This window comes from Monodon monoceros, unplaced genomic scaffold (assembly GCF_005190385.1).
Source record: "Monodon monoceros isolate NGI ecotype Baffin Bay Population unplaced genomic scaffold, NGI_Narwhal_1 Super_Scaffold_13, whole genome shotgun sequence".
NCBI classification, from domain to species: domain Eukaryota; kingdom Metazoa; phylum Chordata; class Mammalia; order Artiodactyla; family Monodontidae; genus Monodon; species Monodon monoceros.
Window position 1 is genome coordinate 47,600,436 of NW_021703769.1, and position 70,698 is coordinate 47,671,133.

A 70,698-nucleotide genomic window follows, 5' to 3' on the forward strand; every position below is an offset into this window, starting at 1 on the left:
CGACCAGACGCATTTCCAGCCCTGCCCAGGCACGGCCTCCCGGCCATGAGACACAGGCGCAGCCCCTGGGGCTCCAGGCCTTGGCCCTAAGGCAAGACGTCTGGCAGTGCGTCCAGCTGGGGCCCTGCCTCCCCCACGGCATCCTCCTGCCTGAGCCGCAGGGGGTCTTCACGGGCTCTCAGCGCTTATGCGGCCCTGGGAGGGCCGCCTCTTCAAGTGCAGGTGGCTCCCAATCTTCAGACCCGAGTCTGCTCCCCGACACGCCTGCTCCTCACTGCCTCCCCGGGGCCTCTGGTGCTCCTGCGTTAGCCTCGAGTGCCCTTCACCGCTTGGCTCACTGGAAAGAGCCCCCTCCTTCAGGAAGCCCTCCAGGGCGGGGCCCCCATTTTCCTGTCTCAGCTCAGAGGTCACCTTGTCTGGCAGGGGCCACTGAGGCCCAGGCATCGCCATCTGTCCTTCTGTGCCCTGGAGTCCATGGATGCTGAGTCCCTGCATTTGTCTATTGAGAGTTTCAAGCAGAGTGGAGGGGATTCCACTGCTGTGCCACGTCTTCCAGCCTAGCACCATTGAGTAAAGTTATATGAGAAACTTCTGAGAATGTAGAAGTTCCGACTAACTTGATTATCCCAGGAGCTGGGGGGTGGATAGGATCCGCGTTTCTTGTTTAGTTCCCGTCACAATTTCTTTGTCCTTGTACAGAAGTTTTTATGGTTGCAAAAGAAGGTTTTGGTGAATTCCTTTTCTTGTGATCTGTGGCTAAAGGACACAGAGGCCGTGTGGACTGTCTGCCAGATTAAGTGGGCACCTTGCAAGTGGGTGAAGTCAACAGAGTTGGGTTCAAAGACCATTCCGGGCACCAGTTCACGGGCTCGGGCGTCCTGAGACCTCCATCCTGGTTTCTGAGCGTCTTCGGGGACATGTTCAGGGATTTGAGGAACCACACGTGGCTCCAGAGCCGTCCTTCTGGAAAACCGTCTTTCCAGCTGTCATCTGCTTGGGCACCGGGGCCTCTGTCCCGAGGTGACACTCTGGGCTGGACCCCATCCTGTCCTCACTCGGGCCCGAGAGGCTGGGCTCTGAATCCTCCGTGGACAAGGAGACTCTCAGGGCGGGGGTGCTCCAGTCCACGCCTCAGCCACCTCGGGAGATTCACGGTGCAGGGCCCGCTCGGCCTGGGGAGCAGAATGAGTTTCTGGGCTGGTGGTGTCGCGACGGTGCCTCTCAGTTCAGTCAGAGGAAATGGGGCTCCGGCCCCCAGCAGCAGGTGTGCCTTTCAAGAAAATAAGTCTGACCATTGCAACTGAATTAAGAATTTGACAGACAGGAGGAGTCCTGGGATTCTGTGCCCCTAGAAGAAAGAGAAGCTGTGGAGGATGAAACAGATACCCTGAGGAAAATCTGGCCTTTCTTTGCCTTTAAAAAGTCCCAGGGCAAAAGGAAGGGAAATCCCATTGAATCCTGGTGGCTTTGGGACCCTGTCCCAGGAGACTGGGATCCTTACACCCTGAGCCGGGTGGATGCCCAGAACTGCCTGAAGCCTGCTCAGGGTGGGGAGGGCCTTCCCCAGACCTATGCTCAGCCTCCGGGCATCCGGCATGGTGGGCGGAGGGCCACCTCTGTGTGGCCGTGATTATTCATCAGGGGCTGGACCGTGTACTTAGGGGCCTCTGTTCTGCTTGGGGTAGGGTGGCAGGCATGGGTCAGAGGAAGCCTGCCGGAGCCCTGAATCCCCGCCGAGCGGCCAGCTCAGCCAGAGGAGGGGCACCTCGCATACCATCCCTTCTGGGACCCTCGTGGGCCCACAAGGCCCCAGGTTCCTGCCCATCCTGTCGCTTAGGGCTGCTCTTGGCCTTCGAAAGCGTGTCCTCCCCGAGGCTCTGTGAGCTCAGCTTCAAACCAGAGATGGGGAGCCTCGCCTTACTGAGAGGACTGAAGGAACGAGACACATGCGTGTCCGAGTGGCCTCTGCCCCTGTGGGCCCTCGCCCTGGGCACAGCCAGGAAGAGGATTTCTTTGAAGAGCGGGGCCAGGGGTCCCGGATGGTCCCAGGGAACTCCAGGCATGCAGAGCCGCCCTGGCACCCAGCGGCCACCCGCTCAGCCCGGCCCTTCCCTGGCCTCCAGTTCTGTCCCATCTCAGACGGGAGGGGCCCTCTGGCCATTTGGGATAGACCTCCCTAGCATCCCGGCCTGGAGAAGAGGAGGCTCTCCCGCTTCTCTGGTCCACTGCCCAGGACGGGGAGGGGCCTTGAATCTCATGGGACTTGTGCCCCAGTCTGGCTAGAGGCCCCCTCGACAGAGAGCACCTCCGCCCGGGGGCCGGTGCACGGGTCCCTCCTCACACTATCACTTCCTGCTCCCCCATTGTTTCTGTCCACTGCCATTCCATCTGCGATGATGGAGACCCCGTCCTTTGGCCAGCCCTTCCCACCCTGCGCTCTGCCCCTGCCTGAGGCTCTGGGTCCCCAGGCCCCGCATCCCACGTTCATTGTGGGCATCTGCCACTGACCGGAGCAGACATTCCAGGGATAGGGCGGTGGACCGAGCGGCTGTCCACGGGGACCTAGGCCCTCTAGGAGTGGGCTGACCCCTCGGCCATCAAGGCTTGCTGCCTTGTCAGTCCTGACAGAGATACTCAAGTAGAAGAGGGCGTTCTAGGGCCTGGCTGTCGGGGACTGAGCCAAACCAGGGTGTTGTAATCCCAGCAGGGTTCAGCCAGTGCCCCTGGAGAGCCCAGGGACAGGATGCCATGTTGCCCAGCTCCTGCCTGTATCCACTGTGCCCACTGTGTTCAAGGCCTGATGGCCAGCCCTCCACCAGTCAGGCCGGCAGGGATTCCGGGGGTCCCTCCTCATCCCCTGCTCGTTCTCTGCTGTGGCTGCTCCCGTCTGTCCGAGAGCTCAGGACGGGGGTCTTGTGGCTCTGCGATCAGGCTCCTCCTGGCCCCAGGTCATGTTCCGGGTCATGATGGTCTTGGTTTCATCTGATAAGCTGCCCCCGCCCGCCTCACCAGCCTCTCTGCCCTCTGCTTTCTCCCAGGAGCTGGCAGCGGAAAAGGCCAAGGCAGCAGCCGGGGAGGCCAAAGTGAAAAAGCAGCTGGTGGCCCGGGAGCAGGAGATCACGGCCGTGCAGGCGCGCATGCAGGCCAGCTACCGGGAACATGTGCAGGAGGTGCAGCAGCTGCAGGGCAAGGTGGGCAGCAGGGCGGGCACGGATGCCCGCGGACGGGGCCCTCACCATCGCGTTTGTTTGGGGGAGGGTTGTTTCACCTGGCCAGATGGTGTGTGTGTTTAACGTTAATAACCAGGAAGATGTATGCACATTTTAAAGGGCATTGTCTGAAAGCACTCTGGTCCCAAGTGGTCAGCGCTCCATCCTTTTCCCTGGGGGCCCATGGGTCAAGTTCGCAGCCTCTTCATGACCCTGGAGTCATGCCGGCTCCACCTCCTCCACTTGAGGTTGGGAGAACGCCATAAAACGAGAGGCCCGAAAAACCGCACAGCCCCAGCGGAGGGCCGGGCCAGCCCTGGCCTGCACAGTCAGAGCCCTGCACTCCGCTTCCGGCGGGCCGCGCCACAGGGGGTCAGAGGGCAGGAAACGGGCATCTTCGGGGTAACCGTAGGCTGTGGCTTGTGGCCCTTTGCTGGGTCTCAGAGCCTCGGCCGGGGCAGAGCGCACCAGCTCCATCTGGGGCTTTGGGCTGAGTGCTCGGCTCTGCACTCTTCCGGCCCCTGTTCTGAGGGGGCCTCCCCACCTCAGGGGGAGAAGGCGGAGCCCTCCGGGCTCTTGTCTGCGGGCTGGGGTCTTGCCGACCTTGCTCCGAGGTGGCTCTCTTTGTCAGGCCGAGCGGCCTCTGATGCCCCTTGGATGACCTTTCAGATCCGGACGCTCCAGGAGCAGCTGGAGAATGGCCCCAACACGCAGCTGGCCCGCCTGCAGCAGGAGAACTCCATCCTGAGGGACGCCTTGAACCAGGCCACGAGCCAGGTGGAGAGCAAGTAAGCCCTGCGCCCCTGGCCGGACCCTGGCACCTCCCCGAGGGCCCGGAGTGAGCAGGGTCCCTCCGTGAGCCTTCAACACGTGGCCGGCGACCTCTCGCGTGGTCAGGCCCTGGGAGGGCTAGTGAGCTCCAGCCCATGCCCGGCATCCGTGTCACCAGATCCCCTCAGGTCCTGGCTTTGCTGGGAGAGCAGATACTTTTTCATGTCTATTTTCACAGTGTCCCTGCTTCTGGCCCAGAGTATCAGAGCCAGGCTGACCATCCAAGATGAGGGTCTGGTGTGGTGTGGGCCCTGCCGTGGGCCTGAGTGCCTTGAATCCCCCTGGTCAGGTCTCCTGTGCAGGAGGGGACGTCTGCCGCTCAGGAGCTGAAGCCGGGAGGCCTCCGTGAGCCGGCAGAGGCCACTCCCCAGGGGGCAGGGTCTTCTGTGTCCCTGGTTTCAGCACCACCGCCCCAGCAGGCTGGCCAGGAGGAAGCCCCACTGCATTTTCTCTTGGTTCCCGTTTCTTTGCCTTCTCTCATCCGGGGTGTCATGTAGGGATTTCTGGGGTGCTTGTTATCCCCAGACCATCCCCTCTCCCCCAGAGGAGGCTGACGGGAGCAGAGAGAGCAGGCGCCCGTAGCGGGAGGGCAGGTGGGAAGAGTGTCACCCACAAGCGGCACCGGGAGCGAAGCCTGTGCTCACAAGGCTGCTTTTCCTGGCGGCCCCACTGACTCGGAGTGAGGTTGACGGCCACCCTCCTCGCTGGTCCCTTCTCTCAGGGGTCCCTGTCTTCATCTCCGTCCTGACCTGCTGGCAGGTTGATGGTCTGGGGCTGCGGTTTCCTCAGCAGTCACGGCAGAAGGTGACTGTGGGGACGGAGGGACACTGGCTTCCTTCTCACGTAGGGTCCACTGCTGGCTCCATCCTGGGCACAGCTGTAAAGCCTGGCCCTGAGTTGCGGCTGCTGACCCCATCAGCTTGCGGACACTCTGCCGTGTGGGACGGGTGTCCCCACGTCCCTCCCAGAGCTTCATGTCGGTCCCAAGGGGCCACCCAGCTGGCCTCCCACCCCCATCCCCATCCCTGGTACTGGAGTCCAGCCTCGCGTGGGCTCCCCAGTCTCGAATCTTGGCCCTGGAAAGCGTGCACTGAGGGCCCCGCAGAGGGCTTTGGGGCGGCCTCCCCCGTGCAGACGGGGAGCCCACATCTCCCCTCCCCAGGCAGCAGGGCAGAGCTGGTGTTGGCCAGGTTTCCTGCCTCTCAGGGCTGTGGACCGTCTCCTCTGTCGCCTTCACCTGGTCTGGTACTGTCTCTTGGCTGGACGGTCAGTCCTGCCGTGAAGAGGTGTCTTTTGTGCTGTGAAGGAGGCTGCACGCTGACGACCTCCTCATGCTGGGAAAGGCGGGTCCGGAGCTGCCCCTTTTGCTGTCAGTCACATCTTCCGTCACTCCTGAACCTCCTCGCTGGTCCTGAGACCCCGCTCTTGTGCAGCATTGCGGGGTCTCGTGTAAGATGCTGCAACCTCTTTCCCTGCCTGGCTGTGGTCCAGTCGGCCAGTGAATCCAGCGTGTGGACTCGAGCGGGCCGCCGGCCCCGGTCCTGCAGGGCAGCATCCCAGGGCTCATTTGGGCCCAGACCAGCCGTGAGGAATCAGCCACTTCTGTCAGGGGCTCCGTGGGCTGCTTTAGTGCACATTTTGCCCTTGGCTTTTGCTGGTCCCTCCACCGTGTTTGTAAAACAGCATCTTCAACAAAACACGTCACACCCACGTGGCTGATTATATAGAGGGCCTCAGAGGGGCTCCAAGACGGGCAGCTACTTCAGAAAGAGCAGGTGCCCCGGAGGAAGGGCTCAGACCTCCGGTCCCATCTCCCGGGGCGGCTCGGGGCTGGCGAGAGCTGACTTGAGCCCTCTTCTGTCCGTCATGCGGGGCCTCCTGACTGTCTCGCAGGCAGAATGCAGAGCTGGCCAAGCTCCGGCAGGAGCTGGGCAAGGTCAGCAAGGAGCTGGTGGAGAAGTCGGAGGCCGCACGGCAGGAGGAGCAGCAGCGGAAGACGCTGGAGGCCAAGGCAGCCGCCTTTGAGAAGCAGGTCCTGCAGCTGCAGGTGAGTTCGGGGGCAGCCACCTCGGTGCCCGTGAATCCTGCCCGCCAGGCTCTACGCGCGGCCTCCCTGGGTCCTCCCTTCTCAGCTGTGACTGTGACTGCAGTGGACCCAGGCAGGGCTGGGGCTGGAACCCTCGACCTTGGCCTTGTTAGTAGTGATATCTGGTCGGCATAGAGTGGGTGCTTTCTGTGTGCTAAGCGTTGTTCTGAACGTTTACAAGCTTAACTCAGGCAATTCTCATTGCAACCTTATGGGGTAGATACTGTTATTACCTGTCATTTACCCAGAAGGAAATTGGACGCACAAAGTTCAGCAACTCCGCCAGTTCACCCACAGCCAGGGTTTGAGCCCCAGAGCAGTCACCGTCCCACACTTGCCACACGTGTGGTGTCACAGCTCCGGCCGCAGGCAGGCCGGCGGGCGCGGCCTCTGGCTTCAAGGCCCGGTGGGTGTTCTCTCTTCTCAGCCTCTGGATGTGGCCCGGAAGCTCGTATTTTCCCAGGGGGACGCCTGTTGTCCAGAGGGAGGAAGACTGTCCCCTCCCTGCCCCATAGGCGCTGGGCAGCAACCAGTGGGCCCCTCAGTCTCGGGGCCTCTCTGCTCATTGGCCCGACGAGTGCTGCGTCCCCCAGCTGGCCTGTTTCGGGGCAGGGTGACCAGGCGTGGGGCAGTTGTCATACCTCTGTGCATGTAACTTCTCTGGAGGACAAGGAAACCCTGGAGACCCACACAGCCTTGCACCTGTTTCTGCTCAGTCACTGAAGCTCTCGGCTGTAGCGTGTGGGGCAGTGGGGCTGTTTTATGGAAGGGATTAGAACGACAGACACGAAATTGTAAGACTGCTGTGTGTGTGCCTAAGAACAGGCACAAATAAACAAAGTTTGGATTGTTTGGGTGGAATTGAGATGGATAACTTGGTGTGAAGTAGGTCCACCCTGAGCAGTGAGATCAGAGCCCCTGGGGAGGGCCTGGTGGTTATGTTCTGAAGGCTGTCGGGTGGCCCTGGTGCTTCCGGGGCTGGAGCCTTCTGGCGCCCGGGTTGTCACCATCACTGTAGCCAGGAATTCCCAGGCCGCGAGCATCTCCTCTCTCTGAGGTCACAGAGTCCCCGTGGTATTGATAGTGAGGCCCGGATTTCAGAGGTGCAGTTTCCCCACCTGTAATGTGGGTGTGGTGGTGGTACCTGTGTCTTGGGGTGGCTGGGGATTAACCACACTGACACACATGGATGCCTTGCCCAGAACTGCCTAACAACCATATGACCTTTACCAGGCCCCCTCGGGAAATCTCCAGCTCAGGCTGGACGTTTAGCTTGTAGGAAGCCTCTCCCTGTGCCACACTCAGGTGAAAATGGGCCTTTGCCTTTCTGGGGCTGTCCTGCCTTCACCTGAGGCCTCTTCCCCAGGAGCCCGCTCTTCAGGGTCCAGGGTGGCCTCTTGGCCTTTTCTAGCAGGTGAACTGACCTGGAAATCCAGGAGGCTTATATAAGTCATCGGCACAGGATGGCAGGGTGTGAGGAGCTCTAGACGGCAGAGCCGGCTCAGGGCCCACCTCCTGCCGCATCCTCCCGGCCCTCCTCCCTCTACCGGCCCCCAGGCGTCTCACAAGGAGAGCGAGGAGGCCCTGCAGAAGCGCCTGGATGAGGTCAGCCGGGAGCTGTGCCGCTCGCAGACCAGCCATGCCAGCCTCCGGGCGGACGCCGAGAAGGCCCGGGAGCAGCAGCAGCAGATGGCCGGTGAGGGCGGCGTGGGGGCCAGCTCCGTGGTGGGGGTGGCGAGGGCAGCCGGGACCCCTGACTCCCCACCCGTCAGGGGACGTGCCGGGGGTGCTCGGGGTCAGGCCTGGGCTGCGGAGGACTTAATGTGGGGGGCGGGGCCTGTGGGGCTGGATATGGGGGTGGGGGTGGAGCCTGTGGGGGTGTGGCCTGTGGGGTGGGATACGGGGGCGGGCTCAAGGTGGAAGATGCTGCCCCTTCGGCGTCACTTGCTGTGGGGCCCACCTGGAGCTGTGATGCTCCTGGGGCTGCTGCCAGCCTTCTCTTCCAGCCCAGTCAGGCCTGGAGGCCAGATTTGGAAGGTGGGTTTATGGTCCCCCTGTGCTCACAAGTCACCTTCTCAAACGGGAGGTGGTGACGAAACCCAGGGCACCAAGGGCCCCTAGAGAAGCAGGGCAGACCGTGCCAATGAGGGCTCACCAGTACTTCTGGAGCCACTGCTGGGGGCCGAGCACTCCTGTGGGTGCCCGGGGCTTGGCCGGGAGTGAAGCAGCGGGCTTGGGGCCGCGTTCTGGCAGGAGAGACGGGCACAGTAGGTGGATCCATGTCGACAGACTTCAGGTAGGCAGCGTGACCGAGAGCAGGTCCTAGAAACGGCAAGCTGTGTCTGTGAAGGGCTAGGCAGTAAATACTTTTGGCTTTGTAGGCCAAATGGTATTTGTCACAACTGCTCAGCTCTGCTGCCATAGTGCAAAAGCCACCCTAGACAGACAGACCTGGCTGCGTGCCAATAAAGCTTTATTTTCAAGAACACGTTGTGGGCTGGGTTGGCCCAAGGGCCTAGTTTGCTGACCCCTGCTATGATGGGCCGGGTGTGGCTTTGAGTGGTCAGGGGAGGCCTCTCTGGGGAGAAGGGGATGTTTAAGCCCAAGGTCTGGATGATGGGGAGAGGCCAGCCTCACAGAAACCGCGAAGGGGCCCCTGAGAATGGGAGTGAACTTGAACTTGGCCTGTACAAGAAACAGATGCAGGTCAGCAAGCGAGACTGGAGAAGAAGGCAGTGGCTAGTGTGGGGTAGACGGGCAGGGCCGGGCCACCCTCCTTTGAAGAGTTCAGGGGCCGTGTGGAGTGCTGAGGGGGCTGGGAGCACGGGCAGGGCTGGCGGGATCCCATCTGCACTTCTGGACGCTCCGGCTCCCGGTGGGGACCAGGGATGGGGCCTTGCAGTCGTCGGACCAAAGGCACCTGGGCTGGGCCCAGGCAGCCACGGAGGCGCCGGTGGATTCGGCAGGCAGTGGATGTTGGATCCACAAGCCTGGTAGATGAGTGAGAGGTGGGGGCACAGGAAAGCAGAACAGCCACAGCGAGGGGACCAGGAGGTCTGAGCAGAGCTGCGTGTGGACGTGGCCGGCGTCTGAGCCAGGGCTCAGGGAGGAGACCAGGGCCGGGCCGCCGTTTGGAGTCAGGCACACGTGGAGGACTTTCAGAGCCGTGGTGGGGCTTAGCGGAGGTCACCGAGGGAGGGCACGTTGAGGCGCCCCCCTGCCTCTGGTCTCAGCGACGTGAGCCCATCTCCCAGAGAGTAAGGTTTTAGAAACTGCAACAGGAGCCCATTCAGTTTTCCATCTTTTCCTGAGTGATCCAGGGGCGTTCTGTTCTATCCTAGTGAGTCCTTGAGAAGGAAACCAGGCTGTGACTTTCTCCACCAGCTAATGGGACACCCGGGGGTCAGGGGAGTGCCTGGAAGCCCGTGGGCGTGCACTGGGCAGCATGGGGCACCTGTGCCGGCCTTCCCCGCACCCTGCAACCCGCCGGCCTCCCTCCCCGCAGAGCTGCACGGCAAGCTGCAGTCCTCCGAGGCTGAGGTGAGGAGCAGGTGCGAGGAGCTGAGCAGTGTCCACGGGCAGCTGGACGAGGCCAAGGCGCAAAACTCACAGCTCACGGAGAGGATCCGCTCCATCGAGGCCCTGCTGGAGGCGAGCCAGGCCCGGGATGCCCAGGTCAGCTGCACCTCCTCCTGGGAGCGCCCCCACCCACCCCACAGGGGCCCTGCCCTGATGACCTGTCGTGCGAGGTGGTTTCGTGGTGACCTCAGGGCTCTGTCTTTCGTTCCAGGCCAGCCGAGAGGAGGCCAACCAGCAGCAGGCCCGGTAAGAGGAGGCAGGGGCCATGGCCTGGGTGCGGGGGTCCCAGGGAGGAGCCCTCTGAGACGCCTTGCCTTTCCCCATCCCTCCAGTGACCTCGAGGACGAGGACAGGCTGGGCAGGGAAGAGGGCACTTTGCAGGGAGCTCCTGCCTCGAGGAGCGAGGCTGTGGGGAGAGTGGCTGCGCCTCGGCAGGGGGATGTGCCTCGCTGTCCATCCGTCCATCCATCCTTCTCTCCCCGGGAAGGACCGGCTGGTCAGGGTGTTCTCTCCACGTCACAGGGCGAGGGAATTTAGGAGCTGAAGTTGTAACCCAAACGGGAAAGTGGTTACGTGCCCAGAGTGGAGAACCCGGGAGGCTGCCCGGGCTTTTGCACAGATCTGGGATGCGGTGCGGTTCACAGCTGACCAGGTCGCAGGGTTGATGCCGGGTGACTTCATTGGCCCAGCCCCAGGCCTGCTTGGACTGTGTGTTTGCTGTTGCTAAGATCTGGTGGGCTCCTCAAGCCAGGGGGCTGGAAGTCCTAGGACCTTTGGCTCTGGGTATGTGTCCCTCAGCAGATGTCCATGAGCTCGGGGGAGGGGGGTGGCCCTGGCTGCCGTGGCTGGGGGTCCCCAGGGCAGCCACGTGGGGTTAAGCATGCAGGTGGTCGGTCATGTCCTGGGTCGTCCACTGACCAACCTCCCTTGTTTCGGCTGCTGCTGCCAGTGAGCCCCCTCCCCAGCGCCTCCCCAGGCCACGGCCCATGTTCCGTGGCCTTGGGCTCGGGTTTGGGGGCTGGGGAAGGAAGCCGGCCTCAGGGCGGCCCCAAAGCATCTTGCTGGAGACTCAGAAGGAAACCCTCTCCGTGCACCTTTCCAGAAAGCTTTGCGCAAACTTTGTTCCTCACGGCACTTGCCAGGGTAGAGAGGTGTTTGTTAAGCGTTTTGCTTCTTGTATTTTGCGATCAGCTACTGGGACTGCACAGCTAACTGCTAGTTACCGAAGTCATGCTGCAAGCAGGGTTGATTCTAGCTTTTTGCATCATGTAGATGTTTGGCAGAATTAGGGTTTTTTTAAATTTCCTTCTCAGACTGTTTATCTGGAAGTTGCGTCTAGGCCAGGCCATCGTGTTCTGGGGTGGGGATGAGTGATCCGGCCCCAGATGTTCTGGAACTCGGGCCGTAGCTACCAAGGGGGGCGACTGTCAGCGTGTCCTTGCCACCGGCCTGCTGTGCCTTCTTCCTCGGGGCCTCGTGCCTTTGGGGGTGCTCTTGCAGGGGTGTGCGCGGGGCCAGCGCTGGTGCAGAATGCCGGCGGCTTGAGGAGAAGCTGCGAGGGGTCCCAGTGGAGCTTTGAGGGTGGGGTCAGGTCCTGTGGCCTGAAACCAACATCCAAGAAGTCGACAGCCGTCTTCAAGGCCACGTGCAAATGGTACTTAGAATGAAAATGAGATGGTGCTCGGGGGCGTCAGAGCGGGCAGCACACACAGCCTCGCTGAGGTTATTTGGTCCTCATGCACCTCCTTAGCGTGGTGTACTGCCGGCCCCCGGTGAGAAATACGAACGTGTCCCCCCCGGGGGCATCCTCAGACGGGCTTCCTTCTGCTCCCAGAGGGGCCGTGTTGTGTTGCTTCAAGTCGGCGTTGGCGGCTTCTGGATGTCAGCTTTTGTGTGACCCCGGGGCTTTCCTGTCCTAAATCTTAACGCAGAAGGTGACGTATTAAGTGTCCATTTGAAGCGTCTTCCTCAGAGCAGCCAGAGCAGTTCTAGAGCGTCCACCCCTCGCTTTCCGGGTGATGGGGTGGACGGAGCCGCAGGGCCTCGAGTCCGGAGAGAAGTGTGAAAAGAGGGCCCCCCCCGGCCTGCCAGCCGCACGCATCCGGGGTCGTCTCGGGCTGATTCCCTGGAGCCCAGGCGCAGGACTGAGGGGGAGCCTTCGGGTCTCAGCAGAGTTAGGTTTTGGACACAGGACGGTCCCAGCGCCGAGAGCAGGGATGCAGTTGATGGGTGTGCCGGCCACGGTGCCACCCGAGCCTCCGGCCCCGGCGTCCTCCGAGGAGGCCCAGCCCAGTCTCGAGGGCAGCTGTGGCCGTAGGGAAGGGCCAGCCGATGCGTGCTGCGGGACAGAGTGGGACCAGGCTCAGTTCAGCAGAAGAAAGAGCACCTGGAAACCTGACTGTCCGGGGCGTGTCCACGCGCTGGCCGTTGTGGCAGCTCTGACCACTGCCGTCCCCGCAGCCAGTGCCACCAAGTGGGACAGCGCTGGCCTCTGGGCCCCCAGCCCTCAGGGGAGCGGCCCCGGTGGCTGCTGAGGCTCCCCTGAAGCCTGTGCCGGCTTGGGGAGGGGACTGACCGCAGCCCCAGGCCCCACGGGTGTTCCGGGGCAGAGAAAGGGGCCCCGAGACAGGGCCTATGGCGGCCGCGGGCCCTTGGAGCCCGGCAGTGACGCCGCCATCCCCCCTCAGCCTCATGGAGCTGGAGTCGCAGGTGTGGTGTCTGGAGAAGGAGGCCACGGAGCTCAAGGAGGCAGTTGAGCAGCAGAAAGTGAAGAACAATGTGAGTGTCGAGGGGCCGCCTGCCGTGTGGATGGGGAGGGGGCTCGGGGCCTCTCCTTGTCCCGTCCGGCTGCTCCCCGTGGGGGGGCTCGGGGGTCCTGACTCCCACTGGGTCGGCTTGATCATGTGGTCGCCTGGCGTGAGGAGGGGGCTCTAGGGCGCCTCCTCTGTGGTGGGCGCATGGGAGCCTCGGCTGCATCCCCCCGACCCAGGCCAGACCCCCCCCCCCCCCCCCCCCCCCCCCCCCGCCCCCCCCCCCCCCCCCCCCCCCCCCCCCCCCCCCACACGCACACACACACGTGTCCGGCTCCTGCAGATCAGTCTCCCCGAAAGGCGCCCGCAGGCCCCAGCCACCCGAGAGCAGCCTGGCGCCAGTGCTGCCCGGAGTGGCCTGTGAGGTCCAGAGATGGGTCGGAGAGGGCTCGCCCGCCCGGTGGACACCAGCCTGGTTGTTGACTGGTCGTCTCCCTTCTCCTCCCAGGACCTCCGAGAGAAGAACTGGAAGGCAATGGAGGCTCTGGCCTCGGCCGAGAGGGGCTGTGAGGAGAAGCTGCGGTCCCTGACCCAGGCCAAGGTCAGCGTCGGCCTTGGGCTCGCCTCGGTCTAGCAGCTCAGCACACCACACAGACTGCGTGCAGGGCAGCCCCAGCCTCAGGGCGTCTCAGAAGTCCACCCAGGGCCCGGCCGCTGCGTATTCCTGCCCGCCCTCCTGCCCTCCCGCCGCGCATTTCTCCCCGAGATGCGGGGAGCGGTGAGCCCTTGTCTCCTGCTTCTCAGCTGGGCCTTTTGCCCTCGGAGGCCATGGGGGCCCCGAGCTGGGTCTGTTCATGGACTTCGCTCGTGTTAATTCTTCTCCCCTGACGTTTGTCTGCTTTCTCAGGCCCCCTGCGGTCCTGGCCCAGGGGCTCCGTGATTGAGCTTTGGGGGAAGGACAGTCTTTAGTAGCAAGCACTCAGGCCCAGGTCGGGGGAGCACGGGTGGGTCAGTGTCCAGGGCCCTGGCCGGGACATGGTCTGCAGCTGCAGCACGAGCAGGCGGGGCCTCACCACTGGCTTTGGCCAGGCCTGCCCTCCCTCTCCCTCCCGCCCCCCACCCCCAATGCAGAATTAATGTCTGTCCTGTTATCATGAGCTTTGCAGCAACTTTCACAAGCCTCCCAGGAAGCCTGAGGGTGTGTCAGATGAGGCCTCCGAGAGGCGGAGCTGGGGAGCTACACTTAGACTCCCCAGAAGTGACCTGGGCGCCTGTCTGGCCTTTCTGTGGCAAATGCAGAAGCTGTGACCAGAGGTGTCATCTGACTTGTTTGTGGTCACACAGCCAGATAAAGACAGGGAGCTGGCCTCTGGGTCCTCAGCCCTTGCTTGGCCTCCCATGACCCGGGCACCTGAATGGTGGTCACGAGGTCGGGAGCCCATAGCAGGCCACGGATCAGCGGGTGAGTGAGAAAGGTCGGCTTCTGAGACTCAAGTCTAGGCATGTGGTGCTGTGGTCAGGCTGGGCATCCATCTGCCGGCCATCCATCCCCCCACCGCCGGCCCCAAGTCACACACAGAGCCTCACTCCCGGCTCTAGTCCGGGAGCTCCTAGTGCCGTTCCAGGCCTCGGGCCCTTAGGGGCAGGCGGCAGGCTCAGCCTGCTGGGGACGGGTGACCAGAGGGGACTTTCAGCCAGAAATCTGCACCGCCCCCCTGCCCCCAGGGTGTGGGGAGAGGCTATCTGTCCCCAGGGACAGTGCAGTCCTTCTCGGCTTTACTTATGGCTCCTTCCCGCTTTCTTGGGCTCCTTTTTCTTGCGTTGAGTGGGAGCATCAGGGAGGATGGAGGGGGGCTCTGGCCAGCGCGGCTGCAGCAGGGGGCCCAGGAGCTGTTGGAGAGCCGAGACCCCGACCTGCCTTATCCCCTCAGCACGTGGCAGCCCTGATCCTCCCGCCCACAGGGTTGCAGGAGCTCCTGACCCTGGTGGCCACCCCTCTTCTCTGCACTCCCCGCCCCCCATATGCACACGCTCAGAAAGAAGACCTGAGCCTGAGTGTCTGCTGGGAGGTGTCCGCGAACCTGCATGTCCCGTAGGGGGTGCTGCCATCCCCTTTCCTTAGAGCTGGGTTTGTTTAAAGTTGGCCAGGCCTGGGGTGGGGTGGCCGGAACTTGACTGCTAAGGTTAGACACACCCCCGCCCAGCCGGCCCCACAGAGCCACCATTAGTCTCCTCCGATCCTTGTTCCTCCCCTGAAGGGCTGGGGACATGTTCCTGGGGGGGAAACCCTCGGGGCTGCCGTAAGCTCCGTGGCTGACCGCCCTCCCGCCCTCCCGCCCCGCCCCCAGGAGGAGTCGGAGAAGCAGCTCAGCCTGATGGAGGCCCAGACCAGGGAGGCCCTGCTGGCCCTGCTCCCGGGCCTCTCTGTCCCCACCCGCCAGGTAGGAGGGGAGGCAGCTCCCGGGGGACCCCTGTGCGGGGGGGGGCACGTCCCGCCCGACCTTGCACGTTTTTGTCGCAGAATTACGCTGACTGGCTGCAGGAGCTCAAAGAGAAAGGCCCAGAGCTGCTGGAGCAGCCACCAGCGAACACGGAGCCCTCGGTGAGCGCGGCCACTGTCACTTGCGCCCTGTCCTGTCTGCGGGATGGAGGGTGCCTGGAGCCGGCCATCGGATTTTGACTCAGCAGGCCCCTGTCCTGCCCTCCACCCTCAGGACCTGGCTGCCAAGCTGAGGGAGGCGGAGGAGACGCAGAGCAGCCTTCAGGCCGAGTGTGACCAGTACCGCAGCATCCTGGCCGAGACGGTGAGGCCTGGGCTCTGTGACCTTGGGCGAGTCACTGCCCCTCTCTGGGCCCAGCTTCTTTGGCTGAATGGTGAAGGGGGTGAGCTCAGGTTGAAGGTCTGGGGCACAGTCTGGGAAGGGATAGGACAGCGTTCGTCTTGAATCCGCTTTCCTGCGACTCCAGGGGCCATGCTCACTCAGCCTCCCTCTGCGATGGCCAGTCCTGGGTTCCCCGTTCTGGGACGCTGAGGCCCACCTGGTGCAAACCCACCGGAGACGAGAGTCCTGACAACCTTGTTCGCACACCGGCCGGGGGCCCCCCTCCGGAACTGTACCCCTTCCTCCCGCACGGCCGGCCGCTCTGGGCTCTGAGCCGGGGGGTTGCGGGGAGCCACGGGGGTGTGTGTGGGGGGCCTCCAGGCCCTGCTCAGTGCCGTCCCCGCAGGAGGCCATGCTCAAAGCCCTGCAGAAGAGCGTGGAGGAGGAGGAACAGGTGTGGAAGGCCCGGGTGAGCGCCACGGAGGAGGAGCTCCAGAAGGTACCGCACGGCCCCCAGTCTCCCCAGGGCCCACCTTCCCTCGGAACCCAAACTCCACTCCCTCAGAATGCCATACAATTCAGGGGGAACGCCCACGGGGTTATCTGGGTCACTTGGGAGTCACGTTTGCTGGGTTTTGGTGATGCCACAAACAGTGTCATTGTGGAATGACCGACAGCTGAGTCCCGGTCTCGAGGAGACCACCCCCAGCCCCACCTCCAAGGAAGAGGGTGCTGGTCATACCTGGGGGTGGGGGGAGCGGGGGCACCACAGGGCTTCCTGGGAGGTGGGGTGCATCCCGGGATGGACCCCCGGGGCTCGTGCTTGACGGCGCTCCCCCTTCTTGCTTTGTAGTCGCGGGTCACAGTGAAGCATCTCGAAGAGACTGTCGGGAAGCTGAAAGGGGAACTTGAAAGTGCCGATCAGGTGCGTGCGGGTGCTGTCCGGAGGGCTGCCATCCTGCTACAGAGGCTCCTCTAGCGGCTTTCCTTCCCCGACCGCACGTCCCTGCTTGTCCTTAATGAGCTGTTACGACCTCGGGGTGGCTGGGCCCCGGTGCACCATGGCTTCTGCCGTGGCCTCATGAACCGTGGGAGGGTTGCCGGGTGGCCCTGCTGCACTCCGCACCCTCCTTGCAAGTAAACCTAAAAGCTGCTGAGGTCTGAGAACACGTGCAGCCCCAGGGTGCCTCTTCAGGAGGTGTTGGGCCTGGGGGGCACCCCCCTGCATGGCCTCAGTTGGCTCGTAGCCATCAGGCCACGGGGGCCCCTCTCAGCCCTTGTCCCAGGGCCTGGTGGCCCCAGCGCCCTGTCCCCGTGGCCCGTGCCCTCCTGCTGGCCGGCTCGAGGAGCCTGATGTGTGTTGTGTCCAGGTGAGGGAGCACACGTCACATCTGGAGGCCGAGCTGGAGAAGCACATGGTGGCCGCGAGCGCCGAGTGCCAGAACTACGCCACGGAGGTGGCAGGGGTGAGTGTCCTGGCGCAGGTGGGCCTGGTGGGGGCCCTGCGGCCAGGGCAGGGGGCAGCCAGGTCAGCCTGGCAGCGAGAGGATCTCTACCCGGTGTGGAGACACCATCTCTGCGGGGAAGGCATTTAAACCTGAGTGTTTTCTGACTCGGGGAGCAGAGAGCACAAGCCTGGCACCCCCGGTCCTGGTTCGATCTCCGACTTCTGGCCTCACTTTGCAAAAGACAATCCACAAACATTTGTGCAGGCCTGAGACTAGCGTGTACTGAACACGATCCTTCCTCCGTCTTCAAAAAAGAGCAGAAGCTCCTGGGGGCCTGCGCCCACCCCTCCCCCACGCCCCACAGGCTCTCCGGGTGGCGCATGTGGATGTGCTTGGTTGGGTGTGAGGTGCTGACTCACCGGAACTGGCTCTCTCTCCTTTTCTCCCACCACCCGGGTCTGTTTTCTGTCCAAGTTGAGGCAGCTTTTATTAGAATCTCAGTCTCAGCTGGATGCAGCCAAGAGTGAAGCCCAGAAACAAAGCGACGAGCTTGCCCTGGTGAGCGACCTGGTGTGGCCGGCGTGTGCCCTGGGGTTGGGTGTGTGTGTTTCTGCGTCCCGTCAAAGGGGACGTGCGCCGGTCTGTGGTGGGCCCGGTGTGGACGGCCCCTCACACGTTTGCTCCATGCTGCACACTGGGCCTGTGGCTGCCGGGACCACGGGGCTCCAGGTCTGCACTGGGAGCTCTGGGGGGGGGTCCTTCTGCCCCGTGGCCTTCTGTGGGACTAGGGTCCTTCTTGTGGGACTAGGGTCCTTCCTCACCCAGCGGTGGCTCAGGTCAGGTCAGTCAGATCTGCAGTGTGCAGGGCGGCCTGCTCCACGCTGGGCGGTACCAGGTGACCTGTCCACAGCTTCGCAGAGCTCCCAGCCACGTGGGGGCCTCTGGTTCTTCCGGTTTTCAGCCTTGACGTGTGACTCTGGTCCACGCTCCTTGGCCAGGTCAGCCTGGCCTTGTAGTGGGGTGGGGGGGGGGCGGCCCACTGGTTCCAGTACCAGCCCGTGAGGCCAGACACAGTCCGTGTGATCTGCACGGTCTTTCATTAAATCATGAGTTGGCTGTTAACACTGAGCCATCGGCGTGGGGGGGGTGGGGGGAGCGGGCGCGGGGTGCTGTGTGTATGTGTGAAAAACGTACATGTCTGGCTTTCTGCGAGGAGACCCCAGGTCTGGTCCGGGGGGCTGGCGTTCCCAAAGCAGCATCCACCGAGCAGCCCCCTCGCTGGGTGCACGCTCTGGCTCCCCGGGTGCCCCCTCTGGTCGTTCGGGCCTGACCGGGGACCATCGCCCCCGAGGGCAGGTGCCGAGTCTGAGGGCCACTCTCCAAAGCCATGTCCAAGCCAGGCCTGGGTCACATGCAGAGAACACGCCCCGAGTTTCTCCTCGTCACTGGCCTCTGCGGTCTGGTGTTGACTTTTGGGGCTGTTGGCAGGAGGAAAGGACTTGGAGGGTCAGGCCCCACACACTTGGGGCGCCCCTCATGGGGCAGCTGTCAGGGTCCCCCTCAGATCCCCGCTGGGAACCTTCACCCGAGCTTTGTGGGTGACACTGCTGTCCCTTCAGACTTGAGGTTCAGAGGTCTGGGGCTTAGGCCCCCCGGCAGTGGAGCTCAGGGGTGAGGGGACCTTATGAGGTAAGAGTGTGAGCTCGTCGGGGACCCCACAAAAGGCCCTGACGGGGGACCGCACCCAGGAGGGTAGCGGGAGGCAGGCGGCAGTGTCTGCGCCGAGCCCACCGGCCGCCTGCCGTTCTTCAGATTCCGTAGCCCCACGCATACCACATCCCTCGGGGGTCACCTGGCTCCCGGCGTGGGGGTCTCTGCACTGCTGGCCTTGCCACGGAGCATGCATGTGGGGTCAGCCCGGGCCCCTTGCGGGCCCCTCGGCCACAGTTTGGCTCGGGTGAGGGCTCGTGGCGCTGGCTCTCCTGCCCCAGGGAACCTGCATGGGAGCCAACACAGGCCACAGTTGTCAGAGCAGGTCCGCCGTGGGCTTTGGCTGCTGAGAGCATCTGCCGTCCTGCGGCGTGCGTCCAGCTACGCCGGGCACAAACCCACCCTCCCTGTTCCAGGTCAGGCAGCAGTTGAGTGAGATGAAGAGCCACGTAGAGGACGGTGACGTAGCCGGGTCCCCGGCTGCCCCCCCAGAGGCCCCCTCAGCAGAGCAGGACCCCATCAAGGTTAGGGTGGTGAGCCCGTCCCCAGGTGCCATCGCTGACCGCCGTGTGGGCCCTTCCACCCAGCTGGAGGGCAGGGACGGCAGCTTCTGCTCCGGCTAAACTCCGGCCACTCGCAGCTCCCGGCCCCACTGCCCAGATGCCCGACTCCGCAGGACGCCAGAGTGGGAGGGGGGAGGGGGGCTGGGGCATCACTGGTGGAGCCCTTGCCATCCAGACCCCTGATCTGGGCGGCAGCCGCCCAGAGCCTCGCTGGGGTGGGAAGGCCGCCAGGGCTCGTGCGGTGCCTAGGCTCCTCTGTCCTGGGGTCTCAGCAGAGGGGCTGCATCTGCGTCTCTTCTCAGCCATACCAGCTTCCGTTCCCAGGGGTCGGGGCCCTGCCTCCCCCAGGGGGGCTTCAGGCACAAAGTCTCCCCGCTCGCTTGTCCCAGGCAGGGCAGGGTCGAGGGGGCCCTGGGTACAGCCAGAAGATGTGGCCGCAGGTCTCAGGCTGCCCAGAGCCCTGGGTGCCCAGGAGGGTCTGCCCCAGGCTCCGAGCATGTCTGCGGTGTTTGCATGCAGCTGAAGTTGCAGCTGGAGCGGACGGAAGCCATCCTGGAGGACGAGCAGACGCAGCGGCAGAAGCTCACAGCCGAGTTCGAGGAGGTCAGGCTGCCCCGTGCCGTCGGGGCTTCTCTGGGTCAGGGCGGCGGGTCTAGGGGGTTGAGCCGCGTCCCACCCCAGGGGGTGTCGCTGCGCCATCGTCACCCGCCTCCTGTCCACATGGGGCCTGACCCGCTGCCCCGCTCCGTCCAGGCTCAGCTCGTGTCGAGTCGTCTGCAGGGGGAGTTGGAGAAGCTCCGCTGCAGCAGCGCCCTCGGGTCCTCAGAGGCGGAGGAGGCCACGCGGCTCAAGGTACAAGGTTCCCCGTTGTCACCCCCGGAGGCCCCTCGGGCAGTGTCCAGCCTAATTTTGAGGTTGGCGAGGTCGGGGGGATCCCTAAGTCTCCAGTGTGACGATTTAAATCGAGTAGAACTGAAGCTGAGCTCCTCCATCACCCTGGCCACAGGGCAGGTGCTCAGCAGCCAGTGCCCGACCCTGAAGCACAGCCCTGTGACCCGCAGGCCGCGTCCTCACACCCTTGGCCCCACGTGCGCAGCCAGGTGGCCTTCCTGCTGTGCGTCACGTGAAGGCTGATCCCCTTCAACCCTTTGACCCACAGGAGAGACTAGAAAAGGAGAAGAAATTAACCAGTGACCTGGGACGCGCTGCCACCAAACTACAGGAGCTTTTGAAGACGACCCAGGAGCAGCTGGCAAAGGAGAAAGACACGGTGAAGAAGCTGCAGGAGCAGCTGGACAGACCAGTGAGTGCCGCCGGCCATCCCCTCGGGGGTTGGGCAGGGCTGGGCACCCCGGGATGCCTGAAAGCTGTCCTCCGCCCCGCCAAGCCCTCGGGTGCCTCCTCCAGCCCCAGGGGCCTCTCAAGGTGGAAGGTGGTAGGTAGGGTGGTGTAGGGACGAGGCCCCTAGGCCCAGCCTGCCCCTCCCCCGCCCTCTGTTCACAGGAGGCCGACAGCAGCAGCTCGAAGGAGGGAACATCTGTCTGAGCTTCCTGCGGAAAAAGAAGTCACTGTTCAACTTACCAAAATGCCTTACACATTCCTGACCAATAAACAAACCAACACAGCGTTATCTGGGCCCAACTTGGGTAGCTCTGAGAAGCCATAGAGACGAGAGTCTCTTAGCACCAGAAGTAGCTCTTCCAGACCCCAGTTTGTAAAAGAATCTTTGTCACATTCGATAAACACTATTCCCTAGGACCGACCCTGGACCACCTGCCAGCAGACGCCAAAGCCCTCAGCAGCTGTGTGACAGACCCGGGTGTGTGCTAGGGGGCCGGGACCTTGGGGTGTGTATGTCAGTCAATCAGTGCAATTGTTGTGTCTTTTGTGGGGTTGGCGGTCGGGCCATGGGCAGTCCGGGTGGTGAGTCCTGAAGGCTGCAGCGCAGACTGTAGGGTCACAGCCAGCGAGGCAGCAGTTCTCACCCCTGGAAACAGTTGCCACCACAACTGACATGTGACCTCCTGGGTGTTGATACCATTAAAACCCGCGTGTCGCCCGGCACTTTGGGAGAGAATGAGTGTGATTTCTGGTTCCCCCGCGCTTTCCCCACCCGGGCCCTAGCGCCCACCGGGCAGGATGAGGGAGCAGGGCCTGTGACACCTGGTGGCCAGATGCCCTGTGGGCTCCACCCTGAGGAACTGAGGCGGTTCCCTAGCAGGGCTGTAGGCAGCCTAGGCTGTCATGTGAAGTGAGTTCCAGGAGTGAACATGGACCTGGGCAAACATCCACGCCGCAGGAGGGCTGGCCCAGGGCGGGGGGGGGGGGGAGCAGGCAGCTGAACTTGCGGTGATCCTTGGACCCACTGTGTTCTGAGGGGCCCACAGAATCTGTGGTCAGGAGGTATGTCAGGGGCTTTGTAAGGAACCTGGAGCTCAAGCAAAAAAAAAAATGGATTTAGAGGCAGGGTGACAGGAGCAGTTGCACCAACCTAGGAACAGGTGAATCAGAGCAACCCTGGCGGGGGGCGGGGGGGCGGTCTCGCTGGTACTTTCAGCTCAATTCCAGGACATAATCCTGGGAGAGGGGTCTGATAGGCTGAACGCAGACTGCAGGTACAGCCAGATAGAAGGGAGGGTGGTGCTCCCAGGGAGAGCAGCTGAGTACTGGGGTCTCACCACCTGCTTGAGAAGCTCTGCATCCCATTCATCGCAGTGGGGGGCGGGGGGTTGACTCCTCTCTGGGGTGGTTGTCACAGCAGCCTCGGGACCTTGGGGAGGGAAAGACCAGGGTGCTGCCCAAGGCCCCATGCAAGCCACTGCCAGAGGCCGGGCAGTGCTGATTTCAGTCTGCACAACCAAGACCTGGGCCTGGCTTTCAGGGGCACTTGGTACGCGGGCCACCTGGCCCTGCTGTGTGGCACTTGTATGTTGCAACTCTGTTGGGATCAGGGTGCTGGAAATTCTGGGATGGTTCCCCAGAGATGTGAGCGGAAGCTGGAGTTCAGCACAGAGGCGCTGTCAGAGGAGGAGGGGTCAAGGCCAAGGGGACAGTGGTGCACACAGAGTGAGTGTCCGGGAGGGCCCTGTGTAGCCGGGTCATGAAGTCAAGGGGTCTAGACAGGAGGGCACTGGGAGCCACCGAGGGGGACAGTCATACCCGCCTGGAACTCTGCAGGGGGCTCAACTGGAGAGGGAGCCCGCGGGCCGCAGGACACAGGTTCCGGCCAGGAGCCCGAGCGGAAGTGACGGATGAGACCCGAGCCGCCACGGGCCTGCCTGCAGGCTCAGTTCTCACGTGACATCTTCCAGTGCCTGTGGGAGAGGAAGCTCCCCCACCCTGCAAAGAACCCTGCAGAAGTGAGAGTGGCTCACCTGGTGAAAGGCTGGGCAGGCTTCAGGCCCGCCTCTAACACCAGCCAAGGTCAGGAGGCCTGGGGAGGTTTGTGAGCCTGGAGCCCACACCTGGCTCACAACTCACCCTCTGGCACACACGGACCTTCACGCAAGGGTAGGGGTTTGGGGCCGTTCTCTGGTGGGAAACAGGCCGGCCTCGTGCCCCAAACCAGGTCTCTGGCATCCGAGTGGCCACCGTGGGCCCAGGAGCCTGCGTTTCCACTAAGCTCCCCTCCCTCACCACACCAGCTTCAGAACTGAGGACCCTGACACTAGGCAGATGCCCCCTGAAGGCACAGGAATGGGTCACTTCCAGGAAAGAAGGCACAGGAGACCCTGGGGGTGCCGAGCTGCTGCCTTTGGGCTCCGTCCTCAGACCGCCTGGTGGGGCCCAGCATCCACCTGTGGGGACCAGGCGGCCCAGGGCAGGGTGAGCCCCTCTCCCTCCCACCCCCCCCACCCCGCCCTGAGGCCCAGCAGCAGCGGCTCCCGGCTGGCCGGCAGGGGGAGCCCACGGGCCTCGCTGTCCCTGGGCCAGGTCCCACCCTCGGGCTGGGGAGGGGGGCAGGCAGCTGCCCTCACAGACCCAGCCCATGTCTCAGGCCCCGACAGGAGAGCTGGGGACTCTGACAGCATCTGGTCCAAAGTCCCCCTGCAGAGGCTCCCGGGTTGACCTGAAGCTCAGAGTCACGAGGCCCATCAACATCCCCTCCAGACCCGGAAGCCCCGTCACGCTGGTGGCAGCTTTCTGGACTAGCTTCCTCCAGTCACCTCCGCGTGACAGTCAATTAAATGCACAAACACCGGGATGCCTGGCCTGCAGGCAGCAAAGACACAAGATCCTAGAAGCCACCAGACACTCCACAAACGCCTTCTCTTTGAGCTTCCTGCAGGTTTGGGGCCAACAGGACTCAAAACCCAAAAGAAGAGTGTTGTTTTCCTTCCCGCCCCAAATAGAACAAAATCTCAGAACTCCAGACGCGTGATGGGAATAGCTTAGGACCGGAAAACGAGACCTGAGCTGTCCAGCTGTGCCGCCCATGAGCTGTGTGACCTTAGACAAGTTACTTTACCTCTCTGGACTGGCTACTGAGGCACTGGCTGCAGGCTCAGTAAGTCCCCTCCTGCTGCCCCTCCAGCCAACCATGCAGTGACCCTTCTTCCAGCTGCAGCCCGGCTGGAACTTGGTCTAAAGACTGACTGCACGTTTCAGAAGTGCCCCAGGTCATGACAAAGTGATGAGTCTGCCCTTGGGCATATCCAGGCTCTGATAGTCCAAAGGGCACGAACTGGTGAAGAAACAGAAGCTGCACTTCTATGTGTGGACCAGCCAGCACTCTGAGGAGTTCTAAAAAAAAGGAAACCACTCGACTAAGCCTAATGTTATTGAGTCACTGTGTACACTGTTTTCTTAGAGATTAATATTCTCTGAGTAACAAACTTCACAGTCAAGCTCTGAACTTCTGTTAGCAGTGGCTTTATCTGCTTCTTCCTCGGGACAAAAGAGTAATGATTAAATGAACTCTAAGTCAGCTTTCCACACACACTTCTGCAACGTGTTAACACTTATAAAAGTGTACATGTGTTGAAAGCAGAGAATACCTGTGGTTTTATTCCTCACCAATGTCAGCTGAGGTCTCAAAACTCTAATTTTGCAGCAGAATTACCCGGAGTGCTGGTTAGCAGGATTCTTGGGCCCCAACCTCAGGAATCCAAAAGCTCCCCTAGGCAGAGATATAAGTGACTATTAGCATTTCCCAATTTCTGGAGTCAAGTGGACCGCTGGGAGCCGTTTACATCACATCACATCCCTGTGCTCGAAACCCTCCCCACGGCAGCACCCCCGCCCCGACATACCTGCAGGGAGGAGTGGTGGTACTCATACAGGTGGGGCCACACGTCACAAGGTGAAGCCACAGAAAAGACCTTCTCCTTCTAGACTCCTGGCTCTACCTACAAAGCTGATTCTTGAAAAGGGCAGCCTTGGGCCCGCAGCGCTTCTCGGAGGCCTGTTAACGTACACTCACTAAAAGCACTGCTTTGCAGAAGACAAAACAAATTCAGGATGAAAGAACGACAAGCAGCTTATCGGTAAACCAGTAGCCAGCACTATTTTCTAGATAATTTTGAAAGAAGTACTTTGATCAAAGCGTATCCTTTTTTGGCTCCCAAATGAATCAGAGAGGAGACAAAATCCTGGCATTTGGATAAACATTTGGAATAAGAGAAAGACTCCCAACTTTTATACCAACTTTTTCATTCAATCAGAGGAAGAGGGGGCTGTGGCCTTAACGCTAATTGTCTGAAATACCCAAACCTCCACACCTAACCCCACACATGGAAGGCAAAATCCTTTATCCCCAATTCAGCCATGAATAATTACACGAGAGAGAAATTAAAAATGCTTCCTTTATTACATAAAGCCAGTACTGCTACTTCTAAATTCCACTGTTTGTGCATCTCTGTGTTTTTCAGTGTTACGCCTGTGATGTGAAAGGCAGTCACTTCCAGGTGTCCTCAGCGTGGCTTCCCGTGGCTGTCGGCCGTCACACCCGCTCCCCGCTTCGGACAGTAGGCAAACTACTCTAGGAAACTAAGAAGCTTGCCCAGGCCCCAGAGTAAACATAATGTTCTTCCAAACCTTATTGTACCAGAAGCAACACAGTTCTGAAGGAGACACAATTAAAGACATCCCGGTATCCCAGTCTGTCAATACACCACCTCACCATTTTCATCAACAAAGTGGATTACACTGGAGCCCAAATTTGCATTATAATTCGCTGTTACAAGACAGTGCACATTCTCCAGATTTCCAAGATGCAAGGTCACTCTCAGAACAGCCTCCCAACTAGACCAGCGAGCAGCTGCAGGTGCAGGAGCTGCTTCCTGTGTGCCAACTACGTGCATAAAGTAGTGCTGTGCAAGATCGGCGCTGGTTCTAAGCAGTCTCCACCACACGTCTGGTAGAATCTTACGTAGTTAGTAAGTACATTAGTGCTGTTACATGTTGTGAGAATTATTTTCCATTACTCAGTTTAGCTCAACAGAGAAAAAAGAATTTGGGCCAAAATTATAACCAGATTATGACCAATTCTCTAAGCAAAAGAAACGAAGTAACTACTGAGGTTAATGAAGACGCAGTAATTCTCTTCATGTGGCCTTGGACTGTCTTGTGAACTGCACTATTAGAAATCATGAGCTTAACAAAAACCTTTACAAGTCAACTAATCAAAACAGGCATTTGGCCAGTAAGAATTTAATTTCACACCAATACAACTTTAGAGTTTAGATTTATTTAGGGCCATTTGCACATGTGCATGGAATAGTTTACCCTAGCAAATGACAAGACAGCTCCCCTCAGCGAGTCCCTGGCCTAAACGTATCAGCTTTACTTACATAGCAAAAGGATAACATTAAACACGGAAGCTTTCAGTTTGTGGCACCGAGTGATGGTCTACACAGGGCATCCTTCAAAAGCTACAATTAAGGATCCACCTAGCTTTTCAGCAATACAAGCCCGATTGAGGTCTTCTGGCCCATTTGCTTGACATTCATGTTTTATGCCTAGGGAGGAAAAACAACAATTCCATTTAGAATTATGGCAGTAGCTTACGTATTTCTCTAAGATATCAAACTGTTTTAAAAGACCAGTTCAAACGTGGGTGGGAAAGCCGTGGCATATACAAACCATGGAATACCACACAGTGACGAGTAATCTGTAACCACATGCATCATCACGAATGACTCTCACAGACTAATGCTGACAAAAAGAAGCCAGACTTAATAGCGTATGTTCTAGACAGTTCCACTCGTATAACACAAAATCAGCCAGAGCTACCTTATGCTGTTAGGAGCCAGGGGACTGGTGTCCCTGGGGGGAAGAAGTAGGGGCAGTGGTGTGAGGAGGGGCACCGGGAAGGCTTGAGGGCGCTGGTCATTAAACCAGGAAACAACCGTAATTCACGTACGCTTTTCTACAGATGCGCTGTATTTCAACAAGTTAAAAAGCAGGTCTAGGAATAGTTTTTCTTGGTTTTTGAAATATACATAAACATATGAATTTGATGTTTTGATCGTACAGTTGATTTAGTCAACTGAACTGAGGAATAAGAGCACTTACAAATGGGATCACTTCTGCTCCAGAAAGGCACCACACAATACATCTAAGAAATCTATCACAATTAAGACTATGTAAAATGTTTTACTGATCGCCTTCTCATCAAAATTACAACACCACACTGCACAAAAGGAGCTCAATTATGGAATCATCTACAGTAGCTTCTCTGTATTAAACAGCTGCATTTTCTGATTTTCCATAATTTTAAGACCATTTCTTAAGCTGCTGAAAGCACAGCAGGTCAGCTTTTGGACCACTCAGGACTGACTGGAGAAAGCCAGCGAAGGTTTCACCAGGAAAAAAGGCACGAGGGAGATGGTCTTTCACGTCAGCAGATCAAGTCCACGGAGCAGCTCCTTTACTGGAACGCACCGCAGAGCGAGGAGGAATCCACTCCGATGCCCTCTGGGGTGCCCTGTGCCAGTGCTGAAGCTAAGGGGTCACGTCAAAACACCAGTTCCCCGGCCAGTGCACACACTTCTAGGGGGCAGCCCGACACCAAACCAAGCACATGAGGAGCCTGACAAGGACTGCACGATGCAGGAAAGGAAGCGAGAACTTTGTTTTCCCAAGTAAAACACGCTAGGGCAAACCCGATCTACTACAAGAATATAAAAATCAGTCACAGTAAAACAAGCAAAATGAAAATGACCCTAGGCCAAGCCCTTGTGACCGCGGCTCTCCCAGCTGTCTGGAGCGGCCACAGCAGGAAGGTAGGGGGCCACCTCTTCTACTGCGCACCTCCCGTTCACAGCTGGGAGAACCCGGCCCGTGGAGGTCACACAGCACTCAGACGACAAGCTTAGCCCTCAGCGGGCTAAGGGCACTTGCCCCATGCTCTGTCCATCATACCAACATCTCCTCCTGGCTGGAGACAGTAAGTGCGTCCAGGCCATCTCATCAGGATCCCAATCACCCAGCGGCAAGTCAAATATAACTGGCCAGCCCAAGGACTGAGGCCACTCTCCTTTGGACACAGATGAGTCTATAACGTAAAATCATACCATTCCAAAGAAAAGCCAGCGACAAGAGCAGCCCTTCCCATTTATGAACATTTCCTTTGTGCAACTTTGTTCTGTCAACTACATTCAGAGGCAAAAGCAAATTTATTACTTAGTATGACCAGTTAGTCCCCGCCTGCTACCTGAGAAACTTGACAGCATCTCAAACTAGTTTCACGCCAGACTGAACAGGAGTACACACACAGTGTCGAGGGAACAGAACATCGAACACAGGCCTTTCGGCCCAGGGTGGCCTGCACAAGGCAGAGACGTGCAGAGAGCCGGGTCAGCCTCCAGGGCTTTCCTCTAAACAAGCAGTGATGCCCTTCTCTGTGGCCAGGGCCCTCCAAAGAGAGTAAGGTGCTTCTTAGAAAAGGTGGTCCCCGTGCCAGGGCTCACGACACCGCCGAATACCTGGAAGTCAACTAGACCTTACCTTGAAATTTCTTTTTGATTGCATCCTTGGAGCTCGCATAGATCATTTTACTTTTCAGAGGTGCTAGTTCTGGAGCCCTGGATACAGAAGCGCCAAAGAAGAAAAACAATGGTTTAGAGAAAGTTCAATTTCCATCTTGTTAAACACCTGCAGCAGTGGGCAGGGAGGGGCCTCAGAATCTACTGGGGGAGCTTCTCTAACTACACAAATTTTCCAATTCCGCTCCTCGGACCGTGGTGGCTGAGCGTATACAGAATAACTCAGGTTGACCAAGGTGGGAAAAAAGTTGAGGACCAATGATTAGAAATCAGTTAATGGCGCTAGAATAAAAGAAACAACATTGGATAATTCACTGTATGACCCAACTGTTTTCTTGCAAATAATTGTTTTTCACTTGTATCAGTAAAGGCTTGAGTTCAGGCTAATAACCACCATCTTTGTATGAGGTTTTTAATACTTTCTGGTGGAAAAGTTTCAAAATACAGAAAAGTACAGAGAATAATCTGTAAGTCAAGTATCTGCCACCCAGAATTAAGAGATGCTAGCAGTTTTTGCTTCAGGTTGTTTTCTGGAAAAGAATGTATATAAAGTCCAAGTCCCCTTACTGCCCCTGCCCACCCGGTCCCCTCATTCACATCTGTTCCAGCAGCAAGTTCTGACCTCAGGCACTCATTGTCCATCTCAGTTTAACATAATAAAACATGTCACAAGGATTTCTTTTTCTAAGCTTAATGGCAATTCAGCAATCATTATGTCTTAATTGTTAATATAACTATTATCTTATATTTACAAAATTTTTAGTGCCTCCCCCTCTTGAACGAATACTGGAAGCACAGCATAAGCTTTACCATGTTCTTTACCTGCAATGTTGAAAGTAAGAGAAATACTAACAATGCACAGAAACATCTCATCTACTCAAACTGCACATCTACGAATGCATCATCTCTCACTATACACCAAACCTCAGGCCTGCCTGCACTCCACACCACCACGATTCCATTTAGCTGCCATATTTCCAGGACATTCCACAGTCATGAACACCATGGCCCGGTGGGGCCCTCACCTAGTCTGCCGCCCACACAGCGGGCTGAGTCTATTCTTGGGAACAAGGCGAAGGGCAGCTTCTCGGTCTCTCAGCGCATATTCCTCACAACTCTGAGGTCCAAGGAGGGAGGCAAAGCCACAACAAGGACCTCAGATGCACCAGCTACAAAATTAAGTGGGTGCTTTTCTTATGCAAAATAGGTCAGGGACAAAAAAAGCTTTAGCTGTTCTGATTTTACTCTAAACAGATCTTCAAAATACTTGAAGTAAGAGCCGTTCCCTGGGCCCTAAACAGAGCTTGTTATGGAAAACTCCTATAAGGTTTTATCTTTCTTTTAAAAAGTAATAATGCAAAAATAAAACACTGCACTAACACTGAATCTTCTCTTCTTCATTCTACTTTTATTTTCCAAATGTTCTTTAATAAGGATGTATCATTTTCATAGTGGAAAAAAAAAGGATAAAAATCCAGGATAAAAAATAGTGCAAATGAAGGAAATATTAACCAGTTTAAAAGCTTAAACCTTTACCTGCCATACCTGCCACTCAAGAGTAAAGCCCGGAAGAGCCAGGGCTTTAGCTGGTTTTTTCACAGCTATTTTCCCAGCCCTAACACGATGCCTGGCATGTAGCAGAAATAAAAGTTAAAAGGATGCACCTTCATTCAACATGCTCGGTTTTAAGTCTCACTACTATCTTTATGCACTTGTGTCTGTGGCTGCCAGGCTCCTTCCACAGTGGGCGCCCAATACGCGCATCTGACCTCACCAGATGCAGCCAGGGCTGCAAGGGACTGAGCCGTGGCCTAGGGTTACATTCCCTGAGACCTGAACTCTTTTGACTTCCCAGCCCCATGGTCCCACGTTGTTGGTGGCACACAGCTGAGAGTTAAGCCCCTCCTTGCCTTGCTGGGCTCAGGCCAGAGTCCAGAGGACACTCACACCCCCCAAATCAGAGGCCGTTACCACTTCCCCCTTCCCCTTGGAAGCCAGAGAAGATTCTCACTGTGTAAGAATTCCATACCAAGGAATGTTCTACATACAATACAATTAAATGAGGAATATAGGGTGACTTTTAAATCAAGCTTAATCTCAAATATGAACCTACTTGAAAAGACCAGAATAACTAATTTAAACAGCCTTTTAAGGCCATGTAAATCACTTTATAGCACAGTTTCACTATTTACAACAACGCTGTCCAATAAATAGAGCTTTCTGCAGCGAAGGAAATGTTCTGTATCGGTGCTGTGCTACCTAAAAAGGTGGCCACTAGTCACATGTGGCTACTGAGCATTTGAAATGTGGTGATTCAACTGAGAAACTGAACTTCAGACTTTAATTTCAACAGCCCCAAGAGGCTAGTAGCTACCCTACTGGACAGTGTGAATGCAGAGCAAATCCCAGCTGGAGGCCACGCCAGCACCAGCTTCAAAGGCCACAGAGGCACAAGTGAAGCGGGAGGCTGGTTCCTGGCAGGGCGTGTTGGAGAAGAATCTGGTGAGGTGCTAAGCTGACAATAAGAGATTAACTCTGAGATTTACAAAGGTTCAATATTTCTAACAATGCTTACCACAAAAAAAACATCAACTCCTCTTTTCTGGATTCCTTTGTTTCGAAGCTTGCATCATACAAAGCATAGCGACAATCTTTTTCAGGAAGCATTCCCACAAAATGCTTGAAAGGATCTGTTATGGTTACACCGATATCTCCAACCAAGATCTCTTTGCCTTCTTCTACAATGATGCACTTTTTGTCTGCACTGAGACAAAAAATGACAGCTTTCTTTCTTTTCTTGATTTCTTCTGGTGTGGAGCACTTCCGAACTTTCATGTCATAAAAAATGCGACATACTTCATCAGCAACTTGCACTCCTGAGGCCTAGAATGAGAAGAGGAAAAAATCATAAGGAGGCTTACAGTTTTTATCATGCCAAATACAAAACACTACGTAACTTTTGGTTCATAGACTGGCATACACTTAAATTTTTTTAGGTATATTTACCATCTAATAGGAAGGCTAGAAAATTTGAGCTGCAAACACTAATTTCAGTCATTAAACTTTTAAAAAGATTACATATCTAAGCCATTCATCACTATTATGCGGGAGTAAGGGAAGATTCAGCTACAGCAGCTCCTCCAACCCTGAAACCTAGCAAACAGTGCTTCCTGGGGTGCTGAATTAGTTTCTTCTTATACAGGTTGCTCAGAGCCCTGACTGGGGCAGGCAGTCATCTCCCCAGTTTGGGTGTTAATAATACCCGAAATTCTTTTCGTAACGAATAATAGATGGTCAGAGTGGCTGGGTTGGGAAAATTCCACTCCTACAGTACATACTTCACTAATAAAAGAATTGAAAGATCTTTGTTCTACTAACATGTCAAAATTATATGATTAATATCCAGTAACATATCAGTCACATACCTGTAAAATTTCATTTATAAAATCTCCAAGTTTTAAATTAAAATTAGAATAAATGAGATTGCTAGGAGACTAGATCTTAATCGTTCCCACCACAAGAAAAGAAATGATAATTATGTGATGTGATAGAAGTGTTAGCTAACCTACGGTGGTAATCATATTGCAATATATAAATGAATCAAAAATCAACACCTTGTAAACCCTAAGCTTACATGTTATATGTCGATTATATCTCGATTAAAAATAAATAAATATTTACTGCTATAACAAAGAGGATAGCTTAATTTAGGATTATACTGACTACGGAAAATAACCTTTTACCATGTTATACTTGCTATTCCAAAATGAAGAAGTGGTTACATAAGATCTTGATAACCAAAGATCTAAAATCACTTTTTGATCTTTTCAACTTCTTTAAAGAATGTGCCATTTCCATTAACTTTATAATTTTTTATGCTTCATTAACTACTTTGGTTTGCATGTTAGCTTTTCTAAAGCAAGAATTATAAACTTAATAGAATTTAAATACTAAACAATGCCAAAATGTTAATGATACCCAAAATTAACATCACACCATTTGATTAAATATAAATGCGTGTGAGATGAAAAAATAACCTGCACACTAGGAAAAAATATTTGCAAATCGTATATCCAATAAGAAACTTGTATCCAGAATATATAAAGAAACCTTATAACAACAATAAAAAAGACAACCCAATTTAAAAATGGGCAAGCAATTTGAATAGACATTTATCCAAAGAAGATTTTTAAAAAACGGTCAAGAAGCACTTGGAAAAACGCTCAGCACCATTAGTCATTAGGTAAGTGCACATCAACACCACAATGAAAAACTACTTCACACCCACCGGGATGGCTGTGGACAGAAACTAATGTTGGTGAGGCTGTTGAGAAACTAGGGCCCTTAAATGTTGCTGAAAGAACTACAACAATGGTGCAGCCGCTTCAGGAAACCATCTTGCAGCTCCTCAAAACATTAAACATGGAGTTAACACACAGCAACACCACTCCTCAGCGTAGACACAGGAGAAATGAAAACATATGTCCACACAAAAACCTGTGCGTGAAAGTTCATAGCAGCATTATTTCTAACCGCCAAAAAGTAGAAGGAATCCAATGTTTATCAGCTGATGAATAAACAAAACGTGGCATATCCATACAATGGCGTATTATTCATCCATGACAGAATGAGGTGCTGATCCCCGCTACACGACACATGGACCTTGAAAAGCACCATGCTAAGTAAAGGCCCAGACATACGAGGCCACATTGCTCACAAGTCTATTCCCTGAAATGTTGAAAACAGTCAAATCCATGGACAGGAAGCAGATTAGTGGTTTCCAGTGGCAAAGGGGAGAGGGAATGCAGAGTGACTACTAGTGGGATGGGCATCTTTTTGGAGTGATGGAATGTTCTGGAATTTGACAGTGGTGATGGATGCATAACTCTGGAAACATATTGAAAATCAGCGAACTGTACTTTATGATATATGAATTATATCTCAGTAAAGTTGTTACTTAAAAAGGCATGTAAGGGGCTTCCCTTGCGGCGCAGTGGTTGGGAGTCCGCCTGCCGATGCAGGGGACGCGGGTTCGTGCCCCGGTCCGGGAAGATCCCACATGCCGCGGAGCGGCTAGGCCCATGAGCCATGGCCGCTGAGCCTGCGCGTCCAGAGCCTGTGCTCCGCAACGGGAGAGGCCACAACAGTGAGAGGCCCGTGTACCGCAAAAAAAAAAAAAAAAAAAAATCCATGTAAGAATTCTGGGGGTTAAAATACACAAAGATCCTAGCAGTTACTTAGTATTAAGGTAACTGGGCCACTTAATCATCTCATTGATTAAAAGAGCTCACCTCAATCCCATCTAATCTAATCTACATCTAATCATAGTCCACTTCAATCCTACCTAATCTAATGCTAAATGAACATTTTACTCTAACAAAGAGGAATATATAGAAAATTAAGGCGAGAAAACTACCTCCAAAGTTACACAATCTTACCGCTTTCCCATTTTTAAAAAATACTACCTTAAACCTTCTTTTACTGCTTTAGGAGTAGTATTGTTCTGATCTTCACAGTTCATCTATGGAAAGCAAGTTAAGAATCTTTATTTTGATTTTTTGAATAGAGATGAATAAAATGTTCAAAGTGACAAAAATTAACAAGGAATTAGAAACAGACCCTAATTCCTCTAACTCTCTAGTCCATAACTGGTGATCTGTAAATCACATTTGACTAATCCATCTTTAAAAGCATGAAGGAAACATTTGAAGCCTTGAATCCAACCAATTAATATTTGAATGTATCTGTCAATATCTAAGTGAAGTATTTCAAACAACACTCAATTCTGACTTGGAAATTAATTATGCATCAGTAATTGAAAACAGAAAGTAAATGTGTACCCTGCAATCATAATGCAACTAACCTCCGTCAAATCTGGCTGTAACTTACAGGCACCTTAAAAGCCTCAGTAAGGAAGAATTTTGGCTTTTTTCTATCTGAAATGAGGAATATGGAGGTTTCTGATGAGGGGAATACTAGAGACATTTATGCTTGAGGAAACTAACACCAAAGACTGTGAAGGAGAAACTGGCAAAGACACTGGAAGCAGGAAGACTACTTCTGAGGCAACTGCCAATATCCAGAGAAAGCTCTGAACTACAGCAGTGCTGCTGAAAACAAAAACAAATCCAAGGACATTTCAAAGCAGAGCCAATACAGCTGAGAGAAACAGTAAGGAAGAGCATCAAAGACGACCCTGGATGGATTCTCCAGACTGGTGACTAGAAAGACTGATGGATAAACAGAAGGGGGAGGATGGGCACAGTTTAACACGTTAATCTTGAAGAATGTGCAAGACATCTAGGTGGAGATGACCAGTTAGTAACTGGAAACAGCACAAATCTAATAGGAAGGCTCCACTTAATCGGTATTTTGGACCAAAGTCAATACCATGGAGGCATATCAACATTAAGTAGCAAAAGAGAAACAAGTCAATGGAATTAAGAAGAAATTATCAAAAGGCTAAGAAGAAAAAGTAAGAAGGGGGAAAAGACCATCCTGGAAGCCAAGAGAAAATATTTCCAGAAGGGAGGTCAGCAATACCAGAAACTGTAAAGTTCGAGAATGACTGGAAACGGACCACTGGGCTTGACGACTGGGCCTCTGAGCATTTCAGGAGACAGAGGGATGGGCAGGAATCCAGGGCAGTGGGCTGGGGATGCACAGGGAACTGAGGTACAGCAGACAGGATGGCTGATGGCGAAGGAAAGGGGAGGACTGAACGCTGACTTCCAATGCATGTAAGTTGTCTTCCACTGGGGAGATGCGGCCACACTAACAGTTTAAGAGCTTGAAGGAACAAGAGAAAGAAAGCCAAAGCCTAAAGAAAAAGAAAAAAATACTAATGTTGAGTACTTCTATTGTCACACACTTCTAAATCACCATTCTATGAGCTAGCTACCATTACTGTTTGCATCCTACAGATGGGGAAATTGAGGCATAGAAAGATTAAGTAACTTGGCCAGGGTCACACAGAAACTGACAGAAGAACTGAGGTTTGAACTCAGGCGATTTGGCTCCAGAGGATACTTAACCACTCAAACAACAGTCAGAATCCTAATGAGACTGATGAGATGCAGGGCACAGATGCAGGAGTCAGTCTTAGGAAAGACTATGCCTTTATTCCTCTAAAATAGGAAGAGGGAGGGTAAAGGTTTAGAATAGCTATGATGGGGAGTTCCAAAGGGAATCCCCTAAGGACCAGCAAAGGGATCCGAGGACCCCACAGGTTCAGTGAGGTCAGAGAGGCAACGGGTGAGCAATCTGGCAGGAAGCGGATGCTGAGGCGGTGTTGGTGGAAAGGAAAGACTCTGCATTCTCCTGAGGTATCCACGCTCGAGGTTTCCATCACCTAACCCAAATGACTCGCACGTTGTTCAGATTTCTGCCTTTCTGAACTCACAGTCTTTACACCCAATTGCCTATCTAACATCTGCAGCTGGATGTTTCAAAGGGATCTGATGCTCAGCATGTCCAAAATCTGATACAGGTTGGTCTCCTTTCCCAGTACACACCAGCATCCCAGTTTCATATAAGCGCCAAACCTAAGAGACATCCTCAACAATCCTCTACCCTCACCTCACTTAGCCCTTTGAATTTCCAAGTTTTTCTCCAAGATATTCATTTCTCCCCATTTCTGTTGCCATTCTCCCAGCCCAAGCTACCACTGCCTATTACCGTAACTGTGCCAGTAACCTCTCAAGTCACTGCAGGGGAGGGAGACGAGGACATGCGTGCACCCAGGAAGACCACGTTCTCCAGCCTTCCTCGCAAGCTCAGCTGGGGCCACAAGACTGAGCCCTGCTCGGTGAGAGGTGGGCACCGTGACAGGAAGAACCGCCAGGCCTGGCCCTTTAAAGCTGATCTTCAAGCTCTGCCTTCCCCTGCAAAGATGACCCTGGCAGACACACCTCAAGACAGAAGAGGGCTGCCCAACCCCACCGCACTGCACGACAGAGATAAACCTTTACTCTATTATTAGGCCACTGATATTTGGCGTTTAATTTGTCATCCCAAACACAACAGACTGCTCACGCACCCTGTGATCACCTCCACTCCCCCCAATTCATCCAGTGCACTGCAGCCACAGATCTGGAACAGGAATACCATCACCGTGCGTAAAACACTTCAGTGGCGGCTTTCCACTGATCTGCGCAGGCGTGAGCCGCCCACCTCTGCAGCCCTACCTTACAGCACCCGTGCTCGGAAGTTCAGGAAGCTCACTACCGGCCTTCTGTCAGTTGTCTGCATTCAGGCTCCCTCCTGGCTCGGGGCCTCTGCTCACTGTGCCTCATTCACTCTTTACACCTCAGATCAATTTTCACTTGGAAAACAAGTTGTTTGGGCCAAACCACTATCACGCGCTTCCATGAGATCGTATGCCTCTAGCCCATAGCACTTACCACAGCCTCGATGTCCTACCTTCAAGATTACTTGACTGTCTCCCCAAAGGGGCAGTAAGATCCTTAAGACTACATGTCTGTCTTGTTCACTTTTGTGTTCCCTTGAGGAAATCAAGGATAAATCAGACCCTCCAGGAAGTGTACTGATTAGTGGAGAAGATAAAGAGCACATATAGTGCTTCAGTGCTTGGTAAAACATTCATTATTCCTTGATAAACTCCAACAGAAGGGCGTTTAAAGAAGGTAGAGATCAAACTGGGGGCAGGGAGGGGACGCGGGTAAATCAAGGAGAGTTTCGTCTGGAAGGTGACTTAAAGCACTCCAGAATAAGGGGGCCGAAAGGATGAAAAGACAGTTCCTGACAAACAGAACGCGGTTCGTCCAGTATGAGAGGAGGAAACCAGGATGTGGACTGGGTTCGGGGGAGAGGCCACCAACGGCAGGCCCAGGAGTCTGGAGGCACTGGGTATTTTTTGGAAAATACACGAAGCCATGCATGAGAGAGCCAGGACAGGAGGAGACTGGGGCAAGGAGACAACCTAAAGGCCACTGCGGTCAGCAAGGCCGGGGCCATGAGGCCTCCACCAGCGTGGCAGGCACAGTACAAGGAGGAGGTGGTGAGGACATCCCCTGTGCTCCACAGCCGCTGGCTGGGAAGGGAAGACAGCGAGGAAGCAGACAGAATCAAGTGTTCAGGTCAGTGACCAGGAGGCTGACTGATATCACCAAATGCTCATTTTCTCTCATCTTCCCACTGCGGTGGCTTTAGGGGCTTCGATGTTAAACAAGTCCGATTTCTTTACGACTAGTAACACTGTAATACTAACTTTTGCCCTTGAAAGTAATTTAAAACATGCACGAGGCAACATGTACATTAGGTTCAATTGTAATGAATAAAATATGCTTGAATTTGTTAGACCTTGATTTACTTACTATATACTTGGAATACACTTGATATGGAAGATTAAACAACTGGTGCCTAGACTCTTGATAATGATTTTTATAAAGCTGGACTAAAATAAAACCGCGAGGGCAGACTGGGAAGGCAGGGGACACCACTCCTCCAGCCCGGCGCCTCTGCCACTGCCCCTCCATGGGCTCACGGGCACCAGCAGGGCTCTTCTTCCACCTTTGACTCTGGGGGGTGAACGGGAAAGCCTGGGGTACGGACTAGTGGGATGGAAAAAAGATAAACTACTCCTTAAGTAACTACAGTTTATTAACTTTTTAGAGGCCAAAAGCAGATAACTTGATATTAAAGCACCAGAATTATGAGAGCAACAGCTCCACCCAAGCTTCCCCACTAACCAGCTGTGTCACCTCGGGCGTGTCATTTAACATCTCCTGAGTAAAGGAGTTCCTTCAACTGATTTACTTAGGGGCATGCACCAGGTCAGTAGGATCACCTGGGGATCCTGTTAAAATGCAGGTTTTGCAGATTCTGATTCAGAATATCTGGGGTAGAGTCTGAGACTCTGCATTTCCAATCAGCTCCAGGTGACAATCACTAAAACTGTTGCTCTAAAATTTCAAGAAACATTAAAATCTTAGCTCATTGCTATTTTACTTCTTTGCCTACAAGTTTAACTTTTATAATGAAGCAGTAGTGATAGAGTACATTATTAAAACTAATAGGCCCAAAGTCAAAGCATTTTTTGAGCCACAGACTCCTGGTAAAGCCTATGGGTCCTTTCTCAACATGGTATTTCAATCAAAATAAAAGATACAGCATTAAAAAAGAAACCAGTTGTATTGAAATACAGTTCATCTATCATGATGGTTAAGAATTCCTGTGAGTATTAAATTCTGTGGATTTGTTATCACATTTCAATGAATCTCTTAAAAACAGCTGTAACACTAATATTCAGAATCATTTGTTCACTGTGTTTTTTACCTAATAGAAAAGATCCTCTCCCATAAGTCTCAGTTTTCAGTATTTCTCTAAAATGTTAATTATTAACATTTTAACTGCTCAGCTGTCAAGAAATCCAAAGTTTATTTTTTAAAGCAAAACCAAATTCAGTTGCAATTTTAAATTTATTTCTAAAGAGTTATTTATATTCAACTGCAAAGTTTTAACAATAAAGACCATTAAAGGATACTTTGAAATAGGACCAAAATCTGCTGCACTGTTGGGAAAGAAAATCTTGAGAGCAAAAATAGATTGCTATTACAAAGAGCCTTGTGATTACCTTAAAAAGATATGTTATCCACGACTTCAGTTTCTCTCTGTTCTGTACCAGTGACCACTGGAGAATAACAGTTGCTTTCAGAACTCCACCCCCATGTTAAAATAGTTGCTGTTAAATGATTCTTCACTTATTTTATCTCACGTGACTACCAGTTTTAACTTGTACCTGAAGCATAATGGATCTCAAACCTGAGTCTCCTCTGGCAGAGCTTGTGTAAAACACTGATTCAGAGATTAAATGCATAATGTACACGGAGGCACTGTCTTTATATTCAACATTCACCCAGTGTACGCTTCTTTAAATAAAGTTACTACTCACAAACAGAGGGGGAAGTAAAAGCTACAAAGACTATGAAACACTGGGTATTTTAAAGTTAAAACATCAACTCTCTCCACTTCTAGAGTAAGGGTGGTAATCTTTGAAAGAAGCTCAAGTTTTCTGATTCAATTATTGTAGACAACAGAACCAGGCCAAAAACGAAATGTGATGGCTTACAGCAGCCTACCTTTCAACAAAACTTCAGAAACAGTGGTCTATGTCTATACTACCAAACTCAGGTAGGATGCCTGCTGGCTCCATAACTGATGCCAACTACACTTAACCCAATCCTCACTGGAGAAAACAGGAATGAAAGCTATTGTTTTGCCTCAGAAAATTATTAATTTTTAAAAAATTATTTTTCTAAACTGAGCGTCTGAAACATTTGAAAGTACAATACTGCATAGCAGACAAATACAGTTTCAAATTTACAAACACCTGGCAGAAAAAAATGGCATTAATTAGGTCCTTTCTCAACCTACCAACTCTTAAAAACCCACCATAACTGCTAATCAAAGGAGTTGGGGAGTTTAAAAATGGGTTCACAATTATCCTTTATTTACACCATGCCTTGCACAAGGGCCAAGAGAATCAGAAAATTACTGACTACAGAATATTTAGGCTTTTGGCTACTACAACTGGTGCCTCTGAGCAATAATGTTCACACAACAAATAAAATGAGAGTGACCAGTACTTCAGGGACATTTTTACATGTAAGATTTAAGAACCTCATAGATCCTGTGTCAAGATGGGAGGCAGAATACATACATTTAATTTATCTCCCTACCAAAAAGCCACTGAGAGTTCAAATAAGAATGAATGAAATTAGTTTGAGAAGCATTTAGGTCTCTAGATCCCCTCCTGAACTCCACTCTGCCGCCACCCCACTCCCTGGAATACTGGAGGTTATTCTCTGGAGGAGGTAAACAGTATGTCTTTCTGGCTTAGTTATCATACTGAAAACAGGAAAATAGGTGGCCATATGCAAATGATGCTAAGACACTCCACCTCCAACACCACCTTGAAGCTGTGCTGAACGACAGAACTTTCTGTGATGATACAAATGTTCTCTGTCTGCACTGTCCAATATGGCAGCCACTACCACACATGGCTACTGAGCACATGAAATATGGCTAATGCAACTGAGGATTTTAAATAGTTTAACATAAAATAACACATAAAATTAACTCAATACGTACCAAAATAGTATATATTGAGTAGACAAATCTATAAAACATATTACGTAGTTTTCTACCTTGGAAAAACACTATACTATTTAGCGTTATGGATGCCTCCTGTCCTCAGGAACCACCGTTACTATACTAGGCAGTAAAATAATGCCCCCAAGGGCAAGGATTTCAACTCCAGTTTACTGTAATAATTATGGCCAACTATTTCTGGAGGTAAGGAAGCAATCTTGGGGGGATAAAGACTCTTTTTTTGGCACGGGGATATTCTGAGTGTTAATTTGGAAGAGTCAAAACAACCAGACAGCTTAAAATTTTTGAAACAGTAATTTCTACCTGTTCTCTGACGACCACAACTACAGATTTAAAAAACATACTGACATTTGATGTATCTCTCTCCTTTCTTCCCGTGACTATTAAATGGATGAACAGCAAAGATATGAAGAACACAAAGGATGAGAACGGTCTTCTTTAACAGTCACGATTGAGTCACACCACCTCTTACCATTATCCTCCGCACAGCTATCAGCTACAGGTGTGAAGCAAAGCTCACAAGGATGAAAACTGGGGCCTGCCGTGGGGCGAGCTAACAAGCTCTGCCTTACAGTCTGTCCCTGCCCAGTAAGTAAAGATCAGTCAGGCACTGACGGCAAATCCTCCATCCCTTGATAAGCCCAGAATGTCCACAGCTGCTGAGTACACTTTTCTAGACCGTGCCCGGCCGAGGGGGCCAAGAAAGAGCTAAATTAAGCCCCTGCTCCACTAGCCGAGAGGCGCCTCTGCAGGGCTGCGAAGCTGGCAGCAGCGCCATCTGCCTGCCTCCTGGGGCTGCGCCACCGAGGGAAGCGCCGTTCTGTTGTTTGAGCAGTCACTACACAGGCCAGCAGCGAGCCAGAAAATGTTCCAAGTTAACCCTCTGCCCTGATACACTAGCTCATCCCCCAAAGCCAGGGTGACTAAACGGTTAAATTTACAGCCAATTTCCACTTGTAGAAGTCCTTCATTCACCTCATAGCAAAGTACAGACCATGTCCTTGAGACAGCCTATGTAGACCAAACAGCAACTCTCTACTAGCTGCATGTTAATGTTTAGAGTTCCACGAAAACCATTTTATGGTTACACCTTACTTAGTAAGGAAAAGAACTCATTCAATAACCTAAATTCTAGGAACCACCACCCACAGAAAAAAACCGCCACCAAAAGAAAAAAAACTTACAGAAAAATCATCTCAACAGCCAAAGTAGATTAGATAGAATAAAGGCCCAGTTGCTAAACATCATCTCTCTCACTCAGATTGTATGCAATCTTATTTACAGACAGTCTTACTAGGTGTAACAGGTTCCCCACCTGCTGGGAGGCTGAGGCAGGGAGTCAGAAAGGCAGGGCAGGAACAATAAGGAGTTCCATAAACCTGACGGAGAAAGTAACAGCCCCCATTTCTCCCCCCACCCGCCTCAAATCTAGATAGAAAAATGGGAGGGGGTCCGAGCAACCAAGGGATAGAAGCACACTGGCAAAAAGTCCTAGGTCTTTCCTCTTTTCTTTCAAGTGCCCAATTTCCTTCAGGATAAAATCCATGCCAAGCATTTTATGCCCTATCTTTCCAGCTTCCTTTCCCACTTCTCCCTGACGTGCACCCCGTAATTCCAGTCATGCACGACCTCTGGGATTCCCTGAATACACCACATTCTCTAGTGATACTTCACCTTCCTCCTCTGCCACCGGCCAAGTCCTTCAGGGCTCAGCTCAGGCCTCCCCTCTGGGAAGGAAATGCTTACTTGGCCTCTCAACCACCATATGCTAGCACAGAGGACGATTATTTCCATCACAGAATCATCAACGACTGTGATGAACTTTCTATTGGGTGTCTCATTCTCTAGACTGTGCTCCTTAAGGGCAAGAACTAACAGTATCATTTTTTCTCCAACCCTATTCTACCTAAGAAATATCACCTACTTTATAAGGTTTTGAAAAATGATTATCCCTTAAAATTTTTATGAAATGTTGTATTTTTTCCCCATTCTTTATGGTATAATTCTTCAGTTTACACCAAGGAAAATACTACATCTCAAAACTTTAGGGTTTTCTGAAAGAAACAAAGCGAAAAACTTCTAAGCAATTTTTATTGATCTCCACAGAATATTTTGGTCCTGATCAGACCTGCTATTATTTTCTTTTTCCTAAAGATACAGAACTTCAGACCTCTGACATACTGTTTGCATATATTTATAATGTTTATCTTTTAGATTCCTCATAACTAATTGACAAAAACAACTTGTAAAGAAGGAAAATTTTTACATCATTTGATTTTATAAGGACAACTCACTGCATATCACATCATGGAACCATGAATGTACTTGCGATGATGATGAAACTGAAACATTTTTTTTGAGCTATAACTGACACAGCATTGTTAGGTCACAACAACATACCTGTTGTTTCAAGTGTACAACATAATGATTCAGTATTTGTATACACTGTGAGATGATCACCATAATAAGTCTAGTTAGCATCCATCACCACACGTCGTTACAATTTTCCTTCTTGTGATGAGAACTTTTAAGATCTACTCTTTTAGCAACTTTCAAATATACAATAAGTACTATTACAATATTATAGTCACCATGCTGTACATCACATCCCCAGAACTTATTTATTTTATAATAGAAGTTTGTACCTTTTGACCACCTTCACCCATTTTGCCCACCACCCTGCCTCTGGCAACCACCAATTTGTTCTCTTTATCTATGAGTTTGGGTTTTTTTCTTTAGATTCCACATATAATTGAGATCATAAGGTATTTGTCTTCCTCTGTTTGACTTACTTCACTTAGCTTAATGCCTTCAAGCTCCATCCATGTTGTTGCAAGTGGCAAAATCTCCTTTTTTATGGCTAAATAATATTCCATTTATGTATTTATATATGTGTGCACATTTTCTTTATTCACTTATCCATCAATGAACACTTAGGTTGCTTCTATGCCTTGGCTATTGTAAGTAATGTTGCAATGAACAAGGGGTTGCATACATCTTTTATTCCTTTGCAAAAATACCCAGAAGTGGAGCTGATGGATCATATGGTAGTTCTTTAATTTTTAATTAAATTAAAAAATCAGTATGAGGAATCTTCATACTGATTTCCATAATGGCTGAACCAATTTACATTCCCTCCAATAGTGCACAAGGGTTCCCTTTTCTTCACATCCTCACCAACACTTGTTATTTCTGTCTTTTTTATAATTGGCATTCTAATGCATATATGGTCAATTAATTTATGTCAAAGGAGCCAAGAATAAAAAGTTGACCCTTGAACACCTTGGGGGTTAGGGGTACTGACCCTCTGCACAATTGAAAATCTGCATATAATTTTATAGTCAGCCCTCCAAGTCCATGGTTCCGCATTGGTGGATTCAACCAACCACGGATCGTGTAGTACTACAGCACATATTTACTGAAAAAATCCACCTCTAAGTGGACCTGTGCAGTTCAAACCCATGCTATTCAAGGGTCAACTGTACAATGGGAAAGGACAATCTCTTTTAATAAATGGTTTTGGGAAAAGTGGACAGCCACGTACAGAAGAATGACACTGGACCACTATCTTATAGCATAAGGAAATTAACTCAAAAAATGGATTAAAGACTTGAATGGAAGATATGAAATTGCAAATCTCCTAAAAGAAAACACAGATGGTAAGCTCTTCGACATAGGTCTTGGTGATGATTTTTTGGATCTGACTCCAAAAACCAAAAGCAACAAAAGCAAAAATCAGTAAGTGGAACTATATCAAATGAAAACACTTCTGCACAGCAAAGAAAACCATCAATAAAATGAAAAGGCAATCTACTGAATGGGAGAAAATGTTTGCAAATCAGGTATCTGATAAGGTACATATCCAAAATATGTAAAGAACTCACTCACATACAACTCAGTAACAACAAAAAAAAATTCAATTAAAAAATGAGCAGAGGCTCTGAATACACATTTTTCCAAAGACATAAAGATGGCCAAGAAGTACGTGAAAAGGTGCTCAACATCACTAATCATCAGGGAAACAATCAAAACCACCATGAGACATCACCTCAAGTCTTGGTATCTTTATCAATGCCCTCTGCCTAACACATACACACAATCCCCCATCTACCCGGAACCGAAGCTGTTTAATAAATGTTTATTTAATCAACGTAAGTTTTCTACTTAATATTCTGTTCTAAAGGTCACAAATATATACTTTTTATTTCTAAAACTGTCTGATATGTAAGCATCACTTAATTTCAGAATAAATGCTAGATAAGAGATATTAATGTATACAGTATTCAATATGCAAAGAGTATGACCTTTAAGAAGTCAATATCCCATAAAACAAACTGACACATTTCAAAATTTCTGCAATCCCCTCCCCTGTTAAATAGCCAATTGATTCTGCAGTTGAAAAAATTTAAAAAGCACTACTTAATAATAAGATATATCTATTAGTAGTTTTATCCAAGGTGGAGAGAATGACTGTTTCAAGCACTTATTAATATTAGGGGGAAAAAGATCTCCACAATATTTTGCCTCACCTTTCACTAAGATAGGAAACAAAGAATACATTCCTAAACTGGGGAATGGAATACTGTTTGCAACAAAAGGAACAAACTGCTGATGTACAAATACCTTATCCTAAGTGAAAAGAACCCAGACTCAAAGGTTATGACTGCACAATTCCATTTATATGATACTCGTGCAAAGGTGAAAGAAACTACAGGGACAAAGAACAGATCAGTGAGTCAGCTCTACACACCACCAGTCCCTCCCATCAGGAAACTTGCATAAGCCTCTTAGATAGCCTCATCCACCAGAGGGCAGACAGAAGAAGCAAGAACTACAATCCTGCAGCCTGTGGAACAAAAACCACATTCACAGGAAGACAGACAAGATGAAAAGGCAGAGAGCTATGTACCAGATGAAGGAACAAGATAAAACCCGAGAAAAACAACTAAATGAAACAGAGATAGGCAACCTTCCAGAAAAAGAATTCAGAATAATGATAGTGAAGATGATCCAGGGGGCTTCCCTGGTGGCGCAGTGGTTGGGAGTCCACCTGCCCATGCAGGGGGCGCGGGTTCATGCCCCGGTCCGGGAAGATCCCGCGTGCCGCCGAGCAGCTGGGCCCGTGAGCCATGGCCGCTGTGCCTGCGCGTCTGGAGCCTGTGCTCCGCGACAGGAGAGGCCACGGCAGTGAGAGGCCAGCGTACCGAAAAAAAAAAAAAAAGTGATCCAGGACCTCGGAAAAAGAATGGAGGCAAAGATTGAGTAGATGCAAGAAATGTTTAACAAAGATCTAGAAGAATTAAAAACAAACAGAGACGAACAATGCAATAACTGAAATGAAAACTACACTAGAAGGAATCAATAGCAGAATAACTGAGGCAGAAGAACGGGTAAGTGGCCTGGAAGACAGAATGGTGGAATTCACTGCTGCGGAACAGAATAAAGAAAAAAGAATGAAAAGAAATGAAGACAGCCTAAGAGACCTCTAGGACAACATTAAACTCAACACCATTCGCATTATAGGGGTCCCAGAAGGAGAAGAGAGAGAGAAAGGACCAGAGAAAATATTTCAAGAGATTATAGTCAAAAACTTCCCTAACATGGGAAAGGAAATAGCCACCCAAGTCCAGGAAGCGCAGAGAGTCCCATACAGGATAAACCCAAGGAGAAACACGCCGAGACACACAGTAATCAAATTGGCAAACATTAAAGACAAAGAAAACTTACTGAAAGCAGCAAGGGAAGAACGACAAATAACATACAAGGGAACTGCCATAAGGTTAACAGCTGATTTCTCAGCAGAAACTCTACAAGCCAGAAGGGAGTGGCATGATACACTGAAAGTGATGAAAGGGAAGAACCTACAACCAAGATTACTCTACTTGGCAAGGATCTCATTCAGATTCGATGGAGAAATCAAAAGCTTTACAGACAAGCAAAAGCTAAGAGAATTCAGCACCACCAAACCAGCTCCACAACAAATGCTAAAGGAACTTTTCTAAGTGGGAAACACAAGAGAAGAAAAGGATGTACAAAAACAAACCCAAAACAATTAAGAAAATGGTCATAGGAACATACATATTGATAATTACCTTAAATGTGAATGGATTAAATGTTCCAACCAAAAGACACAGACTTGCTGAATGGATACAAAAACAAGACCCATATATATGCTGTCTACAAGAGACCCATTTCAGACATAGGGACACATTCAGACTGAAAGTGAGGGGTTGGAAAAAGATATTCCATGCAAGTGAAAATCAAAAGAATGCTGGAGTAGCAATACTCATATCAGATAAAATAGACTTTAAAAAAAAGAATGTTACAAGAGACAAGGAATGGCACTACATAATGATCAAGGGATCAATCCAAGAAGATATAACAACTATAAATATATATGCACCAAACACAGGAGCACCTCAATACATAAGGCAACTGCTAACAGCTATAAAAGAGGAAATCAACAGTAACACAATAATAGTGGGGGACTTTTAACACCTCACTTACACCAATGGACAGATCATCCAAAATGAAAATAAATAAGGAAACAGAAGCTTTAAATGACACAATAGACCAGATAGATTTAATTGATATTTATAGGACATTCCATCCAAAAACAGATTACACTTCCTTCTCAAGTGCACACGGAACATTCTCCAGGATAGATCACATCTTGGGTCACAAATCAAGCCTCAGTAAATTTAAGAAAACTGAAATCATATCAAGCATCTTTTCTGACCACAACGCTATGAGATTAGATATGAATTACAGGGAAAAAAACATAAAAAACACAAACAAATGGAGGCTAAACAATATGTTACTAAATACAAAGAGATCACTGAAGAAATCAAAGAGGAAATCAAAAAATACCTAGAGACAAATGACAATGAAAACACGACGATCCAAAACCTATGTGATGCAGCAAAAGTAGTTCTAAGAGGGAAGTTTATAGCTATACAAGCCTACCTCAAGAAACAAGAAAAATCTCAAATAAACAATCTAAATTTACACCTAAAGCAATTAGAGAAAGAAGAACAAACAAAACCCAAAGTTAGCAGAAGGAAAGAAATCATAAAGATCAGAGCAGAAATAAATGAAATAGAAACAAAGAAAACAACAGCAAAAATCAATAAAACTAAAAGCTGGTTCTTTGAGAAGATAAACAAAATTGATAAACCATTAGCCAGACTCATCAAGAAAAAGAGGAGAGGACTGAAATCAATAAAATTAGAAATGAAACAGGAGAAGTTACAACAGACACCACAGAAATACAAAGCATCCTAAGAGACTACTACAAGCAACTCTATGCCAATAAAGTGGACAACCTGGAAGAAATGGACAAATTGTTAGAAAGGTATAACCTTCCAAGACTGAACCAGGAAGAAATAGAAAATATGAACAGACCAATCACAAGTAATGAAATTGAAACTGTGATTAACAATCTTCCAACAAACAAAAGTCCAGGACCAGATGGCTTCACAGGTGAATTCTATCAAACATTTAGAGAAGAGATAACACCCATCCCTCTCAAACTCTTCCAAAAAATTGTGGAGGAAGGAACACACCCAAACTCATTCTATGAGGCCACCATCACCCTGATACCAAAACCAGACAAAGATACTACAAAAAAAGAAAATTACAGACCAATATCATTGATGAATATAGATGCAAAAATCCTCAACAAAATACTAGCAAACCGAATCCAACAACACATTGAAAGGATCGTACACCATGATCAAGTGGGATTTATCCCAGGGATGCAAGGATTCTTCAATATACACAAATCAATCAATGTGATACACCATATTAACAAACTGAAGAATAAAAACCATATGATCATCTCAATAGATGGCAGAAAAAGCTTTTGGCAATATTCAACACCCATTTATGATAAAAACTCTCCAGAAAGTGGGCATAGAGGGAAACTACCTCAACATAATAAAGGCCATATATGACAAACCCACAGCAAACATCATTCTCAATGGTGAAAAACTGAAAGCATTTCCTCTAAGATCAGGAACAAGACAAGGATGTCCACTCTCACCACTATTATTCAACATAGTTTTGGAAGTCCTAGCCACAGCAATCAGAGAAGAATAACAAATAAAAAGAATACAAATTGGAAAAGAAGAAGTAAAACTGTCACTGTCTGCAAATGACATGACACTATACATACAGAATCCTAAAGATGTCATCAGAAAACTACTAGAGCTAATCAATGAATCTGGTAAAGTTGCAGGATACAAAATTAATGCACAGAACTCTCTTGCATTCCTATACACTAATGATGAAAAATCTGAAAGAGAAATTAAGGAAACAATCCCATTCACCATTGCAACAAAAAGAATAAAATACCTAGGAATAAACCTACCTAGGGAGACTAAAGACCTGTATGCAGAAAACTATAAGACACCGATGAAAGAAATTAAAGATGATACCAACAGATGGAGAGATATACCATGTTCTTGGACTGGAAGAATCAATACTGTGAAAATGACTATACTACCCAAAGCAATCTACAGATTAAATGCAATCCCTATCAAATTACCAATGGCATTTTTTACAGAACTAGAACAAAAAACCTTAAAATTTGTATGGACACACAAAAGACCCTGAATAGCCAAAGCAATCTTGAGGGAAAAAAACGGAGCTGGAGGAGTCAGACTCCCTGACTTCAGACTATACTATAAAGCTACAGTAATCAAGAAAATATGGTACTGGCACAAAAGCAGAAACATAGATCAATGGAACAAGACAGAACGCCCACAGATAAACCCACACACCTATGGTCAACTAATCTATGACAAAGGAGGCAAGAATACACAATGGAGAAAAGACAGTCTCTTCAATAAATGGTGTTGGGAAAACTGGACAGCTACATGTAAAAGAATGAAATTAGAACACTCCCTAACACCATACACAAAAATAAACTCAAAATGGATTCGAGACCTAAATGTAAGACGGACACTATAAAACTCTTAGAGGAAAACATAGGAAGAACACTCTTTGACATAAATCACAGCAAGATCTTTTTTGAACCATCTCCTAGAGTAATGGAAATAAAAACAAAAATAAACAAATGGGACCTAATGAAACTTCAAAGCTTTTGCACAGCAAAGGAAACCATACTCAAGACAAAAAGACAACCTTCAGAATGGGAGAAAAGATTTGCAAACGAATCAACGTACAAAGGATTAATCTCCAAAATATATAAACAGCTCATGCAGCTCAATATTAAAAAAACAAAGAACCCAATCCAAAAATGGGCAGAAGACCTAAATAGACATTTCTCCAAGGAAGACATACAGATGGCCAAGAAGCACATGAAAAGCTGCTCAACATCACTAATTTTTAGAGAAATGCAAATCAAAACTACAATGAGGTATCACTTCACACCAGTTAGAATGGGCATCATCAGAAAATCTACAAACAACAAATGCTAGAGAGGGTGTGGAGAAAAGGGAACCCTCTTGCACTGTTGGTAGGAATGTAAATTGATACAGCTACTATGGAGAACAGTATGGAGGTTCCTTAAAAAACTGAAAATAGAATTACCATGTGACCCAGCAATCCCACTACTGGGCATATACCCAGAGAAAACCATAATTCAAAAAGACACATGCACCCCAATGTTCATTGCAGCACTATTTACAATAGCCAGGTCATGGAAGCAACCTAAATGCCCATCGACAGACGAATGGACAAAGAAGATGTGGTACATATACACAATGGAATATTACTCAATAAAAAGGAACGAAATTGGGTCATTTGTAGAGACGTGGGTGCATCTGGCGACTGTCATACAGAGTGAAGTAAGTCAGAAAGAGAAAAACAAGTATCGTATGTTAACGCATATATGTGGAACCTAGAAAAATGGTACAGATGAACCGGTTTGCAGGGCAGAAAATGAGACACAGATGTAGAGAACAAACGTATGGACACCAAGGGGGGAAAGCGGCGGGGGTGGGGTGTGTGTGCTGAATTGGGCGATTGGGATTGACATGTATACACTGATGTGTATAAAATTGATGACTAATAAGAACCTGCTGTATAAAAAAATAAATAAATTTAAATTTTTTTTAAAAAAAGAACATCAGTGGTTGTTGGGGATTGGAGGAGGTATTAATATGGGCACTTTTTTGGAGTGAAGGAACTATCCTATATTTTGATTGTGGTGGTAGTTACACAACTGTATATGGCCAAAATCTGCAGAACTTACACTAAAAATGGTGAATTTTACTTTATGTAAATTATCCCAAATGGAAAAAGTATACATTACTTTTAGTTTTTACTTCAAGAGCAACAATGTAAAAAATACTCTAGTCCCTTTTGAGAAAGATAATACTGAACACACCATAAGCTAATGGTAAACGATGTTGTCTTAGCTTAACAACTTGGCTTCTCTGGAGGATGAGCTAGCATGTCAGTGAACCGAAGACAGGAAGCCGACTTGATGCTGTTGGTTAACTGATCTACCTTTGTTCCGTGGTCACACTCAGTTTCTAAGCCCTACCAAATTCCTCCTTAAATGTGTATTTCAAATCTATCCCTTCTCATCTACTCTTCAAATCTTCTATCACGCCCAAGATTAAAAATCTTCACCAATTCCCAAGCACCCACAAAAGTCCAAATTCATTAACACAGCATAAGAGGCCCTTTATTATCTGAACCAACCTACCCTTCCAGATTTATCTTCCACCACAGGCAACAATATTACTCACTGTTACCTTTCAGGAAGGAATTTGGCCATTTTTACCAAGAGCCTTAAAACAATCTAAACTCTTTGACCCTTTAACCTAGTATTCCTACTTCAAGGAATTTATTCTGGGGAAATAATCTGCATAATACTAAAAATGAGACAGTCCAAATAAAAACAGAAGAATTACTAAGAAAATCATAATATATCCACAGGATAGCTTGTGATACAGCTGTTAAAATTATGTTTATGGTAAGCTTTTAATGACATGGGGGAAATAATTATGATTTGGTTTAAGTGAAAAAATAAGCTAGATATAAAGTTTTATGTACAGTAAAATACATAGAGGAAAAAGAAATTTCATCTATAACAGTGGGAATATAAGTGACTTTATCTACTCCCTAGTTTCCTCTATTTTCCAAGTTTTCTATGATGAGCAAATTTTAAAAATCAGAAATATATACACACAAACACCAAACTTTTGACTCAGTAATTGCATACCTAGGACTCTATTTTGAACAAACAATGCCAATGAAGGCAAACATTTATGTTCAAGGATGACTGGGCACTACTTACAATACAGGTTAAAATCTAACAGGAAGATGATTTAATACCATCACTGTATATGTATAATACCATTACAGTTTAAATAGTTTTTACAGATATATTTAACACACCATAAAATTGACCCATTTAAAGTGTAAATTCAGTGGGCTTTAGTATATTCACATTTGTGCATCCAGCACAGTCTAGTTTTAGAACATTCTGAACACCTTAAAAAGAAACCCAGTACTCATGAACAATCACTCCTCTTTCCCATTCTTACCCACCCCAAACCTAGCCAACCACAAATTTACTTCCTGTCTCTATGTATCTGCCAATCCTGGATATTCTATATAAATGGAATCATACAACATGCAGTCTTTTTCTGACTGGCTTCTTTCACTTTACATGTGTTAACGTTCATCCATATCATAGCATGTATCAGTACATCATTTATTTTACTGACAAATACTACTCCATTGTACAGATACACTACATTTTATCTATCCAATCATCAGTTGATGGACATCTGGGTTGTTTCCACTTTGAGGCTATTATGAATAACACTATGAACATTCATGTACAAGTTTTTATGTGGACATGTGTTTTCATTTCACTTGGGTATATAACTAGGAGTGAAACTGCTGGGTCATATGGTAACGCCTAAGTTTAACTTCTTAAGGAAATGTCAAACCATTCTCCAAAATGGCTGCACCATCGTACATTCCCACCAGCAACATATGTGGGAGGGTTCCAACTTCCCCATGCCCTTGCCAACATGTTAGTTTTTTTACAGCCATCCTAGTGGGTATGAAATAGGATCTCACTATGTTTTGATCTGCATTTCCTAGTGGCTAATGATTTTGAGCATATTTTCATGAGCTTATTGACCATCTGTGTATCTTCCTTTAGAAAAATGTCTATTCAAAGCCTTTGCCTATATAATTCAGTTGTCTTTTTATTGTTGAGTTGTAAGAGTTCTTCATATATTCTGCAAGTTCCTTGTCAGACATGATTTGCAAATATTTTCTCCCATTCTCTGGGTTGTCTTTTCCACTTTCTCAATGGTGTTCTTTGATGCAAAAAAGTTTTCAATTCTAATAAAGTCCAATTTACCTATTTTTCTCTTGGCACCTGTGCTTTTGGTGTCACTGCCTAAAAATACCACGAAAATTGTCAAAAAAACACTGCCTAATCCAAGTTCACAAAGATTTATGCCTATGTTTTCTTCTAGGAGTTTTATAGCTTTAGCTCTTATATTTAGGTCTATGACCATTTTGAGTTAAATTTTGTATATAGTGTGAAGCAGGGATCCAAATTCATTCATGTGGACATCAGCTGTCCCAGCATCATTTGTTGAAGACGCTATTCGTTTCCCCATTAAATTAGCTTGACACCCTTGTCACATTGAGATGTGAGAAATAAAGGACATAAAACTGTTACAGATGAACTCAACTGTTTGAGAAAAATCTACATTGACATTCTCCAGATATTCACTATCTCCCTTATTTCCATTATAGTACTTATTACAATCTCCAATTATCTTATTTATTTACTGATTTCTTACCTGTCTCCCCCATAAGAATGTATATTCCATAGGAAAAGGGACTTTGTCTTGTACACTGTTGAATCTCTAGAACCTACAACAGTACTTGATTCCCAGAAGGTACCTAACACTTATTTATTGAAAGAATGAGCATATGTTTAAAATGGCCTGAAAGAAAGTGCACCAAATGCACTTTGGATAGGACTGTCATTACAACTCAATTTTCCTTAATGTAATATAACGAACATACATTGTTATTACAATCAGATGTGAAGATATTTTAAAGATCGGTAATACTTCTGCATCAATTTGTTGTTCCTCAAAGTTCCAAGAACCTCAATTTTTTTTTTTTTTTTTGCGGTACGCGGGCCTCTCACTGTTGTGGCCTCTCCCATTGCGGAGCACAGGCTCCAGACGCACAGGCTCAGCGGCCATGGCTCACGAGCCCAGCCGCTCTGCGGCATGTGGGATCTTCCCGGACCGGGGCACGAACCCCTGTCCCATGCATCGGCAGGTGGACTCTCAACCACTGCGCCACTAGGGAAGCCCCAAGAACCTCAATTTTTGCCAAACTATTTTGGCTTCTTTTATATAGTACCCCAGCACAATGACACCACCAACTACCTAGTGGCTCAGGTCTAAATCTTCGGAATTATCTTTGATGTCTTTCTTTCCCCTATGCCACACACCCAAATGATCAGTAAGTCCGGTCAGCTCTTCCCCCAAATATACAATATCCAATCACTTCTCACTATCCCAGTACTAACAATCCTAATCCAAGCTACCACTGACTGACTGAATAATAGCAACAGTCAATCAGTTTTGTCCCCATTTGTACATCTAAATCCTATCTCACTCCACAACTTAACACCCTAACACCTCCCTACCACCAGACACCGGACAGCTTCCTGGTGCAATCACCTTGGCTCACCCAGCTCTAGCTCCTGCCTACAGTCCATTTCCTACTTTTCTCCCTGCTTTTCACTGAATTCCAACTACACAAACCTTTTTTTGTCCCTGGCATGTCAAGCTCATTCTCTTCTCAAGGCCTTTCTACTTACAGAGTTCCTTCTGCCTAAAATCCTCTTAACATGGCTAGCTAGCTCCTTCTTGCCATGCAAGTCTTAAGCTCAAATGTCACCCCAAGAGGACTTCCCTAAGAATCTACCCCAAGGTAGCCAACTTTTCTAGTACTCCCTGTTGATCACCCTATTTTTTTCACACCAGTTGCCATTACCTGACATGATCTTGTAATTTTTTGGTTGTCCCTCCCACCTGCCCACCTCCATTAGAATATAACTTCTACAAGGAATGGACTTTGTTTTTCTGTACTGTATGCCAAGTACCTGAGTCAGTTCTTGGCATATAATAACTTCTCAAATATTTATTGAATAGATGATTGCTATTCTAAACCTTGAGGGCAATGAACAACTGTGTTTCATTCTCCATTAATTACTTCAAGAAAAATATAACTATGAGTGGAAGACAAGATATTTTTACATCAAGGATCAAAATCACCTCAAAAGTCAAATTAAAAAGTTGATCATAAAAAAATGATCATATATAATGACTCCAAGTGAAATAAAATTAGTTTAAAGAAATAATAAACAATTAGAAACATGTTTTTATGCACTCCTTCACCGTTTTCATTTTATCTACACTTATTAAGTAAACACTGATGTGCTCAGAATATAAAGAAAAGAGACTGTTAAACTTGGATCTAAGGTTGTTTAATATTATTATTTTAGCCAGTGCTGATAAGCACTTTACTATGTGCCAGGCATTGCTTTACTTACATGCATCGACAAAATGTTGTGACGGTTAAGTACTATTATCATTCCCACTTGGAGGAATGATGAAATTGAGGCACAGAACAGTCAGTAATGTGTCTAAGGTTATACCGTCAGTAAGTGGCAGAGCCAAGATTCAAAAAACCTAGGCAGCCAGACTCTGGGCTCAAGCTCTTAACCACTTCTCAGTATAGTTTAACAGTAATGATAACAATACCTACCTCACTGGGTTGCTAGAAGGATTGAGTGAGATAAGTTAACACAATGCCTGATACACAGTAAATACTTATAAGTTATCTAAGATAGCATTAATTCTTGTTCTTTCATTTGTTGAGCTTTCAAGTGCTTTTCTATGGTTCAGGATGCCTCAGTGAGCATCAAATACCATTCAGTTTCATTTTTAAGAAAGAAAGAGAATTGGCATTACTGAGCAGTTTTTGCATGTCAGAATTAGTTGAAAGGTGCTACTCTAATAATACTTGCCTTATCTATCTCAAAGGATTTTCACTGTTAAGACTGGAACTAAATTATAACGCAATATACAAAGGGGAGGTACTATTCAATTAGTTCAGTACTTAAAACTCAATTCCCATTGTATTAAAAAAAAGGTATGTGGGAATAGAAAGTATAAAAATTAAAGTAATCCATCTCCATGGGACCCGGCCCCATCATGATGAAGAATGCCCTCTCATTCACTCATTCGTGTTCATTTGGTAACATCTGTTGCGGGCCTACTTGGAGAGGTATTGTGGTATTGAAATATACAAATCCTAGCCAATGGAGCTCAACAGTCTAGTCCCACAAAACATCTTAATAAGTTCCATAAAAGGGATTCACAGGCCACCTCAGCACTGTCAGTCATATGCAGACATGCCAAGAATTAACAAAAGTGTTGGTAACCACACTAACGTCCCCTTACAAATTAAACAGGCCAATCCACAAAGTCTGAGGCTGGTCCATTAAGGTGGCCACTAACCACACGTGGTTTAGAGAGTCCATTAAACATGGCCAGTGCTGCCGAGGAACTGCATTTTTAATTTTATTTCACTTTAATTAACTTAAATTTTTAAATTCATTATCAATTCCATTACTGGAAAACTAAGTATGCTTGGAGCAACTTAAGTATATGACTCTGCTTTTTCAACTATAAATTTTATGTCTAAATATATACCAAATATTTCCAATGAAAATTGAGCATCTGAATTGAGCTGTGCTGAGTATAAAATATACAGTGGATTTCAAACAATTTGTATGAGAGAAGAATGTAAAATGTCTCATTTTTTAATTGATTAAATGTTGATACAATATTTCAGATATATTGGGTTAAACAAATTTCGTCTTTTCTTTTTACCTTTTTAATGGGGCTACTAGAAAATTTAAAAATACATATGTAACTCACATTTTATTTCTATTCGACAACATTGGTCTAAAGATGACTTACAACGTTTTTAAAACAAGGCCTCAATGATTTGAGAATTCCTCAGAGCCTCAGAGCTTCTATAACTGACTTAAAAGATAGCTCCAGAGCCAGCTGGAGAAGTTTTACCTATATCTGCCCATGCTTTAGTTTTAGCTCTATTACTTAAAAAAGAAAACACTACCACCAACAAAAATGTGCTCTGTGAAAGAATTTAAAAATTTACAAGTTGGCCATCTTCTGAAAACAAGCCAAGACAGGAATATGGGTAGAAAATTCTATGGGTAGAAAAATACGGGTAGAAATAGGAGGAACAACCTATAAGGTAACGCAAAAATGTTGAAAGTAGTAAACAGTCTTCCTCTAATGTGATCCAAAAGCACAAACACACAGATAAATCAGTTTTAAATGTAGGTTTCCTGCTACAATACGCACTGAAGTTTCTACCTTTCAAGTGCTCGTCCTAAGCCTTGTTGCAACAGAATAAGTTCTTTGACGGTCCCTTGTCTCCCCAGAGGTAACCACTCCTGTGTCAAAGACGTAATGTACTGGCCGATTAAGGAGATGATTTTTGCAGGTTATTGCATTTGAGAGAACATTAATTGAAATGAGGAACATCTCAAAAACAAACAAAAACAACAACAAAAAAGGACAGAGACCTGGGGCTGGTAAACTGAGGAGTCTTGAGGAAGCCTGGGGACATGTCTTAATCTGGAAGTAAGCGAGAGCAGGATCCTTCTGTTGCCCTGAACATAAAATGATGGGAGGAAAAAGATGCGTATTTACCTGTAAAGGTAACATAAAAACCTGAAATATGGCAAAAAGTTAACCTTTTCTTTTTTTGTACAAAGGAACTTATTATTCTGTGTACCTTCCTGCTTAAAATGTTTCAAAATTAATTTTTAAATTATTTTAAAACCTGATGTGGAGTCAGAAAAGGCCACAAGTCAATTAAACCTTTACAGACTGTTTTCTAATATGTTAAATGGGCACAGGAACACATGCCCAACCTCTTCCACTAGATTGCTGTAAGTAAGAGTGTTTTTGCTAATCATCAAGTGGAAGAATACAGGTGTAATTCAGTCTGAGCCAACAGCTCAGTTTGTTAGAGCCGAGTTCTGATTAGGGTAAGGTTAAGGGTTAGATTATCATGCAGACCTTTACTGTTTCAGGGACAAGACTACACTCTGACTTCCCAGAGAGCCACTGGTTACAAGAGGAGCTAGGCCAGTCTCCTGTGATGTCTCAATCCATGCCCAACAGGAAGAACTACTCAGCAGATAACCCTAGGAATTTGATGGTAGGCTGGTAAATAATCTTTGTATGAGGAAGCTGGCGCACCCAGTACACACGCACACCAAAGTTTTGTTTGGAGTGTGTAGATGTGGTTCCTGTGGAGGGTAGGCTTTTTTTTTTTTTTTTTTTGGCACTGTAAAGTGAGACTTTAAAAACATGAAATCTCATCTTAAAGTGCTCAGGGTGATCTGAGTTGGTTTCAAATTGCTTTATTCCCAAGTGCTTCGAGAAGACTTGGTGAGTACCAGGAAGTGATTTTGTTAATGTAGAACAAATCCATCAACAGTTAAAAAATTTAATCTGAATACTTGGAACCAAGTATCCAACCAACAGATCTAAACAGTTTCAAATAGAGAGGTAAAGTGCTAAAATCAGGGAATAAACGTACATCCTCATAATATTCTCTAATAGCTGGAATGAAGGGAGAAGCTCTGTGCTCATAAGGCTAAATACAAGAGTAAGCTTTAAAAATGGTCATCTGCACAAATGAACTGATCTACGAAACAGACAGACTCACAGACAAAGAGAACAGACTTGTGGTTGCCAAGGGGGAGGGGGTTGGGGAGGGACAGACTGAGGTTGGGGTTAGCAGATGTAAGCTTCTACATATAGATCCTACTGTATAGCACAGAAAACTATATTCAACATCCTATGATAAACCATACCAGAAAACAATATTTTAAAAAGAATGTATATATATGTATGACTGAAGCACTCTGCTGGACAGCAGAAATGAACACAACATTGTAAGTCAACTGTGTCAATTAAAATAATAAAATAAAGATGGTCACCTGTACTCTAAACTCTCTTTCTTTGCAAGCATCCTAACAAGAGTAGTTCATAAGTTCTTCCGACCTCCCGAAGTTTGAAACGTACTCGGAATCACCCATCTTGATTAATTTTTATTTCTCCTCCTCCTTCCGAACCATAAATATTTTAAACAGACTCTTCATTTTATTTGAATGTATAGAAATAAGAAAATTAAGCTTTAAAGTTTAAGCATTTAGCTAAAGTAAAAAGGTTTGGTCCTATTTTCAAACAGAAAATAAAGTTATGTCAAATCAGAAGGCACTAAAGCCGGCTCCAGCCTGATTCAAAGCACTTTCATCTGAGAGGATGGTCTTAAATTTATGAAAACTCAAAGCCCTAAGATTAAGTCTTTTAGCATAAAGTAGTAATATAAAGTAGTACAATCTTAAAGAAGTTAGAAAGTTGTAAGATGCCGATCTCCTTTGTAGCTTACAAAATCAAACCAAAGAAGAACCAAAAACTGAACAACATCAAATTCGTACTACATATCCTCAGTCATCCAGAAACTACTGTTTAATCTCTAATTTTCTTCCACCACTGAGCCAGTCTGCATAGCCCTGAAAGGCGCAATACCTTAAGAAAACCCAAATTGTCATTCAGTGAAAACATTGTGTAGGAAGATAAACTGGTACCGTTTCCAGGCAGACAGATGCAATAACAGTGTAATATTTCCAGCAAAGTCTGGTAAGCCTTTGCCTGCAAATCATTGACCAAAAATGGTAACAGAATGCGCAGACTACAGAAAACGACAAAATGTCCTACTTGATCGTCCACTTAAGAGCACGGTTCTACAGCAAACGAGAGTGACAGTTTAGAGGGGAAAATACGTGAATTAAGCAGTCCAACACCTAGAATATGCGGAACATCTGTTTACTTTTTAGCGACTCGAATAGCTTAATGGACTTTAAAAAGCTTTTTCATTTGCTTTAGTTAGCATCCCAGCATCATGCCCACCCCCTGCCCGCTAAATGCTGGCAGAGCCAACCTGTTTGCAGGTAAAAGAAAATCTGTGACCGTACATGGAGGCCGGACAGGCCACCGCCCGGCCGAACGCGCAGGACGAGGAGCTGCGGGACGCGGACCACCGGGGGCGGCAGCAAAGGACCGCAGGCCCGGTTCGGAATCGCGGGGGTCACGCTCGGTGGCCATCCCGCCCCCCAGGTGGCTCAATAAAGGCCTCGTTCCCTCCTCAAGACGCACGGACCTCAGAAGCCGAAACCGCCCGAGTCGCCGACCGCCCGCTCCCGGCCTCGGCGAAACGTGCGCCAAAGAGGCCCCACCCGGGAGCGCGGGCGGACCCCGGGCGGCGTCGCCGGGGCGGGGGGTCGACCCCGGCTGGGCTACCGAGGCCAGGGGGAGGCCCCGCGCCGGCGGCGACGGCGAGAATGCAGCGGCCGGGGAGCCGCCCCGGCGCGGGGCCCAGCGGGTCCGCGGCGGCCGAAGCCCGGGTCCCCCCGCGCCGCCGCCGCCACGACCCCGCGGCGCCCCGGGCCCCCAGCTTACCATCTTCGCCGCGGCGGCCGCAAAGCGCGGAGAGGCAGCCGGCGAGCACCAAATCTGCGGAGCGACCTCCTCACAGCAACCCCGCTAGGCTCCCAGGGACTGGCGGGCGCCTCGGGCCCAGACGCGGCGGCGCACGTCACGCGCTGCCCACCGTTGCTACGCAACCGGCCGGCCTGGCAACGCCCCGCCCCGGCAGTCCCCCCAACCCCGACTCCGCGGGGGCGGGGTCTTCCTCGCCTTCCGGAGAAGGGGCACCGGGTACCCCTCACCAGCTCTGGCCTGTGGGGCGGGGGCGAGGTCCTCCCCCAACAGCTCTGGACGAGGGGGCGGAGCTTCAGCTGGCACCTGCGGGCGAGGGGCGGTGGCCCCTTCACCGGGGCGGGACCACGTAGCGCCCCGCCCACTGCGCCGCCGTTGCCCTTACATGGAAGTAGCCACCTGGCCAGGTGTGCACCGCCGCGAGGGGCGGGGCCTGGGAGGGGGAGGGGTGAGAGGGGCGGGGCCCGCGGCAGAGGAGCCGGGGAGGAGGAGGAGGGGGGAGGGAGGAGGAGGGGGAGGGAGGAAGGAGGACGAGAGGGAGCGAGGGAGGGACGAAGAAAGGATCAGCGGGAGCCGGGGCGCTGGCGGTCGCGGGGGCCGCGCGTCCCGCATTTTTTACCTACTTTGGTGAGATTCCCGCCATCCTCGCCTGATTGGCCCAGACCTGCACGTCTGGCCCTCGGGCGAGAGGAAAAATCTGCACATTTTTCCTCTTTGCCGAGGCGACTGTGGCGATTCAGAGCCCTCTGAGTCACCGCTAATTTCAGGTCTGGAAAAAACAAGGAGTGATTTATTTGTCTTTGGGAACAGCCCGGGAAAGGAGCACTGCAGTCCGCAGCAGTGTGGCTGGGAAACGGCAGAGATGCCTCAGGATGGTGGGGCCAGACCCGCTGCTCCGTTTTGGGGGTTTTTAATTTGGGATTGCGTTTTTTTTAATGGGAGGTTGCATCAGAAACACAATTTTCAGAGGGCCAGAAGGAATCCCAGTGCCTTTTCTGAGGGTGTTTTTCTGGGGAATAAAGGCAACAAAGAATTTACAACCGTGATGATTAAGTTTTACTTAATTTAGGCTACCTAGAACTTAACAGGCCTCTACCAGAACTATTTTAATTCTCCAAATGTGAGGCTTTTGGACAAGATGGTCAATATGTCTTTTGCTTTTCCTGGGCACTATATAAAATCTAGGTTATATGTGGCTTTTATTCTGGCCTCTAGACATAGAGACTCATTTCTCGTTACTCTCCTGTTTTGTGTTTGTTTTCTTTTTAAGAAAGAAAGTTGTGGCAATTCTAAGCCTTACCACCTACTACAAGATTTTTGGCAGGCTAGAGCAGTGGTTTGCAATGTGAACGAGACCTTATTCCAAGTCAGATTTGTGTGCCCCATCCCCAGAGTTTCTGACAATGTATCTCAGGTGAGACCCAAGAATTTGCATTTCTAACAATTCCCGGGTGATGCTGATGTGACTGGTGGGTATCGGGCACTTTGGAAAGAAAGAACCCACCTGTATCCAGCTGCAGCTGGAGCCCTGTGTTTCCCTGTCGGCCGGGACTCAGTGCCACCCTCCATCTCTGAGTCCTCAAAGACTTCTTTTCTGTTCAAAACGGAATCGTCCTCATGTAAGGATGCAAGTCGGGCCTGCTCCAACCTCTCTTATGCATTTCGTCCTCCTCACTGCAACCAGAGTTATGGCCAAACAGAGGAATCTTATCCTGTCACTTTACTGCTTAAAATTTCCTGTGGCTTCCTCCAGAAATCTCAGCAGTTCAGTCTGGCCCTTCTGCCTCTGGCCTCAGCCTGCCTTTTTTGTCCTGTCTCCCACACTTTCCAAAGTTCCCAGTATCCTTCCAGACTAAACTTCTCATTCCAGAATCCTTCTTGCTCTAACTGCCATCATCACGGGGCTGTTGGTCTCTCATCCTGGAATGTTCCCAAGAGTCTGGAGACTTCTGACCACTTCCCAAGGGATCAAGAGTGGGTCCTTCTATAGTCCCACAGTTCATCACTTCTCAAACCTTGATAAGCATCCACACCACCTGAGGATCTTGTTAAAATGCAAATTCAAGGGTTTAGAAGTGGGTCTCGGTTGCCCCAGGAGATTCAGATGCTGTGGGTCCTCAGACCACACTTCCATAGTGAGGTCTTAACATTTTCCCCTACTGTTAGTATAGCTGTAATTTATATATGCATTTGCTGCCACATCACTACTTTATACTGAGAGTTCCTTGAGGTCAAGGGGTGTTTAGGATGCATTTTTTTTTAATTTATTTATTTTTGGCTGCATTGGGTCTTCGTGGCTGCGCGCAGGCTTTCTCTAGTTGCGGCGAGCAGGGGCTACTCTTAGTTGCAGTGTGCGGGCTTCTTATTGCTGTGGCTTCTCTTGTTGCAGGACACTGGCTCTAGGCACGTGGACTTCAGTAGTTGTGGCACGCGGGCTCAGTAGTTGTGGCTTACGGGCTCTAGAGCGCAGGCTCAGTAGCTGTGGCACACGGGCTTAGTTGCTCTGCAACACGTGGGATCTTCCCGGACCAGGGATTGAACCTGTGTCCCCTGCATTGGCAGGAGGATCCTTAAGCACTGTGCCACCAGGGAACTCCCTAGAATGTATCTTATATGGACTGGCATAGCCCCTGATGTATAGTAGGTGTTTAATACATGTTTGTTTCGGTCAGTGAAGTATCTGAAGATGTTTTACAATCCATCAGGCAAACCTCTATATCAGTTCATTTTAACCTAAAATGAGCCCCCATTTTTCTTAAGACCCCATTGAACTTTAACCTCTTCCTTTACACATTAGTTTCCTAGATATTTTCATTCCTTATCATCCCACAGAGGGAAAAAGTTTTAACATAAGGTCTCCCCTTGAATATGAGACTGAGTGTGTTCCATTTCTAATTTAGAAAATATTCTGCGTATGTAACCATCTGTGAACATATAGGTGCTTTCATTTAAAACCATAAATATGAGTGGTAGGGGAGAATATACATTAATGAGGCACTTGAAGAGAGATGTGTTAATCAATGATCAGGAAAAGCCTGTGAGGGGATATAACCCTGCCAGTATATATTGCAGAAAAACTATTTTTAGCTTCTTTCCTGCCTCTTCACAAATTCACCTATTCTGTCTCCCCTACCCTTATTTATGTCTGTGATCTTTTCTAAAAATAATTTTAACTATGTAAGTAAGATATGAGTGTGTTCTCATTATGCAAGATTCCAAGATACAATAAGAAAAGCCCCCAGAGCGCTTTTGCTCTCCATCCCCACAGCGTCAGCTTCCTCCTCAGAGGTAACCACTGCTCTCAATTTGGTGAATGGCCTTGTGGAGAAGTAAGCCATGTGCAGGTGTTTTGTGTTGTGGTTTGTTTCTGTCGGTGCTTTGTGTCATGGTTTTGTGCTGGGTGTGTGGTGGCCCGTAGCTTGCTTTCTGATTTTCTTGATTTCCTACCTACTGGATCCGTCCATGTCTGATAGAGCAGTGTTGAAGTCTCCAACTGTGATAATGGATTCACCCATTCCTCCTCGCAGTTCTGTCAGGTCTTGCCTCACTTAGGTTGACACTGTTGTTGGGAACATACACATAAAGAATGATGTCTTAGAGAACTGACCCCTTAACGTTATGTAACCCCCTCGTTTATTCCCAAGAACTTTGCTGATTCTGAAGTCGACTCCGTCTGAAATTAATGTAGCTACTCCTGCTTTGTTTTGATTAGTGTTAACATGGTATATTTTTCTCCATTTACTTTTAATCTGTATGTGTCTTTATATTAAAGTGAGCTTCTGGTAGACAACATAGAGTTGGCTCTTTTTTTTTTTTTTTTGATGCACTCTGAAAACCTCTGTGTTTTGATTGGTGCATTTAGACCATTGACATTCAAAATTATTATTGATATAGCTGGATGAATATCTATAATATTCACTACTGTTTTCTATTTGTTGCCTTTGTTCTTTAGTCTTACGTTTGCCTTCCACTCTTTTTCTGTCATTTGTGGTTTTAACTGAGCATTTTAGATGATTTCATTTTCTGTTCTTTCCTAGCATATCAGTTATACTTTTCTCACTTTTTTTAGTGGTTGCCCTGGAGTTTGCAGTATACATTTACAACTAATCCAAGTCCGCTTTCAAATAACGCTTCACCGCTTGACAGGTAGTGTAAGTACCTTACAGTAACAAAATAATCCTAATACCCTCCTCCTCTTATATTAGTCCTGTGATTCATTTCATTTATATCTAAGCATAGATAGGCACATATGACATATACAAAAGCATATATAATCGAATACATTGTTGCTGTTATTTGAAACAAACTGTTATCCATTAATCCATCAATTAAGAATAAGAAAAGTAAAAGTTCTTTTTTTTCTTTTCGGCCATGCCCCGCAGCTTGTGGGATCTTAGTTCCCTGACCAGGGATTGAACCCGAGCCCTCAGCATTGAAAGCACCGAGTCCTAACCACTGGACCGCCAGGGAAGTCCCTCTCCTTCACTTTTGAAGGATAATTTTGCAGGGTACAGAATTCGAGGTTGGTGGGTTTTTTCTCTCAACACTTTGTGTTTCCCTTCACTCTCTTCTTGCTTGAATGGTTTTTGAGGAAACGTCAGTCATTCTTATCTTTGTTCCTCTATAGGTAAGATGTTTTTTTCCCCTTCTCAGGATTTCTTTATCTTTGATATTCTGTAATTTGAAATGATAGGTCTAGGTATAGTTTTTTGGTATTCATATCCTGCTTGGTGTTCTCCTAGCTTTCTGGGTCTGTGGTTTGGTGTCTGACAATACTTTGGGGAAATTCTCAGTCACTATTGTTTCAAATATTTCTTCTGTTCCTTTCTCTTTTTCTTCTTCTGGTATTCCCATTACATGTATGTTACCCCTTTTGTAGCTGTCCCACAGTTCTTGGATTTTCTGTTCTGTATTTTTCAGTCTCAGTTCTCTTTGCTTTTTGATTTTAAGGATTTTACTGATATGTCCTCTAGCTCAGAGATTCGTTCCTCAGCTGTGTCCAGTCTACTAATAAGCCCGTCAAAGGCATTCTTTATTTCTTTGTGGGTTTTTGTTTGTTTGTTTGTTTTTTGCCTTTTGGTATGCCTTGTCATTTTTTCTTGGTAGCTGGACATGATGTCCTAGGTAAAAGGAACTGTGGTGAATAGGCCTTTAGTAACATGGTGGTGTGGTGTGAGGGGACTCAGTCTTTTACTGAGCCTGTGCCTCTGTGGACGGCACAAGTGTTTCTCAGCCACTCCTACCCCCACCCCCAAGTTGTCTAGAGTGGGCTGGAGGTGGGTATTTCCCTTACCCAGATGAGTTAGGCTCTGATCAAATCCTGACTGGTTAGGCTCCGATTAACTAGTTTCCCCTGAGGGCAGGCTTTGTTAAGAAGAACAAAGTGCTCTGGAGGATTTCCCAATGGCTCCTGTTGCCCTGCCCTGCAGGAAGCAGGAGGGGATTTTTCTCTGATATTTACTGTGGGAACATGGCAAGCTTCAGGAGGCAAAACATAGGGTCCCCCTGTGACTGAGTCTCTCGGGAGTTTTTAACCCTCAGACTTGTCCACACTGAGCCTCCCCTAACTTGTCCGTCACAGTTCAGGTTTTCCCACCTGGCACTGGTTCCCCGGTGGTTTCCCCTCGTAAGACTGCTCTGGTTAACCACAGCTCCCTGGATTCTCCTGTCTGTCTCCACTTTGGGGGCGGTGGTTTGCCCTGTGTTCTCTTCTCTCTTATGGATCCAAGAAGAGTTGTCTGTCCAGCTTCTTACTTGTTGTTAGGACAGAGCTGCAAACTCCTTAAATGTGGAAGTAGAAATGTGACATCGGCCTCTTCCCTTTTAAAGAAACTTCTCAGAAGTTCCAGGCAAGGCTTCTCCTTTCATCTCACTGATCAGAACTTGGTCACAGGGCTGCAAGGGGGGCTGGGAAGTGTGGTCTCTTCTCTGAGTAGCAACGTGCTCAGCTAAGAAACTGAGCCCTTGGTAAAGCCCTTTACCCCTTGGTAAAGGGGTTCCTTTACCAAGGAAGAAGGGGAAATGGATATTGGGAGATAACTAGTGGTGATGGCCATAGGTTGATATTATTATTAGTCCCATTCTACAGATGAGGTTAGGGGGAGAGATGTTCCTTAGGATCCCAGAGGAGTTAGCCATCTGCTTATTATTATTCTCACAGTGATGCTGAACAAGAGAACTAGGGACCCCTTGTTGCTTCCTTAACACCACGGGGGATGGGTGGTTATACAAAACGAGGCAAATGGAAGCCATAGGAAATACATTCTGGACATTCCTTTACTGTAGCCTAGTCCTGCTGGATCACGCAGCCCCAGGGGCCTGGGCATCTATTTTAGGAAAGGGCTAAATATATTTAAGTACATTCATGGGAACAATGTAGTACCACATGGTAACACTATTGATTTCTCTATTAATCCTTAAAGTCATATACCACTATTTTATAATGTTAAAAATTGAACAACTATGATGTGTTTTTCAGATAATAGTGCACTATTGATACTTGAGAAAATGGAGTAGGTAGTCTCACAATAACCCCAGCCAGTGGTTATTCATCCCTCTTGGGCCAAACGTTCCCTTCGAGAGTCTGAAGAAAAGTAAAAAGCGGTGTATTTGTAGTTATATTATTTTCACTTATGTTAGTCTGAACATAGAAAACGGGCAACACTCAACTCAACTATCTTTGACTTACAAAAACAGGACTTTCTTATGGTTCAATCTAATACACACTAACCAAGTAGGAGTCCTAGCAGCCTGGCCTTTTTAAAGGATGTTTGCGTCATCCCATCTATTTTTACCAACTGAATTTCTCATACGAAAAAGAGGAGGTAAATGTTAAAAAAATGAAAGTCTGTGTTTGGAGGCGAAACATTGCGTTCACAGTGGGATGCCACTTTGCAAGATTTTTTCAGTTAGATTTGACAGCTGGGTCCCTACTGTGTGCCAGCTGTGGCTGTGTTTGCCACCAGGACAGGAAGATGAATAAGTCATGGGCCCTGCCACAAGGAGATCACGAGTGCAAACAGATCAATGCCAAGGACAACTCCGCCCAGGATCCCTTGGGAATTCTCAGACTCCTACTGGAGGGGCAGATCATAGCAGGGAGATGTTACTGGAGCTTAATGGGTGAGGTATCAGGAGAGGAAGTTCCCCACATGATTTCTCACTGAGGCTGGTAAACACAAGTACAGAAAGGTGGTGAGAGGGGCTCACTCAGAGACTGATGGTTGGAAGGAAAGAACACCAAATGTTTCTACCAAAAAACTAGACTCCATGGACTAAGATGCCTAGGTAGATATAAATGAATTTTGTTTGTTTGTTTGTTTTTGCTTTGAGGGGCTGCTCTGCTGTGCTTCCTACCTTTCCTCTTTTCCCTTCTTCTGGGGGTGGGAGGAGGGGTGTCAAATGATGGTCCAGACAGAGACACCCAGCTCTGCCCAGCGAGGAACTCAAAGCAGGCTCAAAGACAGCTAGACCAGAAACAGCCAAGGGACAGAGGTTGTGATGTGAAATCCGGGGCCTTTTGCTATAACTGTTCTGCTTTTGCCTCTAAGATGCCAGTATTTCCATAATCAGTCTTCCAATGCGGTGTTTGATACCGCTGTCACCAGTTCCAGCTTTGACTGGCCGTGTAACCTCTTGTACAACATAACTCTCTGGGCCTCCTGTCCTCACCTGCAAACTGAAGGTGTTTATGAGTTTAACCCCTTTAGCTCAAAAATGCACTCAAGAGAAGATTTATTGAGTACCCAGCACAATGTTGGCAATTTGTAGGGTAGCCTATTCTAGTAATACTAAGGCAGACCCTCGAATTTTGATATATAAACTCTAGGCCTTGGGCTGTTGACACAGGGCCTATTTTTACAGCAAAATCAATAAGTTGCTGTAATTGTCCAGGCGGTGGCCTGATGGGGTTCTCTCAGCCACCCACACCTGGGGGAAGGGAGCTGATTGGCACAAAGGGAGAAAATAGCGTTCATGTCACATACTCTTCATGTCAGTGACAGGCTAACATATCACGTCTTACAGCCATTTGTTTATTTTTATTTTTTGGTCAGTAAATTCAGGCTCAGTCATTAAGAGGTGGTCCACTCGCAAGATTTTCCATGCTGGAGTTGGAAGGAATCACTTGATCATTTATGTTTCTCACTCCTGTGGGAAACCTTCCTTCCCGCCCCATGAGCCAGTGAGTCACTTCCTGGCTTCAGACCTCTCCGGCTTCCTTTGTTTCCCAGCCCCGGCCTGGCCCTCCGGAGAGGGGCCTGGGCTGGGAGGTAGGAAGGGGTCAGGCACCAGGCTGCACACCTTCAGTGGCTTTCAAGTCTCAGAGAAGGATCCTTGATGCAGGAGAAAGTATGCATGTGGTCTGATAAATGCTGTGTTGGATTCCAGATTCAGCATTTTTTTTCTTTTTCTTTTAAACAACTCTAGGAAAGAAGTGCCCATAGAAGGTAGAGCGGGGTTCAGGTTTATTTTATGACTCATGGAAATTTCTAAAATGATAAATATTGGCTTGGCAGGAGGCTGACATAAGAAACACTCAACTAAACCAGACTCTATGGTTACAAGAAACAAGAACAGTGTAGTCAACAAATAAACTGGAGCTCCACTCCCAAGCTTTCAAAGAAAAAACAGCAGAAATCACTTCCTGGATGTTGCGCGGTGGCCTTCCTGGCCAGCCGCGATCTCATTTGTTTTTCCTGAGTCCAGAAACTGAGATGGTTGCCGGATCTTCCTGGCTAGGAAGCCATTTCAAATGCCTTTGGTTTTATACTTTATTTAGTCCAGACTCTTTTTGGCTAATATAATGAAAATACTTCATGAGGGTATGGTTAGAAATATTTTCCCCTTAGGAAAAAAATTTTTTTTCCTTCCTGAGTAAAAATTCCTCCACCTCTCTGTGTAGAAGAAACTAGGCATTCTGGAGAGAATATTGGGAATGCAGGATATCAGCTTGTTTCAGAGAAAACTTAGAAAGTCTGAGCCATAAATAACGGTTGGGCTTCTCCTGAGTAGAGTTTTTATTTCTCATGAAACAAAGTCAGCATTACCTCAACTTCCATCAGCTGATTTTATTTTCTAAAAAAAAAAAAATATACGAATATTCATACCCAATGGAAAGGCGGGTGTAACAACTTAGCAGAACCTAGTAATGAGCAGCTTAAATCTTCCTTGCAGCTGCTTTATCCTGTGCAACCGTTGTAAGTTTATTAACAGAGCAGCTTTACTTACTAGCAGTGTTCTTTAAGATTGGCTTTCCCAACACACACACACACACACACACACACTTTACAGTCTGGAGTCATAGTAAATCCATGGTGAGGAGGACCAATAAAGAAATAAAGTGAAGCTGCACAGCATGCCCCCCCCAAAAGGAAATAAAGTGAGAAGGGCTCAGACCACAGTTCCATGCCTCAAATAAAATGGATTAAGGGACTGTGAAGCCTGTGAGGGGCCCAGGCCAGGCACCCGGAAGAGGCATCAAGTCTGAAAAGATGTTTCTGTCAGTCTGCCAGGTCAGGCCGATGACCCTCCTACAACCAGTCTCAGGGGATGAAGGCGTCCATCCTTTGGAAGAGGAGGCCACGTTGGGATAGGTGCAGACCCCCAGGGCCGAGACTCTGGAACACGTTGCAGGGGAGGTCGGAGGGCAGAGAAATGGCTAAAGTCGCTCCCCGTGCCCTTGTAAAGAAGCCACCGCCCAGCTGGCCTGGAACACAAGTGCAACCAAACACTGCATCCGACTGCCCTTTGCCCCAGCTGCTGGGAAGCTTGTCTCCAGCTTACCGGAGAGAGAAACTGCGAGATTAACCAGGGGGTGTGCCAGGGGCCCGGTGTGGGTGCCAAGGACCCGGGACTTTGCCTTTGGAAGGCTTGGTCCTCTGTACTTTTCCTCCCTTTGCTTCTTCGCTCATCTTATATTATTAAGCATTGCAGCCTGCTGGGGGGCTCTCCCCACCCCCAGAGGCCGTGGCAGGAGTGTGTCTGCAGGTGGCCACGGTGATGCTGGCAGCACAGAGGCAGCAGTCACGGGGGCGGCCCCAGCAAGAACACCCCGCCGCCGGCCAAGGGAGAGGGAGCCCCCTGGCCACAAGCCGTGACACAGGTGGGCCCTGGGTCATCTGCTGGTTCACTCAAAAAGCAGTAAAAATAGTTATAGAACAGAAATCGCCTTGTTGCATTTTTTTTCCTGGTTATTAAAAAATGCAGTTTTTTTTTAAATTCTGAAAATGTATAAGAAAGAAAATAAGTATTCCCCCCTCATTGCCCATTGCCTTTTAATCCAGTCATTTTAAAAGGTGACTTGAAAAACTTTTAATTACACAGATTACCTGGGAGTACTTTCTCTTACTTAAAAACAACAAAACAATACAGAAAATTTCAACTTCACTCCCCTGCAGTTCTTTGCCCCTCCCCAAAGTGAAACCCTATCATTGGTTTGAAATGTGTCCTTCCAGAGTTTGTACATTTACACACCACCACCCCCCCACACACACGATTGATCTATCAATAGATATAATTTTGTATTCCTGTGATTTTTAAAACCATGGCTAGCATCGTATTCCGTCATCAGCATGCTCCCCTGTGCCAGGAAGCCATCCAGATCCTTGTCCCATCACTTCTCTTGGTTCTCTGCTCAGATGTCACCTCCTCTGTGAAGCCTCTCCTGACCACCCTGTCTAAAGTTACCACACAACCCCAGCCTTCCGATTCCCTGTGCTTTTTAATTTTTTTCCATCTTAATATTATTTAATTCTATGGAAAAAAATTTTTATGACATTCCTTTTTTAAAATGGGGGAACTCTGTACAAGCAAGCATGATCAAACATCTGTGAGAGCTGGTTAATACCGATCTTATTGTCTCGAAGTCTCTCTAGTAGTGTTCAAGAAATTATGTTTACGGTCCATCTGAAGGGCAAAAGCACTGGAGAGGCAAGAAAGGAC

General features: G+C 48.9%; 2 protein-coding genes across 2 annotated transcripts in view; one reads left to right on the forward strand and one right to left on the reverse strand.

The window, feature by feature from the left end:
* The window catches only part of RRBP1 (ribosome binding protein 1), a 59,153-nt gene extending 38,084 nt beyond the window's left edge, over positions 1-21,069 (forward strand). The window contains exons 5-24 of the mRNA XM_029220509.1: positions 3,039-3,191; positions 3,879-3,997; positions 5,934-6,087; positions 7,684-7,822; positions 9,632-9,801; positions 9,917-9,951; positions 12,393-12,483; positions 12,964-13,056; positions 14,804-14,896; positions 14,977-15,057; positions 15,170-15,259; positions 15,684-15,776; positions 16,131-16,202; positions 16,648-16,743; positions 17,200-17,283; positions 18,852-18,959; positions 19,518-19,601; positions 19,752-19,850; positions 20,158-20,301; positions 20,502-21,069. Coding sequence (XP_029076342.1) covers positions 3,039-3,191; positions 3,879-3,997; positions 5,934-6,087; positions 7,684-7,822; positions 9,632-9,801; positions 9,917-9,951; positions 12,393-12,483; positions 12,964-13,056; positions 14,804-14,896; positions 14,977-15,057; positions 15,170-15,259; positions 15,684-15,776; positions 16,131-16,202; positions 16,648-16,743; positions 17,200-17,283; positions 18,852-18,959; positions 19,518-19,601; positions 19,752-19,850; positions 20,158-20,301; positions 20,502-20,543 — 2,040 coding nt within the window. The 3' untranslated portion in view covers positions 20,544-21,069. The remainder of the gene's footprint in view (positions 1-3,038; positions 3,192-3,878; positions 3,998-5,933; positions 6,088-7,683; positions 7,823-9,631; positions 9,802-9,916; positions 9,952-12,392; positions 12,484-12,963; positions 13,057-14,803; positions 14,897-14,976; positions 15,058-15,169; positions 15,260-15,683; positions 15,777-16,130; positions 16,203-16,647; positions 16,744-17,199; positions 17,284-18,851; positions 18,960-19,517; positions 19,602-19,751; positions 19,851-20,157; positions 20,302-20,501) is intronic.
* A 4,468-nt stretch (positions 21,070-25,537) lies between these two features.
* DSTN (destrin, actin depolymerizing factor) lies at positions 25,538-60,005 on the reverse strand. The gene is made up of 4 exons (XM_029221663.1): positions 59,719-60,005; positions 30,561-30,868; positions 27,948-28,024; positions 25,538-25,957 (listed from the first exon to the last, which is right to left on the reverse strand). The coding sequence occupies exons 1-4, from the start codon at positions 59,719-59,721 to the stop codon at positions 25,848-25,850; spliced, it is 498 nt and encodes a 165-aa protein (XP_029077496.1). The 5' UTR covers positions 59,722-60,005; the 3' UTR covers positions 25,538-25,847.
* Between the last annotated feature and the right edge of the window lie 10,693 nt (positions 60,006-70,698).

What these genes read in the sequence shown, in the direction of transcription:
- DSTN (XM_029221663.1), bottom strand. An exon ending in GAGTTGATGTTTTTTTTGTG is followed by an intron (nt 28,025 to 30,560) that starts GTAAGCATTGTT and finishes TTCTGTATCCAG; the next exon opens with GGCTCCAGAACTAGCACCTC. An exon ending in AATCAAAAAGAAATTTCAAG is followed by an intron (nt 25,958 to 27,947) that starts GTAAGGTCTAGT and finishes TTTCCTCCCTAG; the next exon opens with GCATAAAACATGAATGTCAA.